This window comes from Cenococcum geophilum, assembly GCF_001692895.1.
Source record: "Cenococcum geophilum 1.58 unplaced genomic scaffold K441scaffold_21, whole genome shotgun sequence".
Taxonomy (NCBI): Eukaryota; Fungi; Ascomycota; class Dothideomycetes; order Gloniales; family Gloniaceae; genus Cenococcum; species Cenococcum geophilum.
The window spans coordinates 1626280-1698080 of record NW_027137579.1 but is presented as its reverse complement, the minus strand read 5'-3'; the positions used below and the strand labels follow the sequence as shown (position 1 = coordinate 1698080).

The 71801-nt window shown below is 37.8% G+C and overlaps 10 protein-coding genes across 10 annotated transcripts; 3 read left to right on the top strand and 7 right to left on the bottom strand.

Annotated features, from left to right (window-relative positions):
• Positions 1-9706: 9706 nt before the first annotated feature.
• Positions 9707-9895, top strand: K441DRAFT_560180 (uncharacterized protein; the record flags this gene model as incomplete). The annotated part of the gene is made up of 1 exon (XM_067643483.1): positions 9707-9895. A coding segment is annotated over one exon (189 nt), but the record flags the coding sequence as incomplete, so codon positions are not given.
• A 3526-nt stretch (positions 9896-13421) lies between these two features.
• Positions 13422-13577, bottom strand: K441DRAFT_560557 (uncharacterized protein; the record flags this gene model as incomplete). Its single annotated transcript, XM_067643494.1, has 1 exon — positions 13422-13577. A coding segment is annotated over one exon (156 nt), but the record flags the coding sequence as incomplete, so codon positions are not given.
• Positions 13578-37852: 24275 nt separating this feature from the next.
• K441DRAFT_560250 (uncharacterized protein) lies at positions 37853-38563 on the bottom strand (the record flags this gene model as incomplete). Its single annotated transcript, XM_067643486.1, has 4 exons — positions 37853-37982; positions 38034-38181; positions 38236-38311; positions 38333-38563. Coding segments are annotated over 4 exons (585 nt in total), but the record flags the coding sequence as incomplete, so codon positions are not given.
• A 5095-nt stretch (positions 38564-43658) lies between these two features.
• On the bottom strand, positions 43659-44999 carry K441DRAFT_636396 (uncharacterized protein). Its single transcript, XM_067646476.1, has 2 exons — positions 44251-44999; positions 43659-44194 (listed from the first exon to the last, which is right to left on the bottom strand). Exons 1-2 carry the CDS (start codon positions 44827-44829, stop codon positions 43784-43786), a joined length of 990 nt encoding a protein of 329 aa, XP_067504077.1. The 5' UTR covers positions 44830-44999; the 3' UTR covers positions 43659-43783.
• Positions 45000-45750: 751 nt separating this feature from the next.
• Positions 45751-46601, bottom strand: K441DRAFT_659951 (uncharacterized protein). The gene has a single exon (XM_067648618.1). It carries the CDS (start codon positions 46551-46553, stop codon positions 45762-45764), a length of 792 nt encoding a protein of 263 aa, XP_067504076.1. The 5' UTR covers positions 46554-46601; the 3' UTR covers positions 45751-45761.
• Positions 46602-48631: 2030 nt separating this feature from the next.
• On the top strand, positions 48632-49268 carry K441DRAFT_677423 (glycoside hydrolase family 43 protein; the record flags this gene model as incomplete). The annotated part of the gene is made up of 2 exons (XM_067651065.1): positions 48632-48898; positions 48960-49268. 2 exons carry the CDS (start codon positions 48632-48634, stop codon positions 49266-49268), a joined length of 576 nt encoding a protein of 191 aa, XP_067504075.1.
• A 446-nt stretch (positions 49269-49714) lies between these two features.
• K441DRAFT_113698 (uncharacterized protein) lies at positions 49715-50975 on the bottom strand. The gene has a single exon (XM_067639976.1). The coding sequence runs from the start codon at positions 50861-50863 to the stop codon at positions 49829-49831; it is 1035 nt and encodes a 344-aa protein (XP_067504074.1). The 5' UTR covers positions 50864-50975; the 3' UTR covers positions 49715-49828.
• Positions 50976-51016: 41 nt separating this feature from the next.
• K441DRAFT_611111 (uncharacterized protein) lies at positions 51017-51544 on the bottom strand (the record flags this gene model as incomplete). Its single annotated transcript, XM_067645560.1, has 2 exons — positions 51474-51544; positions 51017-51422 (listed from the first exon to the last, which is right to left on the bottom strand). Exon 2 carries the CDS (start codon positions 51362-51364, stop codon positions 51017-51019), a length of 348 nt encoding a protein of 115 aa, XP_067504073.1. The 5' UTR covers positions 51365-51422; positions 51474-51544.
• Positions 51545-51944: 400 nt separating this feature from the next.
• K441DRAFT_611109 (uncharacterized protein) lies at positions 51945-53290 on the top strand (the record flags this gene model as incomplete). Its single annotated transcript, XM_067645558.1, has 3 exons — positions 51945-52254; positions 52316-52544; positions 52622-53290. The coding sequence occupies 3 exons, from the start codon at positions 51945-51947 to the stop codon at positions 52851-52853; spliced, it is 771 nt and encodes a 256-aa protein (XP_067504072.1). The 3' UTR covers positions 52854-53290.
• A 5197-nt stretch (positions 53291-58487) lies between these two features.
• Positions 58488-59395, bottom strand: K441DRAFT_659941 (uncharacterized protein; the record flags this gene model as incomplete). The annotated part of the gene is given in 3 exon segments (XM_067648617.1): positions 58488-58694; positions 58939-59245; positions 59259-59395. The coding sequence occupies 2 exon segments, from the start codon at positions 59119-59121 to the stop codon at positions 58488-58490; spliced, it is 390 nt and encodes a 129-aa protein (XP_067504071.1). The 5' UTR covers positions 59122-59245; positions 59259-59395.
• Between the last annotated feature and the right edge of the window lie 12406 nt (positions 59396-71801).

Sequence of the window (71801 nt, the reverse complement as noted above, 5' to 3'; positions counted from 1 at the left end):
CCTAAATAGGCTATCTCGTTAGTATGGAAGCGTCAAATATCTATAGGATATAGATACCAACCACCAACCGCATTATCCGATCTCGTGATGTACGAATTGATAAGTTAAAGAGATATTAATCTCCCGAAACACCAAAATACCTTATTATCTCGCAGGCTTAAAAGGACCGTTTTTAGCAAGTCTAGGACCTACTAGATAATCTTTAAGATGGCAGTAAAGACTAGATAGAGAACTTTGACAAAGAACTAGATATAAGACTGCCGCATTTAGCAAGTATTGACGTTACTCCTATATTAAAAAGCATTTAGATCTTAATAGAAGAACTCCGTTAGCTACCTACCCCGGAGCTAACTCTAGAACCGTCTATACTATTAGCGTCTTCGGCGCCTTAGCAATTACCATCTACGGTGGCATCTACGCCACAGATATTATCTACTACTTAGTTATCTTCTGAAGTCACCGAACCACCGTTCGTAGACCCTACACCTCGTTCCGAACCTCAGACGACAGCAGGCTTATTGTTAGGGGGTAAGAGACGTTCTGGCCGTAAAAAGCGGCCTATGGCAAAGAAGAAAGATATGCTAAATCAGGATCTACGATGACAAGCCTTTACGGTTCAAAACAGTGACGGTGATAATATCATTAATCCAGATACGACACTATTGGCTTACGCGTTCTATACTGCTGCTACGAAGACGTACGGATATTGAGACGACTTTCCACCACTACCAAAGTCATGGAAAGAGATGCTTAATTATAGGTACGCTACGGAGTTTAAAGTAGCTGCTCACACTGAGATAAAGGCCTTAATGGGAAAACACACCTAGGACAAGGTACGACTAGTTAAGAAGGTTTATTGACTTTCTACTATGTGGGTCTTTACGTACAAGGAAGATTTGGACGGCTTTATTATAAGATTTAAAGCTTGTCTGGTCGTCCGTGGAGACCTTTAAGCAGTCTTATAAGAGGAGGTCAAAGCTATTACGGCAGCCTATTGGACCTTCCGTCTGCTCTGCGCTCTTATCGCCAGCTTCGACCTGGACGTTATACAGATTGACGCCGTTAACGCCTTCGTCAATGCTTTAATTGACGATAAGGTCTACCTTATTCCCCCTGAGGGTGTAGACCTACCACCTAGATTCTCTCTCTGTCTAAGAAAGGCAATGTACGGACTACGGAAATCTCCAAAATTGTAGTTTTTGGAAATGTCTGCTGCTCTGTAAAGTATGGGTTTAAAAGCGGTACCGGATAAGCTATGTCTTTATATACACCCTACTAAACCTATCTTTATATTCTTTTACGTCGACGATATCCTAATTGTAGGACACCTGAGCTGTCGATAGCAGATAGAGGACATCCTAAAGCAGCTACAAAATTGATTCGAGATCCGCAAAATACCTCAATTCACGTCATTCCTAAATACTCGTGTCGTGCGAGATCGACAAAAGGGAAAGCTCTAGCTCTGTCTAGATCAGTATCTCGAGAAGCTAGTCTCGGTATACCATCTAGAATATCTAAAGCCATTAGCTACACTATTATCGGGCCAGGAATTGACACCATACGAAGGAGAAGCTACGCCGAATTAGATAAAAGGATATTAACGCCATATAGGTTCTGCAACGTATCCTGCATCTACTACACGACTAGACGTCGCTTTTTCTGTTAGTAAGCTGGCTGAGTTCTTACAAAATCCGTTACTAGCTTATCTTGCGGAGATTAACAGATTGCTTACCTATCTCTATGATACCAGATACCTCGCTCTCGAGTTCTCTACTATTACGCCGTATGAGATAAACTAGGTTCTAAAAGCTGCTTTTAATGCTAGCTTTACTAACAATACTCCAACACGTCGGAGCTCATAGGGCTTCTTAATAAGCTTATTTAATAGGCCTATAGCATAGCAGGCAACTAGACAAAAGGCAGTGACTAAGTCTACTACAGAGGCAGAACTCCTAGCTCTCTTATACGTCGGTGGGGAGGTCGAGTATATGGTGCGGATATTTAAGGCCATTAGATTCGACCCAGAACAGGACGTTATTATCAATTGTGACAATTAGCAGTTAGTACGGATCGTGATAAAAGAGACTCCTACGGTATCTACAAAGCTCCGATACGTAGATATCCATCAATTCTGGCTTCGCCAAGAGGTCTAAAATGGAAGCTTCGTCGTACAGTGGGTACTGACGAGCGAAATAGCTGCAGATGGACTAACTAAAGCTCTCTTAAAGCAAAATCATCAAAAATTCGTCGATGTAGTAGGGCTCCGCGATATTAGACATCTGGTAAATTAACACTTAGATAGTAGTAAAGCTTACCACTAGGTTATCTATCCCGACTGCCTAATCCGGTAATCCAGCTCTACCGCTCTACGTTAGATCTAAGGGGGTATATTGGCCACGGAGGTAGCTTTCAACCGTATTACAATTGTCTTTAATGCCTAGTACCCTATATAAAGACTACCCTAGTGCTTACCCTCGTATTTCGTATATCTTAGTACGTATCTCTATTACCTATACCTCCCTCCTTTCCTATTCTAGCATCTTCCTCGTGTATATATAGACCCTTAAGAGCCACCTTAAATAGAACAGATCACTTGTACAATTCTATATCTCTACCTACCAGCCAGCTTAAGTTATTTCGTAATACCTACCTGGCTAAAATCTATCGCAGTTATATAAGGGGATATTGATTTTAACCGTATGATTGGGAGACGCAGGGCTATAAGGTCACTCTAGGGCTAGTTCTTAATGGTTTTGCTAGTACCTAGCACTTAAATCTACTAAGGATTTGCCCTAAAGTGACCAGATATCCCTGACCGCAAGCCTATAGCTACAAAACTATCTAACTATAGTAGTCGCACTAAGGCGGGTTTTTAGCGGTTTTGCTAGTTCCTAGCACCTGCTAAAGAATTGCCTTAAAGCGCTATCTATATATAATGCATACTAAGTGTAAGGGATAGCGGGTAGGAAAAGCGAATTAGCTACGTAGTGACTGCGTTTAATATTCGCGAATATTGCAGGAGGTCTTAGTATTGTGCGTTACTAAGATGGACACTGCTAAGCAATATATAGACGCTAGTATATATTCTTTTCTAAGTTTTTATATATAGTTGCACGGGACAATATTTAAATTATCTTGTAAAGCCTGCTATACCTTATATGGATTAATACTAATTATTATATATATCTACATACTTAGAGACTCCTAAGTTAAACTAGATAGTTAATATTATACTAAAGTAAGACAGTAGTAAAACAAGTCCGATTTAGGTCGACAATATATAAATCGCCTTAAGCAGCTCTAGAATTAAACTTTGATTGATTTAAGGCATTCTACCTAGGAGCGTATAGAATTTTTTTTGGAAGAACGCGGAATTTATAGTAAATCATGAAAAGATATACGCTAGGTAGTTGTACGAGCTGGATAATTATGCGAACTAGGTAACCGTGTAAGCTAGGTGGATAAGCGTAGCGCCCTCTAAACGTGTAGCCAGGATTTTAACGGATTTAGTGGCTGCGGCTTCGGTCCTACAAGCTGGGCGCTTATAGGAGCTAGGGGATCCTACGAGCTAGGTGATTGTACGAGTAGGGTGTTTAACCTAGCGCCTTCTAATTAACGCCTAGCGTGCAAATAGAATATTAATGGGTTTAGCAACTCCGGCTTCGATCCTGCGAGCTAGGCGATCCTACGAGCTGGGTAATCGTGCGAGCTAGGTAATCGTGCGAGCTAGGTAATCGTGCGAGCTGGATGCTCGTGGGAGCTAGGTAATCCTATAAGCTAGGTAATCTTGCGAGCTAGGTGATCCCGCGAGCTAGGTAATCCCGCGAGCTAGGTAATCCCGCGAGCTAGGTAATCCCGCGAGCTAGGTAATCCCGCAAGCTAGGTGATCCCGCGAGCTAGGTGATCCCGCGAGCTAGGTAATCCTACGAGCTAGGTGATCCCACAAGCTAGGTGATTCTATAAGCTAGGTAATTCCACGAGCTAGGTAATCCCGCGAGCTAGGTAATCTTGCGAGCTAGGTGATTCTACGAGCTAGGTGATCTTGCGAGCTAGGTGATTGTGCGAGCTAGGTAATTATGCGAACTAGGTGCTCGTGGGAGCCAGCCGATCCTATAAGCTAGGCGATTGTGTAAGCTGGGTGCCCGTAGGAGCTGGCCGATCCTACGAACTAGGTGGTCGTGCGAGCTAAGTGCTCGTGGGAGCTAGGCGCTTATAGGAGATTGTAAAAGCTAAGTAATCGTGATTTAGTGCCCTTTATTAACGCTTAGCTGCAAGCTAGTTAATCCTATAAGCTAGGTAATCGCGCGAGCTAGGCGATTATACGAGCTAGGTAATAATAGGGTCTAAGTGTAAGCCTGTCTTGCTGCCTTTATAAAGTTAAAAATAACCACTAGTAAATCGTGCGAGCTAGGTAATCCTATAAACTAGCTAGGAGGTGTAAAGAGATTTAATACTAGCTAATTCCTCTATAACCTATAATTATAGTAAATATATTATAGGATAAAGCTATTTCTAGAGACCTACAGAAACACTTTCTCGGCACGGTAAAGATTGCTCTACAGTATCTAAAATTTTACGGGCCTAAGGAAGAGCATCTTAATCTAGACCATATCTCTTATTTAGAAAAAGTTTTTAAATAGGATTGCGCTTGACTTAATCTAGGGAATTACGTCCCTACGATTATTAACCCTACGGAATTTGATATGTTGGTCCAGAAATCTGGTACTAGAAAACACCTACTAAAACTACTTTACTAAGAACCACCGAGGCTCCCTATACAGAATAACACGTTTTTACTTTGCTTGTATAGCAGGCATCGCATTGCGGCAGCTTAGAATATGCTCTTCTTAGAGGATAGATAGTAGTGTGCTGACCTATATTTATTAGGTTTGTTTACAGCTTTATCTATGGTTAATTAATCTGATAGGGATAGGTATATCTAAGCGAACGGGGATATATATTTAAGAAAGGTACTTATACGCTCGAAAAGCTACCGACGGTAAAGTATACCAACTAGTCCGCTTCTATCAATCTTATAGGGATACGTTAGGCGAACAGAGATGGCTCCTTTGACTAAGTAACAACAAATAGGGTAAAGTTATAAACCGGATCTAACAACCTAAACATAAATGGTTAGGCCATGTAATAGATACGCTTTTGCCGTATATAGGGTTATGGGGGGACCTTAAACTTAGATATTTTTCTATAATATAGAGTTGGAAGTGCCTAGAGGTTTACTTCCTATAATTAAGATTTTTTAGTACATTACTTATAAATAATAGGAAATCTATTACTATATTAGGCATATACAGCGAGTTTGGAAATTTATTACCGATGATGACGAGTTAATACTGCCTTTTCTTGGCGAGAGTATGGTCCGGAACCTATAATCCCTTATACTGTTAGTATGTTCTAATGATAAAAATCTGGTAATAATATTAGTAAACACCAGTTAGGTTTTTCCTAATATGCCAAATTTGCTACGCCCAAAGGTCTTAACTTAGTTACTTAAGGTACCGGGCATAATCTTAATATTTAAAACATTCTTTAAAGATTTAAAGTATCTTAAACCTGTAATAATAATCTTAAGGGGAATACTACCGCTGAACTATAAAGATTCTGTAAGAGAGATAATTACGCGTTGCTATATAGGCTTATCAGAGTACGACGGTTATTATTTAGTTTAATTTAGTCTAAATAGAGAGCGTTGTGTGCCAAACACCCCGGAATTACTTATCCGCTATCATTAACTCTGCTTATACTCACTACGACATTTTCCTAGCATAACCAATATATCTCCATTAGTAGATAGAAGAAGTAAAAAGGATAACATCGAAAGCGGTAAAAAGAGCAATAACTCCGCTAGAAAGAGGGCTTAGTATAAGTTCGCGAGGCTAGCTAGTAATCTTAGGTTTAAGTTAAAGCCTATTAAGGAACTTCTAAGGGAAGACCCTAACAAAGTAGAAATCTAGGTTTTCCTTTATAATCGGCGACCTAAAGAATTATACGAAATCAGTGACGAGGATTTTAAATCAGAGGTAGACCGCCAACTGGAAGTGCTTTATGCCAAATTTAAGCGGCAAATACTCCTAGGCCCCACTCTCACTCTAAGCGTTGATTTTAGTAGTAAGCCTATTAATTGTAGATGCGGTAAACCGCTATAGGCTTCTCATGTCTCTAATAAGAACCTTTTATTCCTACCTATATTATATAGTGTGAATGATATAGTTAGTCCGAAAGCTATGCTTACATCGTTCGTAGTTAAACGATTTATTTTCTTCTGCTTTTTTGGGCGGCAAGATATAAACGATTTCGACCTTTGGATAAAAGAGATGCAAGCACCTGCGTTAGAAGTGCCTAAAAGTGCTCATTTGGCTGGCTACGAGCAGCAGTAGAGCTACGAGCAGCAGTAGAGCCACGAGCAGCAGTAGAGCCACGAGCAGCAGCAGAGCCACGAGCAGCAGCAGAGCCACGAGCAGCAGCAAAGCCACGAGCAGTAGTAGAGCCACAAGTAGTAGCAGAGCTATAAGCAGCAGCAGAGCTACGAGCAGCAGCAAGGGAGCAATGAGCAAAGTTAAATAGGTCACCTTATGGTCTGGCGGCCTCCTAAAACTACTATAACAACTGCTTAAAGCGCCCTTTTTACTATCAAATCTCTATCTAATAAATATAAGATCACAAATCAGGTTGCTTTCTTTTAAATTATAACCTTAAAATATAGCAGGGTAGGGAACAATAGCTCTGCTATAAAAAATATAGCTTCCGAAATTGCAGACGGATATTTTAACAATAACTTTATTGGAGCGCCTTAGAAATTCAAATACGTTATTACGGACTTTCTACAGTTAATAGATATTATAGATATCTATAATAGAGCTAATTTAACAAACACGAATTTTCTGCGGGTTATTTTTATTCTAGACAGAGGATCTAAGTTACTAGATATACGGTTTCTTGGGAAGCCTTTTTCTCAATATATGGATCTATTTTATAGTGGTAAGGCTATAAAACGAAAAGTACTAAAGGACCAGCTATTAACTCCTAACAATTTTATAAGAAGCGTAAGACTTATCCAGTAAGAAATCCAACCTACGCTACCCCCTAAAACGCAGACTAGGCCCGAACTTCGCCCGTCTAACGAAGATTTGGATGAAATTTAGTGAGTGCGAATTCCTTGAATTGGGACATGGCGAAGGGAAAGCCGACTTTTATATCCATAGAGAAATATTACATTGCTAGAAATTTAAGTCGAGGATTTTAGTATAAGCGCTTAATTTTATCTAATTATTAACCTAAAGGGATTAAAGAATATATAATGTCGGCTTAAGTATCGTATTAGGATAGAGGCGTAAGCATAATAGGTTTACTAACATTACTATCTTCTTAGAAGTTTACTATAACTCTACATTTATATTATCTTTGCTACTAGTTTATATTTGCTAATCTCCCAATTAGTAAACCTTATGGCGTCGCTCTATTAAACTTTTAACAACTACTGCGGCTATTTAGCAGAAGGGGTCTACAGCTCTACTCCCTGCCCAGCTGGATATAAAGATTGGGATCTATAATTAGCCAATTGACCAAAATTACACGATTTTAATTCTTCTTCCTTAATCGTCTTAAGAACGCACACCTCTTTATACGAGTTTATGGCGGATAAGGCCTTATAAAGTATTTTATGCAATATATAGAGAATTTAAGCTCAGCAAGCATTATATTAGAATTTTAATCCTCTTTATTATAGTCTGGGGATATAGCTGGGTAGGTTGGTAGTAGAAAGGTAGTGGCCGGCTAATTAATTATGCTATTAGAAAAGAGTGACTAAAGACGCACGCAGCAATATAAAATAGAAAAATTCCATTCAGCCTAAAGATTAGCTTTTGTCCTAGAACCCGTTTCTGCTAATATAATTACCTATTCGTATAATAAGTGGTTGAAACTCCATAAGGATCGTAATAAGTAGTTGATAACCTATAAGGGACGACTCTAAAAACTTATAGCCGATATAATGTACGCAGACACTCAGTATCCATCTTTACTCCTTTTTATCAGAAAGAAGAATAAAAAATAAGCACTAAGAGCTCTCTTTCCCACGATTAACTATAAACGGCGCAGTATTTAAGGTATAATTAGGCTAAATATCGACCCAACTACCGCAGGCGCTGAAAATCCAATACTCTTCGCCGAGGCTAATCTAGAAAACCTTCCTATTAAACTTAGTGAAACAGCAGACTGCTGTTATAAGACTAAGCAGTACAGGCTTAACTAGGTTAGCGACTAATATCCTAAGCCTAAGACTGGAGATATGGTTAATAAAATCTACTTACTATTGCTTCTCCCCTTTACTAACGTCCTTTGCCTTTTCGCAGAGGATTTCTTAAGTTTAGAAGAGGTTTTAAATCTTCTTTATAGATGGGCAGAACGAGGCCAGGAATTGGTAATAAGTTGACTATATATTATTATCATCGTTATACAAACAGTTAACTCTACGGACTTTATTAAGAGCCTACCAGACATATTAAAATCCTTCTCTAGCGTAACAATTATAGCCTTACTAGATGCTGTGGAAGTATCACTAACCACGCGCTACTTTCTACTTAAAGATGCTCTACTATAAGAGGCTAACTATACTTAATAAGCAAAAATTACTAAGCAGGCACTATTCTCCACAACTTACCTTTGAGCATTTTTCCATAAAGCGTTAATTTATTTCACTATAACTATAAATCTACCTTTTAGTTTCTTCCGTGCGTCTAGGGAAGGGAATAACATTGATAATCAGTTTTCCGCCCACCTAGGCTTATTCCTATAACTCTATTACCAGTATAAAGTCTCCCTTAATAACGCTACTACGTATATTGCCTTAGCTATTCTTATAGATAGTTCTCCCCCTAGAATATATCGTAAGATTTTAAGACCCTTAATTCCTGCTAGTTACTAAATATATAAGGTTTTCATCCTAGAGCCCTTTTCCAAACTCTCTATTATGATTACTACTAAGCAGCATATCTTGAATAGTATTATCTTTAGCACCTATTAGCTTATAACTAGTGTCGCTTAATAGAGGATAATTTCGTAACTATGCTATCTAATTTAGATATAGATAACATCCCTTCTTCCTAGCTATACTGGCAGAATCTATAGGAACTTAAACAGAGCATTCCCTAACTAAAGTTAAATAGAACTTACCTATTCTGCCTTCGCAGAAAACTAGAACATACACTTATTTATAGACATTTAATGTATAATATTTGCGTCCGTAGATACGGCACGCTGATATAAGGCATTAAATATCACTTTAAAGTCTCTAAGTGCATATTATGCCAATCTAAAGGGCCGCTAGGAGTAAAGCTCCTTCTATTAACTACTAGTACTCGTTTACTAGCGATTGACGGAGGCGGCGTCTGAGGAAAGCTATTACTACTAATACTGAGAAATCTAGAGCAAGTTTAGGACCTCCTATATCCCCTTTAGGATAATTTCGACTTCGCTCTAGGTACTAGTTTAGGTAGGGTTTAATTATATAATAATATAGAATAAACTAACTTCTATAGGAGGTCTTACTGTTCTCTAGCTTTTCTAAATACGACAGAGCATCCAAAATTGCATTTTTATGTTTAAGACGCTAGCTAAACGAGTTTTCGCTATGCAGCGTCTTACTAGGCTTTTACTATACTTTTGTATGATTTCGTTTTTAGGTTTTTAGCTTACTAAAAGCCGTTCTAAGGTTGCTAAACTTAAGTTCTGTCTCAAAGATGCATTCGGAATAAATGACCGGCTATTCAATATAGTGAAGTTTGGGACGTCCGGTATAAAAGTTACTATAATAGCCACAACAATATCTAAGGGCGCGCTATGCATATTATTAAATTATAATGGCGTATTAGAACGTTGAAAAGATTGCGGTAAATTTAACCTAAGCTATTTAAACTCTGTCCTAATATATAGCTAGGTTATAAGCACGTTAGATTAACTAATCCTTATAATAAAGTATTAATATAGTAAGCGTGAGTTTCAATTATCTCATTTATATATATAGACTAACAATTTATAGTGCATAAGCTACGTCTGCTACACCCATATACATTTAATATACTCTTACTTACTCTATTAAAGTTCTAACAGATTTATCTAGTATCTTTTTAGCCAAGTTTATCCCTATTGTCAGTTTTATTTAAGATAGGGGTGTTAGAAAGCATAATAACCCTATAGATCTAATCTATTAAAAGAGTTATATTGCCTTTAACGCGGACCCTAATCTAACCGTATCTATTAGTTTAGGGTTTACTCAACAGCCTAGTTCCCCTAAAGCCCCGTCTATACAACATAGTTTTTAGAATAGTCCTATACCTCAGCTCCTAAGGTCGTTTGGGACTATACTAGTAGCTTAGAATAACCACGTTAAGCATTTAAATCGACTTAAGTCACTACTAGTAAATAAGGAAGCTCTAGGAAGCTACTTCCGGATTAATATACCCTTTAAATACCAGCCTACACTAAACAAGATAGGTAAGATAGCAGATCTTCGAAGGGAAACGCATCTATATCTTTAGTCACAACAACATATCCTTCTAGCCATTAAATAAGCACTACGGTCGGCCTCTTTCTTCTTTAAATTAAGCGAGATGCTAAGCTTTTAAGGGCGTTAGTACGAATGTTGTGGATCTATACGTTGTTGGAGTCTAAATGCCCAAGCGCTAGTCTGCGATTTGGTATAAAAATTCCCGTCTACCCAGTTCTTAACTAATTAAAACACTAACTTAGGTAATCTAAATAAGGGTGATCTATATATAGATTGTAGAATCTACAATAAGGCCGTTAGATTCCCCGTCTATCACCTTAGTCAGAAAGTAACTATATACTTGCGGTTAAATTAGTTATACCGCCGGAAGATTAGTGGCTTTCCCAATTCAATTACTTGGTTTATTGAGCGATAAAGACTTAATGCCGACTTTAGCGAACCCGGCCATTCTAACCCTAAGGAAGTCTTTCGTCGTAAGTGCGACTACTCCATCCTAAGTATTCCGACGCGAAAGAGGCCATTAGTACACTTCGATAGAGACTTTCGCAAAAAATATCGTCAGAGTATCTTTACTTAGTTAATATTATTTGCCTTTATAAGATAAGGCTAAAATATTATATTTTTATCAAAAGGCGAGGTTATACGTAGATATTAAATTTACTATTTTTAAATTCTCTATAGAGCTTTAACAGTAACTTATCTTTTGCCCATTACCTAATTTATCCCTAGTATTATCCCCGGTATCATGCCCTGTATCATTCCCTATATTATACCCTGTATTATTCCCTATATTATACCCTGCATTATTCCCTGCATTATACCCTACATTATCCCTTATATTATCCCCTGCATTATCCTAGTAGCACCACCCACCTACTTTACCTATCTACTTTACCCACTAACTTTACCTATCTACGCCTTACTAAGAGCAGTAGGTTGGATTATCTATGGGCAGTTCTTAGGTTATAAATAACTTACCGGAATTATAAGATTTATTTTAATGCTTATAGATATAAGTATTGCAACTTATAACCGTAGTAGTATTTAATTTTTAGGTACTTACAACTCTACCTCAATCTCCCAAGTAATCCTCACGTTGTAATGAAGAACTTTGCCATATTCTTATGTCTAAATTATAAACGCGGCTGCCGAGGCCGTAGTAATTCTCTTAATATCCCTTGTAATAACTATATCATCCTTTATATATAACAAAAAGGCCTAACACAAACCACTTTACCGGTTACGGTTTTAATGACCTTAGTGACTTTAACGGCTTTAGCAAATCCAACTACTTTAACCTCTTCAGCAGCATCTAATACTTCGCGCACAACTTATTCAGCAATGAATTCGGCCTTTACTGCACTAGCTTCAGACATTTGGGAGTAAGTAACTTAATAACCCTATTAATACTGTGTTAATATAGGACAACTAACGAATATTTAAGTCTTAATGTTAACGGAGAAGAAGGGAGTAAGACAAATTTGTAGGGCATTTAAATAAATGGCCTTTAAGATTCAATTGGGGCTATCTTTGGAATATATAGTAGTAGTTAAATGACGCTAGTAGTATTTCTCGCCTTGACATTATAAACTAACTAGAATTTAGCTGCACTATATTTAAAATAGTTCTAAGCTTACTACTATCTTATATTCTACGTCCTATAAATCAACGCGAAAACAGAGCTGGAAATTCAATGCCTAAGAGAATAGTGTTGAAATTTTAATGAATTAAAGATACCTTTTACGGTTATCTCCTGTGGCTAGTTAGGATTCACTGTAATTTTCTAATTCATACCTGCTCTTGGCTTCTTAAGCGCACAAATATAAACATATTTAGATATCCTTGTCATACCGCTAGAGCTTAGCTAGAGATATAGCACTCTCTTATTTTTATTCTCTAGTACCCTCTCTAGTACCCTTTATTATCTATCTTACTAAGACAAATATATTTTTTAGATGAACGCCTGACTTCTTAGGGTTAATATTATTAGGTTCCCCTCTTCCTCTTCCGGCGGACTACGCAATTCCCATTATAGCGCCAAGATTCCGCATAGTGAGGTGTGATTCCCTGTTATTTATTTTCTTACAGTAGCTGTTTCCTGGATCGCTAATATCTTCCTCGGCCGGATTATCATAGTCTGCTAATAATTCTTAAGGTATATTCGCAGACGAGATAAGCCTATAAATTGGGGCCTTTTCTAAGCCGTATTTAATTAGGTATTGTTTAGTTAAACTATATTTAGTTAAACTAAATAGTCGCCAGCCTTTAATAGCTATATCCGTTTCATCCTCTTCTAGCAATTAGTTTTGTATTTCTTTAGTAGAGGCCATACTAAGTCTAACTAATAGTAAGATATGGATAAATTCGCGCGTATAGTTCGGGCTTTATATAAGTAGAGACCGCCTTTTTTTTAGCACCTATTACTTTTAAAACTTGATGGCTGTAAGAAAATGCCTGCCTCCTTGCTCTAACCTTAAATGGAAACTCGTCACCTTTTTCTAATTATAAAAGTCGTATCCTTTAGCCAAATACGAGTGAACGGTTCTAGAAACGTTAACTAAGAAAGAGCGACAATGATAGAAACAGAGCAGTGGTATTAAGGTGCGAGTCATTTTTCTAGATAAATACAATTTCATTCAAAACTATAAAAGATTACTACTATAAATAGATATATTCTAAGCCCGTATAATAACTATAATTTATAACCCTCTAGCAGTCTAAGCGAGATAGGTCACCCCTAGCATTACTTAAATACTAGGACTTGCAAATAATCAAAATAGGAGACTTATTCGTCATTGTAATTGCTATACCCTTTATTACTTTCTACCCTCTTAATTACCTCATTAGCTAGCTCCTCTAGCGTCTCTACTTACTTCACCCTATATTTCTAACAAGTAAACTATATATTGGCCCACCTAAAATATCCCTTTAGATAACAAACCACTAACTTCTTATCCTTCGCGTACTCGCCAAGCTTTAGTAAGGATATCGGCGATATAGTATTCGGATTGAAGAATATGGTAATTACCGTGGCGCGCTTTAAGCCGTTGGACTCCTATTCGATTTGCCTCTATACTTCTTTATTAAGTTTATCTTGCGGTAGAGAACTATCCTAGTTATTACGCCGTAGGTTTAGAACTGTGATTTTACACGGCTTAAGGAGCTCTATAATATCCTTTTACTATTTTATCGCTTTACTACTTTCGATGCTACTAGTAAGGAAGACAGATTTTCTAGTAATAGCACGTATGGACGGTATGGTTAGTGGCTAATAGATAATAAAGTTGGGGTGCTTATTTATAACGATAGGTTTAGCGGATTTTTTAGTAGGAGTCGTGATGCTTAGGGCGGTAGGCGTAGAGTCGGCGGGAATTCCGATAGGACTTAAAACGATCAAAATCGCAGCCAGTTCGGCGGGGATTTTAATAGGAGTCATGGCGATTGAGGGCGTAGTGATAAACTAAAAGTTTGGGGATGACTTAGATATAAGGCAAGTTTGCGAAAGATAACTTAGATAAGAGTCTTGCCTATTGGTTCTGTATAAAATAAAATAGTTTATAATAGTTTCTTCTACAAGAGCGTAGTGTACTTGCTTTATAGGCCTCTTCTTAGTAAGGAGATATGGAAATCTGCCTTGGAATGGAAGGCTTAGATGCTAAAGTCGGCCTAGAAAGGAGAGAGTCTTAGAACGCGAGGCACTCCAGGCCCTATATATCTCTCCTACGCACTTAAAAAAGTGGCGTAAATCTAACTACTACTATAGCCCTATAACCATAGACCTTATACCGACCCACTCGGTCCGTTATCCCCTTAATCCACCTAATCTATACCTAGTTACCCACCTAATCTACCTAATCCACCTAATCTACCTAATCCACCTATCCCTACTAATATCTTATGTGACGGCTAAGATATTCTATTAAACCCTAGATATAAAAGTTACCTTATATACTTCTATTAGCTGCTAATGTTTTTTAAACTTTATCTACGCAAATCCGATTGCCACCTACTACTATATATAGAGCTGCTAAACTGCGCTAAATTCTCAAAAAACTAAAGTAAGGCATATTCCTTAGCTTATGGCTAAATTAACTAATAGACATAGCCATAAACTCCTTATTAGAGTGGCCATGTTAACGACCCGTAAAAATAACCATTATAGCGCATTGCTACCCGCCCTTACTATTATTAAAATTATTCTTATAATTTTAAACAGCCTTGTAATTGTAATGTAGTTAAACAGTATCTAGTAAAGGCGTAAGCCTAGGGAAAAGCGGGTAAATACTAAGTAAGGTATAGCAGACCCAAAATAACTCCTTTTTATACCGCATTTCACTTAAGAAAAGGCTTATTTATATTTTAATTTTTAGGCTCCTCTTAATATATAAGTAATGGGGTATTTATTATATATAGAACTTCTATAGCAAATGGATTTTTTATAGTAGATCCTATATAGATGCCTATATGATGTTTTGCTCCAGTTTAAGACCGGTATTTTTAGATAGATAGTAAAAATATCATTTTAGGATATAAAGCATTACATCTATTTATATATTAAATGGTGATATAACCTCTCCTTCCCTTATTCCCCTCTAGTGATCTTTTTTGACCGGAGTGGAGTAGATTTAAGCTCGAATTTACTCCACTTATAGTTTAACTTATTCCTAAATAGGATTAACACTTACCTATTAAGGCCAGTAGTCCACTCCACTCTACTCCACTTCAACTTTAACCTAGTTTAAAAAGATCACTATAAATATGATCTGCTATTGCTGCCTAATATAGTCCGTTTACTGGCTTCTTAAGATCTAACTGTTGTGCCTAGCTTTGCCTTATTAAGTGGCGAAGGCTCCCTTAAAACCTATAAATGGTCCTAAGACTAGAGCGGATGTATTTGCTTAGACTTGGTTGTATAGCCCTATACTAGCGTTTAAGGGGATATTTAACGAATTGCATTTTGTACGCAATCTAAAGTCTATAAATTTCCTCTACATTATCCATTTACTTCTTTTTCATCATTACAACCCTATTCTACTATTGTAGGCTTTCTATAGCCTATAACCGACTACAATATAAGGTAATATATCGTATTGCTATACCTTTAAAAGAGAAAGAGATAATGGGAATAGCTCTGTCTACATGCTTTTTTAGGATATTTTTATGCAGTCATATTCCCGAAGCGCTTTGTTATCCCTAAGGTAGCTTAGCTAAAGCAGTTTCGGGCTAAGCCTGCCTTGGTAAGACTCCGCTAAGAGCGTAGGCGCCTTATAGTTCAATCTAGAGGACTATGTCCGTACGAAGGGGCTTATCCTACAACATATCCACATTTTAGGGCTGCCTATACCAAATTGTGTCAGATCTCTTTCCGTGGCTTAAAAGCTAACGAGTCTGCCTTAGCTCTAGGAGATTTTAGGTCTATATTGCCTTCGCTCTCGCCGAAGAGATATAGGTAGAATGTAATATCTAGCTGCAGTTAGGGCCGCAGTAAATGCATATCCTACGTCTTTGGGCTATTTTAGGACATACTTGCGTAATTTAAACGCCTCTAAGACCTATAATCTTTAGCCCTATACTACTTAACCCAGAATGCATGTGTCCTGCTGCGGATATCCGCTTCTAGATGTTATACTTACCCTCTAACTGCTCCCTGTATAGCCCTAGCCCCTAAACTATATAGCTAGAGTTTCTTAGCTACGGAACCCTCTAAGCTTTTAATCTACGCACCTTTAGCAACTTTGTGACTTCTAGTCTACGCTTTCTTTTTAAAATACAGCCTCTAAACCCTAAAGTTTCCAACACTTAAGATGGATGCTATTGCGGATAATACTAGCCTAGTTTAAACTATGACCCCTTAGTCTAGCACAGTAGCGTATAATAGAGTAGCGTATATTTACCTTATACCTAATAGTCCTAAAGCCCCTAGAACTTTTACTGTAGTGCCCGTTGACAAGTCCAATTTAGAATCCGTTATTGAAGTCTGGAAGAAAAAGAAAACCATTTATAAAGTCTTCTCGCTCTGTATTCCGGGCGATAAGCTAGTACTTCTTATTAAATATGCCTTTTAAGGGAATACAGCCGAGTACATTAACGCCCTACAAATATTTTTATAATATTCTCTCTAATATATAGCAAAAGAAATCTAGATATGCTTTATGTCCTCTTAAAGCAATAGAATAATGACTAAGATTTTGACTAACTCTTAGCGGTCCGAATTCTAAAGGGACTCTATAATTGGCTGATTATAAAAGCTTATTAACCGTCGGCACTCTAGTTAGATAGCTTTATATATAAATAACGTATTACATTCTATACCCAAAGCGAGGATATAAGTGTGGAATTTTTCTGTGCGGATATAAAGATCTATGCCAAGTCTAGTGAGTATCTGGAGATTTAGACTATACCTAAACTAAACGATAATATTATGCCAAATCTAGAGTCTCTAGAGATTAAGACTATACCTAAACTAAACGATCTTAGAATTTATTCGAAATACCTTTTATCCAATTATGCACTTCTTTTTATTAGTTTAGTGGCCTTTATATTATTATAATTTATATTACTACATCTTGTTAAGTATAAAACTGTTGAGCATATTACGGTACTGGCAGAAAACGGTAGATTGCGGCAGATTGCGGTTACGTAACTAGAGGATTATATAAAACTTTAAGCAGCGCTACTATTCTTCTCCTTTCCTTTCTCTAGCTTTAGATCCTCGTTAATAGACAATCTAATCGTATAGGCTTGCGTACGTCCTTCTTGCTATACTCGTGCCTTAATTAACTAAGTCGCTAGCGGAGTATAGAGCTGAGATATAAGTTCTAAAAGGGCTTAGCTTTAGTCCTTTACTAAGATATAAATTATCGCTTTAATAATTTTTAGAAGTAGATACTATGTTTATAATTATCACTTGGCGAGGCTAGTATAATACTGCAACTCCAAAACTAGCTGGTGCTATTACTGTAACACGTTTAAGTCTTAAGGAGAATATCCCTACTATAAAAGCTAGGAAGCCTAGCTTTAGAAAAAAAGGACTTATTTAAGGTGGCTCCGCTTTTTAGCATGCTGACCCTTAGATTTATTAGGCCCTTATAATATAAAGATACTAAGCTAAGGAAAAGGGGATCGGTAATAGGGCGCTAAAGCGTGCCGCTAGTGCATGGGGCAGATGCAAATAGTATAGTAAACAATAGCTTGAAGATAAATAGGGTGGATGAGGTGGATAAGGTAGAGGTAGATAAGATTATATTATATAATGTTATATAAGGAAGATTATGGTTAAATGAGCCTAAAAGTATAGCACTACTTATAGATTTGCAAAATTAATTATGTAGTATTTTTTTTCTTTTAGAGTTATTAATTCTTATAATATAAAGGAAGCTTTTCTAATTACCAGCTTTATTAAACTGAAGAAACTTCCTATTAACCTAGTGCTAATTACTACTATATTAGGGTTAGATCAGGGGTGCCTGTAACTTATCTACCGTATATATATAGCCTTATTTTCCGCGTAAATTAATCTATATACGAGTTCGTTCCTAACCTAGGATTTTTAGTCAACACTTCTATTTTAATATGAGACTATTATACCTAATTAGTCCGTTTGCACTTGAAGCTCTAGGAGCCGCAAGTCTACACTATACTAAACGCAAAATAATAACCACTAAACAACAGGCACGAAATTCCTTAGGATTTGAAACCTCTTTTACTAACTCTATATAGAATATTTATAGCCTAATTAGACTCTATGCCTAGACAGAGCCTAACTGTTAAGGGGATATAGCTTGGACAGAATTTAATAACAACTTTTTCTCTTACAACGTTTTAAATTTTTATATATCCTAGAGTTTTATGCTTATCTATCGCGGTCTTCAAGGCCAGGAGCAGCTAGATATTTCCGTTACCCTTAACTTTGATACTTGGTCTGCGGACAAAGATTAGTTGTCTATAAATGACTCGTCGTGCCGTTCTTTTGTATATAGTTACTATTATTTTAACGGAAGCACTGGTTGTACTAATACGCCAAATTTTATATGTTACCGGCTGTGGATAAACCTAGGCCTTTTGAAACGCTAGGCTTTAAGCGGTGTATAAGAACGCAGGTATAGTTATAGGTCTACTTAAGCTTCTGGTTTTATACTTTGCTACTACTTCTAATCCTTCTTCCTTCCTAGATTATATAAAGTGCGTATTTATTGGCAACAAAATTTCGTGTACTCTATTTATCTTGTGTATTAGTTATGTACTATACATGGCCTTAAAATATAAAGTTCTTAGGCTCTACTAGTACCGTTCTATCTAGCGCTTCCTGCATCTATCCTGGTATGCCGTAGCTTTTGTATCGTCCTTCTTTGATAGTAAACTTTTAATACTAAATTTGGCTTTAATATTAATTCCAATACGGCCTTATATTGATATTGAATACTAATAAAAGGCCTGGTCTTTTGTATACTTATTAGTAGTTCGATTTTTAGTTATAGGGCTAGCCAATTTAGCCTTGTCTGGGATTTGACGAAAAATTGTTAGTATTTAATACGCTATGTGCAGGAACCTATTTAAGAAACTTTATTGTAAGTTCTATATAGCCGCCTTTAACGAGGGAACTTAACGTTAGTACTAACCGTATCTTCCTAATAATGATATGTTCTGCTTATCTGGTGCCTTTATAAACCTAAGTAGAGTTTAATAAGCTAGGGTTTGCTAGTAGCCTAGGGGTTATTATAAACGGGCTGCCCCCCTCCCTGTTAGCTTCTCTATTGAGTGGCTATAAGCGAGCCAATAATAATATAATATTGTTTAATTTTTGGTGGGGTGCTGTGATGGCACGTATAAATGCCTCTAAGATAAAGCTTGTGGATTGCGACTATCGAAGATACTAAGCCGAGGAGGGGACGTGTTTATATACGTGGGGGTCGTAAGAGAATTGACACGATGCTCTTAATCACGAAAGGAAAAAGAAAGGAAATTCCGTAGACTGGTAGACTATATAAGTATATAAAGGAAATTAATTAGTTGCTATCCTTTATTCCCGCTACTAACCTATCTGCTACTATCTTCTTAATAATTGGCTAAGTCGCAACTCTATAATTGCTTGTCCGACTTAGAATCTTCTTAGGCGTGATTTATTTATTGTGCTGCCCCTGTCTAAAAGTATATAGCAGATATATAGCACTAAAATCCATCTCCTAGTCCTTCCGCGTTCTTCGGTTCTTAATGATAGTATTATAGTAGATAATAGGATCCGTTGAATTAGTAGTAATAGGCTTGGGAGATGCGGTACTGTGTGTCCTAAAGAGGGCGTCCTTACTGTCCTGGAACTAGTGCGTTGGTATAAATGCGTTCCGGTCTAGAATAAGGACTTTATTTGGAATACTAATAAGGCGCCCGGCGATTTGCGTTAGTAGTTACAAATTGAATTCCTAGGTGCTATTAAATATAGCTATCTGCTCGCGCACTATAAGTCTTATTAAGGCGCTATTCGGCTTTATTAAGAAAACTCCGTTATTAATTGTGCCGTTAATAGTGCCGTCCTCCTCTACGCCGCTGTACTGTCGTCTAGCGATAAAGGCAAACCCTGCGTTCTGCAGTGGAGTTAGGGACTTAAGCGGTATAACGTCCTAGTCTATGTAGATACCGCCAATCTTAGAGACCTCTTCCTAGCGTAGCACGTCTGACTTATACTGGATGGCTTTAATAGGCTTTATTATATTGGGGCCTATGAACTGCGGGACCCGGACGTAGTTAATTTAGAGGAGGTTCGGGAAGGTGGTGAAGACCTTATAAGTCCATATATTCCCCGTTTTAATAGCGGACTTAATTTCAGTTTAGTTATAGTTGGTATAGAGGTAAATCTTAAACGGCTTAATATATATAACTAAGGCGTATAGGGATAGGAAGTACGCAAAGTGTATGTTAATCGTAGAATCTGAATCCCTCTTAATATATATATAGTGGACAATATTAGGAATATGCCTATGTATAGCGAGATATTATGTTGCGGCATCCTTAGCGGAAGGGTGTAGGAAGGAGGCTAGAGAGAGGAGAATAAGGATAGGGACGCCGATTTTAACGAATATCCATAACCGGGAGTAGAGGAATAGCGGAATGGGGTTGAGGGGAGCGTATCCTTTCTTATAGTGGAAGGGGTTAAGAGATTGCAGGAATTCTATTATTTTAAACCACCGATATCTAAAGAGCTAGAAAAAGAATAAGAACGCAAAAAGGAAAAAACCCTAAGTAGTGCAGGAAAGGATAAAAGATAGATTACTTAAGTAAAATTCCCTAATAGTTATATTAGACTGGAAAGCGTTAGGATAGATTTTATTATTATTGACTGTTTTAAGTACGGTATAGCCTTTAAAGGTAATAATAGGGTAGTATTGGATATCCTTGTCTCTATCCTGCTTATTACCGTCCTACGTTATATTATACGTTCTTCTTCCTCGTTCTTATCCTCGTCCTACTAGCTAATGCTACTCCTTAGCGTTTAGTTAATGTTAATAACTTACTTAGCCTTATCGGCTTTACCTATGTTATCCACCTTACCCGTGTTATCTACCTTATCCGTGCCATTTACCTTACCCGCGTTATCTACCTTGGCTACACTAGCCATTAGTTAAGCGATTATTGGTACCTCTAGCGGTCTTCCTCTAGAAATGATATAAAACTAGCTTATAAAGTTAGCTTAGTGAAACTAAGGACTATATTAATAAACTAGGTGCCGGCCTACCTAAATTTAGCCTTCCTTACGTGCCCCTACTCGCTTTTTTTATTCTACTTATTACCTTTCTTTTATATTAAAAGTCACGCTATATATTATGTTAACCTTATAGTACTTACGCTTCCCAAATCTACCAGCGTCTATTATATTCTTAGCTACTTGCCAAAACTAACTACTTCTAAAAGATGTAGCTAGATATGATGTGCTTAAAAGCAGCGTATATCGCTATAGCATGCGCCGGAATAGGATTGATAGGAATTGTCTTGGCAATAGTTACGGATAAGAGAAGAGAAAAGGCCGGAGCTTTTACTTTATAGGTTAGTATAAATAAGTCTAACTAGGTACCTTTAATTACTAATACTTATATTTAGTTTTTACCTCTGGAGTATAATTACTAAGTTCCTTGGAATATAACGGTTGGAATAAAATACTTTTGTATAAATTATATAAACTATATAAATTATAAACTACTTCCTCTTTAAGTTTCCGAATTATTAGCTAGCCTGCTAATTTCCTATTCTTCTAATCACCTTAATTACCTAGATTACGCCTTAGCTAGACTCCTTTATAAGACAATTACGGGTTGCTTAATTATTAGTATAGTGCTTGCATTTTACTATTAGTGCATTTTAGCGTTTATTCTCTCTAATTTATAAATACCATATAGGCAGGTTTGGGTTGGTAGAAAGAACTTATTCCTTGTTATCCTTTATATAGTAAACGCAACTATATTCTATATTGTTTGCGCTTTCCCTTACTATATATTACACTCTGTATACTCTAACGCTTACTTACTGGGCTTGGATATTAGAATGGAAATAGGGGATACTGCTTAATTCTGCTTAGGAGTACTCTATTTTGCACTTTATATAGTAACATTTATAAGCCTTACTTTATTATTAAACTAAAGGTAGAAAGGTAATTTATATTTACTATATTCCTTAATATATTAAGTCTATAATAATGTTGTTTTAGTAACGTTCTTAATTCCCCCACCGGTCTTAAATTTAAGAATTATCTTATCTGCGACTTTATTCTAAAGTAAGTCGATATATAAGTAGTTTATAGAGACCTATAGTTTGAATAACTGTAGCTATAGGAGGCCGAAGAGGTCTCCGTAATGCCATTAACTTAATATTTGACGAAGGTGCATCCCCATATGGAAACTTTGCAGTCGACTGTTTAGGTTGTCTTAGATTTTCCCTAATGGTGCTTACCTTGTCCGCTAATTCCCTTATTTGGTCGCGGGTCCATCCTATTATTGGTATCCCTAGGCATAGTTTCGTTGTTGGTTGCACTTTAGTGGCATTGTAAACTGTTACTAAACCGGCTAGTGTTATACGGTTAAGCCTAACTAACTTATAGCGAGGGCGTTCCGGGTTAGTAGGCGAGAGGTTATATAGTAATAATTTACGATAAATAATGTGTGTTTTATTGTCTAATAAATGCCAGATTAATTATAAAGGAAAGAAGATATCTAGGTAAGAATTATATGTGCTTAAGTACATCCTAAACTCCCTATAACCCTTATAGTACGTTAATATGCAATATATGTGGTACGCGACCTGCGTGCCGTGTATATCCTATCTATGAATTTTTTTTTGACGATTTTGTATTATCTTATTGTTAAACGCTTAAAACGAAGCCGCCGTGAATACACCACTATATAGGTCTAATTCCATAAAAAGTTCTATCTAAATTTAAACTCTGGATATCCGAAGTCCAATTATAGGGGGGTGGAATTATGAGCTTCTAGCTATACGTATCCGCTTTATCTAAAATGGCAGCCATTATATCTTAAATATTAGTTTTATTAGTGGCACAAATAATAAAGCTTATAAGGTAGAACATTATAAAGGGGTATTTTGCGTTTATATAGTAGTGGACGTAGTACTACCATATTCGCTCCGACTAAGGTCTGTTAAACGGTATAGATCCCTAATAATAGACGTGTCCTTACCAGGTGCCGAAATTGAGCCCGGCCTTCCCTAGTCGTTTAATAGCCGGCATAGGCTAAGTATAGTAGTGGGTCTGAATAGAACCCTTAGCCATGAACGCATTTGGATGCTTCTCTTTAAAGGTCTCCGCAAATTTAACAAGATAATTAGGTGGAGGGAGTGCTCTATAGGATGTTGTGGACTCTAATAACTCTGGTGATTTTTCTCTAAAGTTGTATGGGAAGTATAGGTTAAGGCCTCTATCTATACCTTAAATAACTAATAGCCGAGTTTAGGTAGGTCTGTATTCTAAATTAAGACTAATTATACCTCTTTTTTCTATATCCTAAACGATGTATATAATAAACCGATCTTTATCTCTAGTATAAGACTTCTTAAATTCGGACTAGCGACTTATAAGTAATCCTTTATTTAAGTCCTAAGACCTAAATCTATTTCCCTTATATTTAATATCCTAAGGGGGTAGGTATTCTAAATCAAAGGTATTCTATAGGGTTATTTCCTCCTAAAATATCTCCTAAACCGCAGGTGGTATTACGTCTTAAATAACTCTTCTGGCTAGTTGCCTTAGGGAGGGGTCGCTAATAAGTATTAGTAAAGCGTCCTAGATAATATTAAAAAGTGAGAACGGTAAGCTAGGTTGCTTATTAATGATAATGAATTGCTAAGAGTCCACTACTAGCGGATTATATATTGAGTCTTTCCTTAGAGTATTTTTTATATCTTCTAAAGTAACCTTAGTTGTCTACTTAACGTTCTTAAGTTCCTCCTCCGTTTTCGCTAAACGGCGCCGCCTGATAGGGGCATTGTCTTTAAACGGATAGACCGTGTTATTGGCGTTGGTTCCTTTATAGATAATAAGTAATAGGTGGTCGGGTCGCTTTTGTAATTTATTTAGAAGCTGACGGGTTAACGAATTACCTATGGCTATCTATCCTATTATATAGTTTTGATACTAGACTTGCAAAACTAAACTATCTTTTAGGTTTGTGGAAAGTAGGAAGCTCTTATAGTTAACCTTATTAGAAGGTATAAAACTAAAATACACTGCAGTAGTATATTTAAGTAGAAGGCTTTCCGGGTCGCACTAATATTTATTATATAATCCTATTATTAATAGCTTGTAAATAGAGCTATAATCTTTAAAGCTTTTATAGATGGTTAGAAGAGTCTAAGGAGTAAGGAGCTTTAGGAGCTATTGATAGAGTATGTCCTAATACGGCTTAGTCATTTTTAGGCCTTCTATATTGGATAGAATAACGCCGCCTAGGATTCTCGCATTCTTAAATTTAAGAGCGGCAAGCGTTTATGCCTAGATGGCGACCCTAAGATATTAAAGAGCATGTAGACGCCATGCCTTCTTAAAGAAGTTAACGTAAGTCTCTACCTGGCTGGCGTAGAGACCTTTTAGGAATTTATTAATGCTTACTGCTCTAGTTGCCTACTTAAGCACCTTAGGGTCGCTTTTATTAAATACTATAATTTAAAACTAGCTACGTAGTATATCAGTACTACCATCCTTAGGCGTCGGAGGTCTTAGATCTAGACTTACAGCGCTACGCTCTGGTAGAGAGTTGTTAAGGTCTGGTACGATTTTATAAAGCTGACGGACGGTACTTGCGCAGAAGCCCGCGTAGAAATCCTTTAAAATTATAACAGTGCTATTATTGGGGATGCTTTGGAGAGTGGTTAGCGTTACTATCTTTATCTTTAGAAGGTCAGTTTCGGCAAGGCTTGGCCCTAGGTATAATATTAGAAAGGAAGTACCTAATTGGGCTTTACTATACTTATGGCATAAAACCTACCTAGACTCCGGTTAGTAAAGGCCCGTATATCTTATTCCAGTTTTATAATCCACTAAATATGGTTGGCGGTATTACTATTAGTCCTATAGAAGCGTACACTAATCTACCTTCTTAGATTAATAACTAAATATAACTTATCTACTTTCCGGTTAGCGGAGTTAAAATTAAGGGGCCCTTTAATATTATCGGCTTCCTGCTAAGCTTGCTTCTAGTTTATATTTAGAGACTTTATCTCCTTAAAATGATAATTGCACTAGGCCTAACCTTCTATTAGAAGGACGGCATAGCAAGGCTAGTTGTTTTTAAGCGCATTATATCTTAGACCTTATACCTATAGGGATAAAGGTGGCTTTAAGGACTAAAGTAATATTCTAGCTTATTATTAGTTACTGCGCCTACCTGAGCTTTAAGATGTATAAATGCGAAATTATAGGCTTATAGTAAATAATTATAAAAAGCTAACGTTTAAGTCGATGTTATAAGTACGCCTAAGGAAAATAGCTACACCATAAATGCAAATTTGGATGGCGGGCGCTGTTAGCTTCCGGGTTGCTAGTATTACGGCATAGCTGCACTAGTTGCTTGCTAGATAGGCTATTTCTGCCTAAAATCTAAAGTATATCTATGGCTTTGCTTATACGTATCTATAGACAAAAGTATTATACTTAGAAAACATAAAACGCTAAAATAAGCTCTGTAATATAAGACGTCCCTATATATCTGTTATAGCTTAGTAGGAAATACAGCCGTAAGGGGTCGACGTCTATTCCACACTACTTGATGATAAGGGAGCTTAAAATCCGCTAATTGGCTTATCAAACGCAAAGCATTATAAGTATCCTAATATATAGCACACCTACTTCCTATACTAGGTCTTAGGGTATACGAGAAGCACTAACTATATGTCCAGGGTATTGCAGGTAGGGAGCGGCTTAGCGCACCTTTATTTTAGTATTTTTTGGTAAGGAAAAGTGTGCAAGAGGTAGTAATATGCGAGAGGTGGTCTAAACTTAGTAATATAATTTTAGTTTACTGCGGAGACTAAAGCACCTACTGACTAAATTATTGGCAGGGATATAAATACCGCAAAAGTGCAAACTGTTTAACTCCAATCCTATATATAAAGCGTCTTCTATAAACAAATAATATATTATAATAACTCCAAGGCTAAACACTAAAAGGCAGCTTGTTTATATCCTTTTCCGCTTATATTCCGTGATTTTATTTTCAGCCTCTTTAATATTGTTTACCTATACACTCTAAAGTCTTATTCCGGCTTCTTTTAAGGCTCTTAATTTTTTATTTGGGTACGGTTTATGCCCTAGCCAGAGTCTAAGGACTCTAATAAATAGTGGTATTAAGATAAAGTATGTTTAGGCGGCTTTACTACGCCATTATTTTCTTCTGCACTAGGATTATTATACCCTAAATTATTCTTGCATTCTGTGGCTGATAAGATACTCTGTTTATATTAGTGGGCTAATGAATGATAAAGCCACTCGGAAACCACTATTAACGTACCTATTTTACTACGTTAAAGGTATTATCTAAGCCTTTAGGCTTCGGGATAAACGGTATAGCTTAGCAATATTAGTAGTACCCTATTAAAGAGTTGGAAATAAGGCACACCTTAGTTAAATATAACGTGCTATCCCCTACCTTTACCTTTAAATTACTTACCGTTAATTATATATCCTACTCTTCTTGTATAACTTGTAGAAGAGCTAAATATAGGCTTTACTTAGCTTTGCCTAGAAAGCTAAGGCTTAAAGGCTAAGCCGATACACTAACTTAATAATATAACTGTTATATTATAAATACGTTAAGATACAACTATAGACGGGGCTTAATCCCCTCTCTATCTATATTTGACCTTACTATACCTTTACACAATAGTTATATTAAAGACAATGGTTTATATTACCCTGTGTCTTCTAAGTATTCTAATATAGCGATGTAGGTACGGCCGGTAAGGCGGTTATTTATAGCCTCTACCCCCCTTAATAAATTAATAGCTAAAAAATCTAGCCTAGGGCTAATATTACCTAGTTTAGGCTTTAAATTTAGCTGTCTAGCGAATAAGAACCAATATAATCCGTAATTAGGATATAGCATACATAGAGCCCTAAATTAAACTGTGGATTTTAATTATATATACTTCCTTATTGCGTATAGGCCTAATAAGTATAATGATATCTTAAGGGCTTATCCTCTTACAGAAACTACCCCCTACTAGCAGTTACCGCATTGTTTGTCTACTAGCTTATATATCCTAACCCTCTTATAGGCACCGGTGGTAACTTCTAAATTTATAATACTGGTGCTGCTAGCTAAGCCACAATAGAATATCCCTATGCTGGACTAGCTGCTTATATAACTAGGACCGCTTTATTTAAATATATATATCTAGTTCTCCGGCGCAATTCCTAGTAAGAAGGCATAGTACACTACGGACCCCTAAAGTATAGAAAGGGTAATTAACGCTCTACTAAGCCTCCCTTACGTATAAGTCTTCCTCCGTTATAACCGTAGTTAATATAGCCTATAATATAAATATAAGCGTCTCCTATATTAATCCCCTTTTTAACCGGCCTCTATTCCTAGGACTTTTTTTATAACCTAGCGCGGCGCGCAAACCTACACTTTACTAAAGGTTTTGTAAGGAAGTAGTTTTGCCAGTATCTAATGTATATTAGAAAAAACATTATTGCGGTAATAGTTTAAGCCTCTTTTAGTTTATATGGTTGTGAAGGCTATAATAACATTACTTCTATAATCGTGGTGTAATTATTTTAAAATCTAATAGTAGAAGCTATGGGTAAGAGACTTTTTAGGATTACTTAACTGAAAAGAGCGAAGGAGACCCCTTACTATTACCAGCACTGCAATTACGCTAGTACTTCCCTTGCGCCAATATCTCCGCGCCCCTATTTTAGCCTATTTTAACGCTAAAATTTACTCCACGCCTGTGTCCTTAGTTGTTTAGCATAGCTATAAGTATACGGTTAATACCTAAACTCTAATAACTAAGTAAAGGATAGAGTTTACCCAAGAGATAATGTGTAAGTTAGGTTAAGTTATAAAACCTTTTTACTACCTCCTATTACTTATAGTATATAGGCAGACTATACCTTTATATATAATCCCATTTTTAAGGCCCTGACATTACCGCATTAATAATACGCCTCGCGGCTACGCTATAGTAGCCCCTACCCTACCAAACTGGAGAAGGGTTTATATAATGCGTGCCCTTACTATACCCTAGAGGCGCAGCACCTAAGATAGACCGTTACGTGTAAGTATTATATCGGGCGGCGTATATCTGCATCCCTTAACCTAGAATATCCACTGCCTTAAGGGAGAAGGTTATACGGCCTTTAGTTTAAATGACCTAAAGCAACTTTTACGGCCAAGGCTTACGAATTAGCTAAGCGGAACTATATATAAAGGTATTACTATTATAGGGGGAACGGAAGCCGGCGCGAGGCCTTAAAGCCTTAGCGATTTAGGATATGCCTTATATAGCATAATAGATAGTAGTGGGAGTAGTTAATTAGCTTATACTAAGGGCTCTAAAGGCTCTACTATATGGGTAGACGGCACAGAGCGTCTTATTTAGGCTTAGGAACCACCTAGGCTAAGTTTATCTTACGTGGTTAGATTAGGGGCTTAGCAACACAGAGCAGAAATCCTTAGTTAAGAACATTCCCTAATACTGCCCTATCTTTAAGCGGAAACCCACGTTATATAGAATGGTAAGGAGTGGTATTTAAACCCCGGCGTTCGCACTTCTTAGATAAACCTATCTCCCTTCTTAGACAACCCTATCTCCTTTTAAATAAACCTACCATATATATTAGCAATGGATTATTCTAACTTCGAATATCCTCCTAAGTATTTCTCTATCTCTAAAGCCACTTATTTAAGGTTAGCATAGGTAGATTCTGTACTTAATTCTACCGGTCCTATTCCTTTTATGTTTAAAGATACCTTTACGGGATTTAAAGCCGACAAAACTCTAAATAGAAAGACTTACGTAATTCCTATAATATTTACTGCTAACAGCCTAGCAGCTATAGAGCTTATAAGCAAGTCCCCTATATCCCACCTAAAGCATTTCTTAATCAGTAGCGGGCAAGGCTTGGCTATAACCGATTCTCTTAACCCTAAACCTTCTATTGACGAAATTATGCTAGAGGACGTTTAAGTATATAATACCTAATTTGAATAAATCTTCTGCTACTCTAGCTACTTCTCTAAAACGGCAAATACTTCTGTAATAATAGCTGGCCAAATAATAAAGGAGTTTGGATGGTATGTGCCTATGGAAGGTTCTAGCTCTAAAAACACAACCGAGCTATATACTTATACTAATACCATAGAAGTTCACTCCGATGAAGGTAATATAACGTACGCTTTTCTATATTGGCCTTAATAAATGCTAACTAAAGTCTATAAAAGAGGAGTAGATAGATATAGAAGATTATAAGCAGCCAGGTAAACTTATCTAGCAGTAATACCTAGATTTAGAGCAAAACCTTAGGAACGACTATTAAGGTTTATTTAGATTTTCTAAAGGTATACTAAAATATAAAAAGAGGTAAAAAGAGAATACTGTATATATGCTAACAATTACGTAAATTATCCAATCCTTATTAAAGAGGATTTTAACGCTCCTATCCCTTTCGCGGAATCTCCTACACGCTAGAAGTCTCCTATACGCTAGAAGTCTCCTAGGGAGGTAAAGAAAACTACTACTCTAGACAGAGCTGGGCGGTTATAATATAGTAATTAGCTTGACCTAGAAGCTTTAAGACCTAAGATATAGTTAGAATGGGAGAAAGTACAGGAGGGCTGGATTTAGATAGAAGAAATTTTCCATAAATAAGGATGCCAAGCTTTACTAAAAAGCTTGCAAAAGTTTAAGAAGACTTTAGGAGAAGAATTAAAAACTATATACTCTTCTAGGGATTCTAGGCTTTGTAAATATCAACTTATAAAGCTCTAGAAGGGTATGCTATAAAGGTTAACCAAGAGCAACAAAACAATTAGGAGGCCCGCTTGTAAGTATAGGGAGCTATTACATCGCCTAGCTAAGTATGAAAGTGTACTTTATTTAAGAGAGATATAGAATAGATCGAAGTTTATACCCTATCCCTATATCCTTACTAAAAAGGTGGCAATAGCTATTACAACGTAGCATTTAGGTAGCTTTTAGGTTTTTTATATTTACCTAAACAACTACTAAACCAAATTCACCGGTTATATAATAATACATATATAGTATAAGCAGTCTCCGTTAATAGTAAGCCAACTTAAGTTAATATTGTCGGCCGAGAGTTAATTTATTAAACTTTAGGAGTTGTATTAGTCCTTCCTAATAAATCATAGGTACCCTCGTCTCGCTCTCTAGTAAGGAGGCTGTGGTAATGTAGCTATACTTCTATCCTTAACTTCTTACTAGCTTTATAGTCGTGATCTTTAGAACACTAGTAATATAAATCTTGAAACTACGTGTATGCTATAAGTAAAGCCCGGGAATTTAGCTTAACCTAGCACTTACCAACTCTTTTTATTTGTTCGCGGCGTAGTAGGTTTATAATAGCCTTTTCCTATTTTGGGTGAAGTCGCGAGCCGAAACGAAGTGGCTTAAAGTTCTCTTTACGAAGAATGATGCCTTCTTTAAGTAATAGTTAAATAAAAGTAATCTTAACCGGGTTATATATAGCTGCCTTTTGTGTAAAGGGGTCTGGTCGTGCTCTAGTATCCTATAGTATATATATAATCTCTTTTTGGCCATAGGAAATGGCTGCGTTCAGTGGGATACGTCTATTAGTAGGCTTGACTTCGGCCCCATACTTGAGCAATAGTTTGACGATTTCTACGTTGCTTCTCCACGAAAGTTCTAAGAGCACGCTTTCGCCTTCTCTTAGCGCGTTAATGGGCGCGCCCCGTTCCAGTAGCAGGCGAACTACATCTACATAGCCTTCCTCCGCGGCCAATAGCAAGGGCTTGATAAGGTTGTTGACGTTAATAAACGGAACAGCCTTCTAAGCGGTGCTAGCCTACCTAAACTTCGCTGCCTAGTATATTGTGGAGCTGCTGTCGCGTTTATAAAGCTCATTATTTAATATACGGTAGAAGTGACGACCTGTAATAACAAGAGCATTAACGTCGCATACGCGTTTAAGATACTCCGCTATTATGAGAATTAATTCGATGGTTAGATAAAGTATAGACATTTTTAATAGTTAAGAGTGCTTTTTAAGGAATGGCAGGAGTGGGCTAGTTTTCCCCTCCTTTTAAGTCCTTAGAGTGTTAAGCTAAAGTTAGAACATTCGGTTGTTAGCGGCGTTATATACTGTTTTAGCCAACAATATCTAAACGCTTGTAATGGTTTATAGATAATTTCCCTTTAAGCGATAATTGTATACACGCTTACTTTAATAATACTATTTATTTATATAATATACTCTCTTATATATATAAGAGATAAAGATTAAAACTAGCACCTAGCAGAAGATAGAGGGCTAAGGTATTGGTGGATAAAAGCTACTATTCCGAGCCATAGTTGCTTTCCTCCTCCTTATACTTTAGGTATACTCTATTCTCCTAATAGCATCTATTATAAAAGCTGTACTTTTAGTAGTCTACTATTAGTACTAACTCCCCTAACAAATACCCTCCCTTATACACCACGCATTTCTTTATTATTTTCGGGTAATGCTTTAGAAATCTCTTAACCTTAACGTATTTCTTAAAAATCCTATCCGGCCATTAACATTCTAACTCTTTTTAATAGTCTTTAATCCTTCTTAGCATCTCTACCTTTTCCTTCGGTGCTAAACGCTTTAGCACCTACTTTTGTACTCTTTCTCTAATTAATATCATTATATATCCTGCTCTTTGCTACTTTATTCCCATAATATAATCTGCCGCATCTTAAGTATCAATATTCTTAAAGATATTTATAATTAAATTATCCTCGCCGATTATTATAAACTTTTTAATGACTTTTCTATCTAAACTGTAGTAAATCACCCGGAGGTTCCACCTAGGCAATTCCTCTATTACCTCCACGGCCTTAATATATTTAGAAACTTTATTCGCAAGATTAAAAAGGCTAAAACTTATTTTAACCGTTAAAGATACTAAAATTTAGCTTAGTGTAAATTTTAGAGTAATAACCAAACTAAATCTTATAGATTTGAGTTTGGGAGGCGATCTAGTAACTAAGGGATCCTTATACGCGATGGGGACCGGGATAGATACGAAGGTAAAACGATAGAAATTACTTTTGTTTACCTTAAGGAGCTTACTAGATAGGTATAGAGGGCTGATAAGATATTTAGGGTTAATGGTATAGAAGAACAGAGCGATTTATACTCACGCTAATTGGATATAAAATGGCGAATTAGCCTATATAGGTAACTTATATTTAGACTAGAGGATTAGAGTGGATTTAACGCCAGTTTAAATAGATTACTAGAAGAATATGTTCACTAAGAGCACGGGAGCTTATTGACTTTAAACTTAACCTTTTAATAACTAGGGGGGAACAAACGGATAACTTTTAGGGATGAAAAGGTCCGCCCTTAGGAAAAATAGGCCTGTAAGAAAGAATCTGTCTATATAAAGGAGCTAGTTAAGGAGAAAAAGTTAGTAGTGTAGGGTTGCTACAGTTTTGGGTGCCCTATTAGATATTGTAGTTTTCTTATCTACTGCAACTTACTTCCGGATAAGAGCCTCCTATATTAAAATGTCGTCTTTATATACAAATTCGAATATAAATTGTATATAATTGTATGCGCAGTACTTTTTTTACTTAAAATATATAAAACTCTATTTCTTACTAGCCTCTCTATTACTAAGTCTTAATAGGTATCGCCTGCTTAAATTATAATCCTATTGAGCTAAAAGGACGGTGTAATGAGGGCGTAATAGGTAAATACCGTACTTAATTATCCGACGAGCCTCCCCCCTTACTAGCTACACCCTGCCTAGCCGTAGTATAAGGCGACGCAGATCTACCGAATACAGTAGGAGGAAGCCTTAGGCTTATAGTAAAGAAATAGAGTTAATAAAGTATGCGTATATAATTATATTCGATTTATATTCGAATTTGTATATAAAGACGATATTTTAATATGGGAGGCTCTTATATGGAAGCGAGTTGCAGTAGATAAGAAAACTATAATATTACCACTATACCTTATTTTAATGTCCCTTAAATTTCTTAGGCAATATAATCCTAGAAATTTTAAGATTTGGGTGAAGTTTTCTATTTTATTGGATACCTCTTAGGGATAGCTATAGTTGTTAGCGAAACCGGCCTCTGCCTTGGGGCGCTGTTGGAAGTTTTCCTTTACTCTTAACTAAGGTCCGCTAAACTAAATTTGGTTAAGTGTTATATGCCTAGCTATAGGCGCCTGAACCGGCCTTACTATTAGCAACGTGTCCTTTTTAAGAGCTTTAAATACGTCTAAGAATAGGATTAAACTCGTAACTTTTTATCTTTAGCCATATATAGCTGAACCTTGCTACCTCGTAGTATGATATAATTCGCTCCGCTCCTAAATTATAATCTTATTTCTCTCTTACCGGCGTTGGGAATTAAATGATGGGGTTATGTACTTACTATATAGCGGGGCGACAGCGTCTGCAATTCCGCCCAACTTAAAACCCTAATAACGTTAGATAGAAGAGTACCGTCCGCGCTTATACTTGCTGATTGCATTATATATACTATATTCTATTACAGTCTTACAAACTATAAAATCACTAACACTGGGAATGAATGTTACTCTAGTAATTATTCCGCCTACCCCCTAGAGTCCACTGCCCGCAAACAGCTTAGATACCTGCGTTCTTTATTATATAACAACCTTTAAAGAATCTGCTCCGTTTATTAGCCTCGTAATGGAATTTTACTAACATTACCACTTCGTTATATTTATATAGCAGCTATATATTATACTCGACATAAATAGATAGTTTAAGAGAATGGACTCCTATATATTATAAAGGTATTATAAAGAGATATTACAAAACGCGTGTATTATTTATTACAGGAATAATAGGCACGGCTCTTTGTATGCTGGCGCCTATAAACAACTCCAATTTCCTATAACTGCATAGCGCTAGTATATAACTCGGCCACTTAATCCTATGCTATTATTATTACCGACACCTAACATCGCCAACACTCTTATCTTCACTTGATTCGAACTAGTAGAATGTCGCACCAACTAGATTCTGCGCTCTATTATACAGTGTAGCGAGGTATAGAACTGGTATGGAAGATATCTCTTTGTATCCCAAATATCCTTTTTCCTCCTAGCTACTTATAGGTTGTGTTTCCATTTATAACACTTAATCCTTAAAAAGTAAGATAGTTATATAACTAGGCCTTTAAAAGCCTAACGAGTTAAAGACGTACGAAATCCTCTACTTTCTATCCTTTCTAATGTTAACACTTTTGGGTTATATGTTTGTCTTCTCTTCCAAGTTTCCTTTTTAAAGCCATTTCCAGTACATTAAGTAAAAGGTATAAGGCAGTGGACTAATGCGAGAAGTGGTATAAAGCTGACAAGTTAAAGAGCATTAAAAAAGCTATTATTGGTCATTTAGTGCTCTGTCTAGGCATTGAAGAGGCGAAAATAAAAGCTAAACTCCATTAGGCTGGTTTTATCTTTTATTAAAATTTATAAGTTGCTTTATATAGGAGACTAAGCATCCTAACAGAACATCCACAGAAAACCGATCCTAAAATTATATATAAGGCCACTACTGGCTTTACTATCGGCTGCTATAAAGATAAGGATAGCAAACCACAACTAAGGGATCCGTATGGGTATTTACGAAGTTAAAACCTTAATAGTAGACTCTACAAAGCTTAGTGGCACTAGGCCGGGGCAGGCTCGATTTAATAATTGAGATTTTAAACTCTTGTTTGGTAGAAGGGGCAGGTAGACAGTATAAGAGTACATATTTTTTAATCTTCGGTAGTTAAGGAATGCCAATTCTCAACCTTTTATAGTATATTATAAAGTTGGGTTCTTGTACGGCTGGGATTTTGCCCCGCCCATAAGCAGATCTCTTGGCGGTTGCCTTAGCGGACATATCTTAATAAGTAGGGGTTGACTTTTTAAGGTTGGTAAATAGAGAAAGTATAAGTAGAGAAAGTGGGCTGTGGTTAGCGTTGGGACTAATAACGGTAATAAGCTTGGCGTTATGGCGAATAAGCACCGCCGTATTTACTAATATTACTAACCATAGGCCCTTCCATTGGTCTTGCGCGCTGAATTTGGCTATAATGATGAGCAAAGGTTGTTTAGTGTGGCGGGGTTGCTAAGTTAACTTAAGAGCACCGAAATTCCCTAACCCTAACTAGTTCTTACGACTGTTGAACTTCGCGATACAGCCCAACTTATAGCATAATATACCCCTATATCTATGTCACAGACCCCTTTAAAAGAACATTAGTATATAACACCGTTTCTTAGCTCTAGAGCTGGGAGTTAATCCGCTTTTGAAGCGGGGTATTGTAGGGTACTTAAGCTGAATCTATTATACGTGGCTAGGACTTAGTCGGATTTTAATAATTATCCTATTCCTGTTCTAGTTGCTTATCACCTTATAACTTTATACTATTTCTATTACCTTTTTATTACCTATTAGTAATGTTGATTAAGTAGCAATGAGGTAACAGTTTCAAATCGACGTTAGTGTTAACGTTAGTCTTTATTACCTATCTAGTGTATATAGTAAGGCTCTAGAGCCTCTTATAATAAGGCAGAGTTATTATTCTTTTTTATCTTTTGGTCTTCCGATTAACAGCACGTCACGTTTCCTGTTATATATATGCAAGTTGCGGATTTTTATAACCTACTTACCCTATGTCCTTTAGCAGAAAGTAGTAATGTTAAACTATAACTCGTTATAAGACAGAATTAACTATTACTTTAAAAACTTGGCTTTGCTAGGCTAGGTTTTCCTTACAGCAGGTGCTTCTAAATCACGATCTAATATTAAAGGGCTAACGAAAGGAAATAAACGTCTTGCACTACTTGGTGATGCCGTTCTACGCCTTTATATACTTGATAAATAGTACCCAAGCGGAATAGATATAGGTATAGACATAATAAGATAGGTAATATGTTTCTAATAAAATATAGAAAGTGGAGATAAACTAGTGAGGGACATTGGTATAAACGAAAAATTATATAAAATAGCGAAGGATTGGAATCTAAGAACATATTTAAAGGAAAATCCCTTGTAAAAAGGCGAGGAGCTAAAGACTGCACTTACTTCAACGGTTAAAGCCATCCTTGGCGCTATATAGGTTAATTCTAAAAGAAATTTTGGGGCAGTATACTATACTGTAAAGAAATTCCAGTCCTGAATAATTTGTGTAAGGTATTTTATTTTAATAATATAGTTAGTTAAACGGCCGCTTAACCCGCCTCCTCTAGTAGAGTTGCTTATAAAGAGGTACTTTAGTGGGTTGTTTATAGCTAATGACCGCTAACTATTGGCGAACTGTATTTATCCCAAATATACTTTACTAATTCCTAAATAGGACGAATATGACCTCCTATAATACTATAAGAAAAAGAAAAAAACTAAGAGTAACGGACTATGGGGTATAAGTTAGTAGAGAAGCGCCATGCTCTATAAATATATAGTTTTTAAAATGCTTATATTTAAAGAGCATTATTCCTGATAAGCGGTAATATGGGTCTAAACATGGGATTGGTTTATTCTGTTTAAAAAAACGAAGATATTGCCTCTTAATATATTCCCTTGCTTTACGCGGGCGATAGAAAAGGGTATATACTCCCGGCTTATAGGCGTAGAAGAGATACTGTTGATTTATAATCTTTATAGGGCCCGGTTTAGGTTTGACCGTTAGCTCTAGACTTGGCTCTAGAGTAGGAAGGATGCCCTAATCACGATTACGGATGACCTTGCGCTTAACTGTAGGTTTTAGTACCCGGTATAGATTAAGTAAGGCTTTGATTGCGTTAATTCAATATTGGAAATTTTCTTATGTTGTAAAATTAGCTAGACGTTTATATAAGAGCTGAATGACGCGTTTTTGTTTGGGACTATGCTCTACTGGTTCTAGTTTTTACTCTTCCTCGCGTAGACTAACAGCCGATAGCGCAAGCTGTCGCCTTAAATCTTTGGTCTCGATTTTATTAAAAAATTTAAGCTATATTTCCTTCCGTTTCCCCCTTTTTAAGGCCTTCTTTTATTTTTCTAATTCTAATGCAGCTTGTGTATATAATTTATACTCTTTACTCCTAAGTGCCTATATATTTTTAAGAGTACTATATAGTTCCCTAGTTTCTTTAGATAAGGCATCGCGCTGCTAATGGAGCTCTACAACAAGTAGATAAGTCTTAAGAGAATCATTTGTTATATCTGTAACCGCTTTAGGAGCCTATAGGTTAATGTCCTAACCAATATGCGTTAGGGACTTTATAAGTACGTTAGCAAAAGGGCGGCCGAGAAAAGCAGCCTAAACGTTATATAAAATCCGCTCATTTATATAAGCCTAATAGACACCAGTATCTTTGTGACCTATAACCTGTTATAATTGAGCTTAGGTTACTATAGCGTTAACTGCTTTACCTATTCCTCGCCAAATATTATAGGGATTGAAGATTTGCATTATTCCGGCTATAAAGCCTAGCCGCTAAATATAGTAGAGGAAAGTATGGTAGGGTATAGGCTTATCTGAAGTTCCAATCCTATCTGCTGTTGTAATTGCTTGCCGAAATATTGGTTTATTTTCCCAGCTTTTCTTCTATCTTAAACGCGAGGTCGTTTGATGCGGGTTAACTTAAACTATAAAAACCTGCTTAATAGTCTGGAATTTAAGTTTAAAGGCATTATCGAGAATTCCTAGGATAATTATATAAATTATTAGATTGAAGATTAGGTCGTTAACCTTGTAAAGACAAAATATCTTACTATATCCAATTTAGCATTCATTAAAGAGAAACTTGTTATATATGCCTTACCGTTTAGAATTCCGTCTATACCCTTTAATAAATCGTAAATTAATCTCCATAGTAATAAGGTCCCGTTTAGCCCCCAGCTCTCGAATAAGGATAAGTATAACATATTTATAACACAAAGTGTTAATGGGTTCGTCCTTTTCCTCGGATCCTTCGCTAATTCCGTTATATTGGTTATCCATTTCACTATTATCTTCGTCTTTACCATTGTTATCCCTATCTCCATCGTTAATTTCGTCATCACTTATGCCATCTCCTACTCCCCTATCCTCATTATAGGTCTTAAGAGCGCATTAGGTTACCACTTTTGCATTTCTCTTTATATAGACTAATACGCCTGGCCGAGATACTATATATGTATAGATAAGTATCAAAAATGCAAGTTGTAGACTCTGTCGCCCGTCTGGAAATGTAGAGGTATTATAAGCCCAGTGATGATGTAAAACCCGAAAAATATCGTCAACATTTATTACTGGCTTTTCCTTGGTGGATGTGTTAAGCCTATTATTCTTAGTTAATGGTCCGTTGATATACTATAATAGTTAGCGGGATTTTATAAATATTTGAAGTGATTTCCATACGTTATTAATTTCTTTATTAACGTCTTTAGGCTAATCCTTCTTAGCATATTTTCGATAGAGCTGTCGCTAGTGTTTATATTTCTAATAAATACTAGTCCTTTTCCGTAATAGATAATTATCTACAATCCACTGAAGAAAAATTTTAACGTTATGGTTTAAGGCATTCTTAAGAAGTTAAGTAGGGTGTTTTTTTGTATTCTCGCAGAACCTAAATAATAAGCTATAGAATTGCATTTTAGATAAGAGCACTCTTACCTTAACCATCGTGTTGAAATTTTGTTTATATTATTCTTCGTTGCTAGTGAATGATTTTTCTTTATAAGACCTATCTTCTTGAATTCTTCGCGGAGTTTTTTATAATGCTCAGCCGAATATTTTGGCTGCGCTAGTGGCTTACGTCGTTAGATAGGCGGACGTTTAGGTATCCGTCTAGGTTTCTGCCTAAGTTTATGCCCATACTTACGCCTAGGTTTATGCCTTAGGCTTTCCTTTGGCTTGTTATGTGGGAAGGGCATGTATTGATTTGGTTCCTGAAAAAGAGGGTATTGCTATAGCAATAGGGCGGGCGCGGAGTCCAACTTGTGAATTAAGGCGAGGCAGAGTAACAGGGTAAGTCGGGTAATAGCATAGAATTGTTAATACGATTAGCAAAATGGCGGAGAATATTAAGTAGGTATAGGAAAAGAACTAAAGTATGGGAAGAGAAAGAAGAGTGAACTAATGTGGTTGGTTAATAGAAGTAATGCCGAGTAGAAGGCTGTAGCGGGCGTGTTAAGCTTTATAGATGTCTAGGGGACGTTGAAAGCTAGGGAGGTCTATTATGACCGACTATAAGTCAGTAGGATGATAGATGACCCACTTTTTAGAATATAGGGCCGTCCTGGTAATAGGTGATTAAATATAGAAGTACACAGTTAGAAGTTTTGATGGGGGAGAGACACTTCGCTTAGGCCTTAGCGCCTGGGACAAGCGCTGCTTAAAACAGCGAGCAAACCATCTGAAAATGGACGTCAGTGTCCCTAGACATAGAGTTATACTAGTAATAAGCAGCGCCTAGGAATTGACTATGGCAACACGTTCGCAAGCGTTGTTTAACCTAGTATATTTAAGCTACTAATAGCCCTAGTTGCCGTATATAATCTAGAGTGCGAGTACTTAGATATAATTACGGCCTTCCTTAATAGGAAGCTTGACCGCAAGAATATCTATATTTAGCTGCTAAAAGGATACCGTTAGTATTAGAAGGACGGCGTTGCTCTTATAGGCCTACTACTTAAGGCTCTCTACGGTCTTAAGTAGGCCCTATGTCTTTGGTATAAGGAGCTTAAGAGCTTCTTTATTACCCTTAAATATATGCCAATTCCAGCTAACCTATGCGTCTTCGTTAGTTAGTAAAGTGGCCAAATTATTATTATTTATGTTGATGATTTTATCTTGATTGGACGAGATATACGGATAATTAAACTCCTTAAAGAGGCACTTAGGAATAAGTACAAAGTAAGAGACTTAGGCCTAATTGCGTACTACCTAGGTATTCGAATTATAAGGAACCGCTAGGCGCGATTAATTCGACTAGTATAGGACGCCTATATTAGGAAGATCCTATATACGTTCTATATAGAAGACTGCGCACCAGCCTCTATACTAATCTACCTATTTACGGTAGACTTTAAGCCACGCGAGCTTAAGGATTAAGCTCCGCCAGAGCTAGTAAAACGGTACTAATCGCTAATAGGCTCTCTATTGTATCTATATAATTAGACTTGGCCCGATATAGCCTAGGCTGTAGGGAAGCTCTGTTAGTTCCTATATAACCCTACCGAACTATATATAGACGCCGCGATATAGATACTCGCCTATTATATAGGGACGATTAACTTAGGTATAGAGTTTGGCTTACCCTAAGGGCAGCAGCTACCTCTAAAAGCCTTTGTTAAGGCGTTAGCTACGGACTATATTACCCCTAATTATAATAGGGAGTATAGCGGAAGCGTACTAGGTGATATACCTGACCTATAACTACACGGCTATAGTAATGCAGTGTTTGTAGATGCGGTTAATAGGAAGTTAACTTCTGGCTATATTTATAAGCTAGCGGGTGGCCTAGTTTTATATAAGTTAAGTAAGCAGTTAATTCTTACAACCTCTACTATAGAGGCTGAGTACGTAGCGATAACGCATGCGGCTAAGGAGGCCTTATGGCTCTATCGATTGTTTATTAATTTGGGCTATACTAGAAAGGATCTACTACCAATATATCTGTATAGTGATAATTAACTAGCTATAAGCCTTGCTAAAAGCAACAACTACTACACGCGTATTAAGTACTTTAAGCTATACTGGTACTATATTCGTAACAAGGTTTAAAGTGGCGTGATCTACCTATAGCACGTTCCTACGGGCAGTATAGTAGTAGACGGTCTTATAAAGCCACTGTTGATGATTTAGTTTAGGAACTTTGTTAAGCAGCTAGGCCTTATTCAATGCGATATAGATATTAAACCTAAGTAGGAAATTGTATATAGGTCGGCAAAACCTTAGAGGGTACGCTATTTAACGACTCTGACTAATACTAATGACTTTTAAATGGGGGATGGGAACGATATAGAGCTTATAATAGGTGATTGATTATAGCTTAGGGAGAGGTTAAATAGGACCTATAATACACTCGGAGGATTATAAGGTGTTTCTTTTATATATAAATAAGTTTAACACTAATTTAGGAAGGGTTTGCTTCTGTTTTAGTGGAGCACTGGGGGGTGTAATAATGGTACTGGAGGAGTCCTCTATATGCGTTTTCTGCTTATATAAGCAGAGTCCCTTCTTGTTCGGTCTCTGTAGCAACTACTTCAGTATCTGTAGTAGTTACTCTGGACCCTGTAGATATAGACCTATATTAAGGCCTATATTCCTTATAGTTAGATTCTATAGATTTATTCATTTATTTATCCTTAGATTTAGTTCATTAATTACCAATTTGGAGGGATTCTCCTTGTTTCCTAGTTTCTGGTTTAGGGGTCGTTCGGTTGCAAAAGCGTTAGATTGAATCTGGAATAAGAACTCTGTTGATTAAATCTGGCTCTAGAAGCTCTCTATATAAGTGAGGTTGGTGTAGGCAATAGAGATATATAATAGGCAACTAAAACAAAATAGGTAATAAGAACTGAGTGGTGAGACATAGAGTACTAAGTATTAAAGACAGTAGTAAGACGGTAGTGAGGAAATTTGATTCAGGTCAACACATTTACTAGCGCTCAGCCATCGCCGTCAAGCTTTGACGCCAGATGAAATTGATGCCACCATCCATTGCGGCCAAAGACCGTGAGGGTGCACGATAGACTTCAGAACGGGAAGGCCCCAGGTCATTATGGCTCTCTGTGATTCACTGACTAAAGGAGGAAATATGGAAGGCAGGATCTCCGTAATCCCGCTAGATATTTGTCTTTGAAATGGTATTGAACTTCGAGTGCCATGTCGTATAACGCAATTAGTTTGTCGTGGAGGAAGGTTAGACCACCTTTGGAATACTCATCACCTGGTACCAGAACTCGTAGAGGGCCAGACCCGGTTGTTCTTCACCGTCTTTTCCGGTAGAGATTACCGCATCCAGAACTAGAGGTAAGATGTCGAAGTGCCATGGGTCAGTGGAGATTCTTCTGTTTTATAATGCCATGATTGAGCTGTTTCATTGGCGTAGAATTGCTTCTCATCAGTGGCGTCCCACTTTGTTGGAAAACAAGCCCGCAACAATATCACGTGATGAGACTTGTGGGAGAAAGCTCTTGGCAGGAATCTGACCAATCAGACAACTTCGACCGGTGGTCGAAGTTCCTTGAAATCTCTTCAACCTTATCTCATGAATCAGACGCTCCGTAGTAGAATTTTGACCGAACTCAGTTAGATCAGCACGTGCACGGTTACGGGGCAGGCACTCCAGAAAATCGCTTATATCTGCTCCCTATATTTTAAAATTCTTCAACGGAGCGTTTGAGAGCTTATGGGCGTCGCTTTGGTGAGAAATGAATATTTTAAAAATCAAATTTTGTGTATTTCTACGAGCGACGTCCTAACCACGAGATTTATTATATATTTTATTGATGTAATAGATTCTTTAGGTAATCGTATCTATATATTTATAAATTATAACCCCCTACTAAGAATACTAGGGGGCGAGATACATCGTCGCAGAACGTAAGTTAGATCCCTAAAATGAATGTTTATAGATTTTAACGAAAACTAACCGACTACCTATATCTAACTTCCCATAAAATAAAGCTACAATATTGCTATAATATAGAGGCGATAGAGAAAATAGAGAGCTTTTAGCTTATAGTATTTTAGAAACGATTAGACGTAGAGAAGTACGTAAGGTATGGCAGTGAGGCAAGATTGCGACTAAATTATAACCAAATTGCGACAAAATACTGACCACAAATGCGACCGACTGCCCATATCTAATATTTTATATAATATAGCTACGACGTCGTTTTTTGATGTAATAGGTAGAGAAGCTAAAGAGCTCCTACCTTATAGTATTTTTATAATAAATAGACGTTGTAAAATAGTTAAGATACAGCAGTGAAAAAGGTGATTTTTGCAGCATTTTAACGCTGCATTCTCACCAAAGCGACGCCCATAAGCTCTCAGACCCTCGGGGGAGAATTTCGTTGGTTAATAAGGAGCAGTATGCCCGCCCGTGCGCGTAGTGCACGTACCAACGCTCCCCCGAGGGTCTGATTTATGAGATAACTTCAACCACCTATATAGAAAATAAGCAATACACAGAGTTTTTAGCTACATAACCTCAATTCAACACACTTGATAGTCACTTCAGAAAGTTTGAGCGTTTGGAGGCCTTGCATGAAGAAACATGAGGAGTTTGAGTGTTTCTTAGTGTGCCTGGGTGGGCTTTTGGCAGTGGGCTTGCTTCGGCCGCTTGGGTTCCCTGGATTTTGTTCAGACCGTTCACGACAGCGGTGCGCTTGATACCTTCTCATTTACTAAACCTCTTTTCAAATTATGAAATGAAGCTCTTTTCTTAAGTCTAGTAAAGAATCTCTGATTCTAGCCTCACCAGTTGAAATCCCTCAATCTGAGGACTCCGCTTTAGACACCAACACGTTCTCTGACAAAGGTGGCCGCCATAAATGTGTCACCACAATGTAGGCAAGCTTAGAGTAGCTGGAAGCCTCCGTCCTCATCCTTCACGAACTCATTTCGGAAGAGCTCCTTCAGCTCATCGAGTGCCAGATTCTTCAGGCTCTGCTCACAAGGTCCACATTCTACATGCTGTACGAAGGTGCTGAATAGCAGAAATCTTTCTTTACACTCACAGCAAAAGAAAGGCCGGGGGTTCTCTCCGTGGGCCTTTTTCAAATCTTTGCCATCATAGAGGTCAAAGAGATAGTCAGGATCGATAAATGAAACACCAAACCAGGATGCTAGTAGCTTGTTGAGCTCCATTGTGTCAATGAGACAGGGACAAAACCCGGATTCAAGATGAAGTATCATACCAGAGGCAGTGCGGTAGGTGCCATCGCAGGCCCAACAGGCGATGTTGGTGGGTGCGTGTGTGAGCATGTGCTTTTGGTTCGTTAGCTTACTCACATAAATTACATCAGTTCAGCGGCTAGTCTTACCTGCTTGCGATTTTTGGCATTAAGACTGTGCACGCCGCAGAATTCACACCCAAAAGTAGCTGTCTTATGAGCGCGAGACTTGCTCAGTGATAGGAATAATTCTCCACATCCGCCACATTGAAAATGAATTGTCTTTAAATGAACGCTCAGTTCATAGTTGTCAATGCCGTCGAATTCGCAGTTCGGGATCATGCAGTGACGATGTCGTGATGTTTTTTCCCAGTGTTTATCGCGCGCGGCCTGGCTGGAGAAACGCCGATTGCATGTTTTGCACCAGACGTGTTTGCTTGAATTGGAAAGGTGCCTCTTCAGACCAGAGGAGGAGTAGAATGTGATGAGGCAAAGCTTGCAGCTGTTCCTGTGACCAAAAGCATTCTCGATGTGATTTTGAAGCCCATTGCGGTCCTTGAAGGGTTTGCAGCATAGGGAGCACCAGAATTTGGACGCTCTCCTGGCGGAATTTTGCTGAATCGGTTGTGCTGACCCTGTATTAGGGTCAAATATCTGGACGCTCGCTGTATCGCGATTGTTCCCCGACTGGGGAGAGAACCTAGAGCCCAAGAGGTTGTCTGACTCCATCGATGTGCGTACGGAGAGTTTGTTTTGTCGATATTTGTCGCCGTGATGGCAGCAAAAAGGAATCTGTCATTTTTACGAGAGGAGAGCGAATTGTGGCCTGGAGTGAGTGAAGTGAAGTATGAACAATATTGAAGCATAAGGTGAGTAGAGTTCAGGAAAGTCTATGTGGACTGAAGTAGCATCCTACTATCTAGTGATCTGTGCAATGGCAAAATGATAATTGGGCATCTCAACTTATTGGCTCTGCCCTTATCGATAACCTTAGGACGAATTTTACCAGGCGAAGATACACGAGGCCATATTTTTATTCTCGGAGCTAATAGACCATTGGTTACTTGAATACCCCAAGAGAGAGGGCCACACTGGCTTGGCAAGAGCAGTTACAGAAGTTTCTACATAATTTGTTACCCAAGGAGCTTGCCGTGCTTGGCTGGAAAGAAATGCATTTCGGTTAGAATGGAAGAAAGTGGGGTACTTGGTGGTCGAGGGCGGTGTTCTAGGCTTTTGCGGTGTTCTTCCGATTATACTGTATGAGCGGGGAGAAAGAAAATCCCGACATGGCAGGAGCATCTTGTGCATGATTAGCCGCCGTGCAGTAGGAAGCCATACTGGCACCGACACCACTTACACCTACGCCTGCTGCTGCGCCTGCGCCGCATAGCCGGCCATGCGCTCCCCTCGCAGCCTTTATTTGTCCCCTTCTTCATTTTTCTTCCATCGTTCCCGCCTGGGTCGGCTTTCTCATGACAGTCGTCTAGCACGCTATGCGTTGTAGCGTTATCCCATGCATTGCTGGTAACGCTGCCGGGCACCGTGCACCGGAACAATGGTTGATCCGGCCCCGGAACACCAAATGTTTCGGTAGAGTAGTAAGCTGCACCAGCCTGTACACTAGCAATGTGGCCTAAAATACGCCTGCAGGCTTCTGAATTTTAAGCTACAGTAGTCCCAGCTATAGATCTTGCTAATATAACTTGTTTTAAGTGCTCTTCCCAACATTCACCTGTCTGACAAAGCGGTATCTTACATAGCTCACATCCAAAGTTTGTCTGTGGTGTACGCCGAGGTGCATTAGGGCTTACTTCTTCCAAAGCTACCCTCCTCCTTTTCCTTCCAGCCGCTGCACACGCCGAGCAAGTCCTTTTCTTGCCTAGCTGAGTTGGTTTAGGCCCATGTGGCCCAATTTGGATATTATTAACTCTCATAGAGGGTGTACGGTCGTCCTTGCGGATTGGCTTTGCAGAAGAGTCAAAGAGGCCTTTAATCAAGCTTTCAAGAAACTTTCTATGCCCCCCCGTTTTTGTATGGCCGCCAAAGAAGGATGAAAGCCTATAACAATTATAAAGGACTAGATTAAAAAGGAAGAACCAAAGAGGCTTCCACGTCTTCCTTTTTGCTCGTTGAGTCGAATAATATGAAGTTGTTTGGTCAAAGCGGTCTACCCCATTCATAAAATGATTATAGAGATCTATAAAAAGTGGAATTGGAAGAACCTTAACAGCTAAGTCCCCAAATACAAGCCTTGTACAGGCTGAATTAGTTGACGTCTTAGCAGGCCTTTTTCGTTCCCTCATAATAGATTCGCCTGGCCTAGCAACGGTACTAGCAAATAGAACAACCTGGGCGTCTTTCCAAGCTGCTTGTAACACTGTTTTATTCTTTGAGACGTCCCAATATAGCTCTCCCCACTGTAGATCGTCGGTGTGATATAATTTGATATTCATGAGCTTTTGAGAGAAAGGCTCCTTAGTGCAATTAGGGGGCGGATCTTGGGCGGGGAACTGGGTGCTTTGGCTGAGAACCTCACTGTAAAACTGGCCATTTTGTATAAGGTTTCCCGAGAGTCCCAAGGGCTCTTGCGATGGCTCCGGAGTAGGAAGATTCTGATGATCTTGGCTGGGATTTTGGCTGGAAACCTGGCTATTTTGGCTGGAGTTCCCCATGTTCCCCGTAGCTGCGTTCTTCCTAGGGCGGCCCCTACGCCTTTTGACGACCCCTGACTGCTTTTTTGACTCCTTTCTATCAAGATCCTCCTCACGCTTCGTACGTGACGTACGTACAGTTCCTGCAGCCCCTATTCCTTCGCGCCGAAGGCGTTCAAAAAGCTTTACAGAAGAGAAAAGGTTATCAACCCAAACTGTATGGCGATTTGGGCAGAAGCGCGGTTGCCCTTCTTGCTTCCTTAGCAAAAGATCTAGAACCACAGCCTCTGTAGGAGTAAAACCCTCCTTCTTCGTCCAGTATGTATCCAGTTCGTACGGGCCTTGGCCCTTAGCATGAAATAGCCAGTCAAGTACGTAGCCCTCATTAGCTAGAATCCATATCTTAAACCCCTCTGGCGTCGGCTTGCTGGGTATATTTACTATCTCTTTTGCCCGGCCAGTAAACCTCTTAATAGACTCATCAATAGTAAGGTGGGTTCCTGGAGTGTAATAGCGATGACAAGCCTTTCGTAGATACTCAGAAACGTCCCAAATTCTTTCAAATGGAGTGGTAAATGTTGCTGATTGGCCCGGATCTTCGCAGTAGAGGTATTGATCAATAGCTAGGAACCGATCCTTAGAAATATATTGACCAATCGGATGTTGAGGGTTATATTCATCACCCTTTTTCCAATAGTCAACGATAGCTGGTTCTTTGTGTAGCCCCATATAAATAAGGACCCCAAAGTATGCATACATCTCTGGCCTTGATGTATCCTTCCATAGGTATATTCGGGCCGTCTTTCGTAGCGAGCGTTTTTGTGGATTAGATTTTGCTCTGGCTGCATTAGCGTTGGTGTGGTATATAAGCAGATCCATTAATTCGTCCGTAAAGAATAATCCAAAGAGCTTGCGTGTATCTGAATCGTCAAATCCGGGGGGTAGGTTAGGCTGTCCATCTGGGCAGTCATTATGGATTGGTAGAGGGTCGAAGTGGGGTAGGGATTGATTATTTGGCAGCTCCGGAACTTTAGTACCCTTTATAATCTTTGGATAATGTGTTGCAGGCACATAATCTTCATCATTTCCTTGCTTTTTAGGGTCTCTGGATGGCATATCTCTTGCTTATTTTGACGCAATTTGAATTATAATCAAGCTGCTGGGTACACGAAAAAACCGACTTTTGGTGTTCCGGGGCCGGATCAACCATTGTTCCGGTGCACGGTGCCCGGCAGCATTACCAGCAATGCATGGGATAGGGTTATATTCATCCCCGGCATTTTCCCCAGAGACATCTAGATATGTCCGCCGCGGTCGCGCCAAAACTTGTGGCAGCAAACCGTGGTAACAGTGTTACTAGAGCTGGTGACAGTTCCCGTCAAGGAGAAATGGCTTTCCCGCCCCCTCCACACCCCCATCGAACAGCAAAGCCTCACCTGAAACACCAGAAATACCAGAGACACCAAAGACACCAGAGACACCGGGGACCGCGAAATGCCAGTCCTGGCTCCTATCTAGGAAATGGCTACCCATTGCTGGAATTATTACTCTCCTGCTTATTGCCATCATCTGCGCTGTCGTCGCAACGCTCCTCCATCGACGAGAAGTGACAAGAAAAACCCATACAACACCCTAGGGTTCGCTCCTTTTAATAAGCGCTCGAAACCAACTTCCCCAATCCCGCAATTCTAAAACACAACGGCACCTGGTATGTCTTTGCAACAAACAATACTGCGGGCGTCCTCCACTAACCAGATAATAAGACAATGGCGGATTATGGCAAATCACACGTACAAATTGCCACGCCTTCAGACTTTGACACTTAGACGCTCCACAATTATATCGAAGACCTGTTACCCACGCTTGGAGACTGGGTTGCAATGGGTTGCTTGAATGTGTCAGAAGTCAACGCAACAATTCCGTTGAATGCGCCTGCAAATAACGTCAACTCTGCAAACCCAGCCCCCGGCCCAAACGTTTGGGCACTAGATCCCCCCCAACGACCACCCGATGGCAAATTCGTACTATACTACTCCGCAACTGCAGCAAATGCCTCGCGAAATCATTGTGTCGATGCAGCTTTGCAGACGTGCCGCAGAGCCCTTACAGCCCGTTGCCCACTCCTCTTGCCTGTCCCACGGAGCTCGGTGAGCCATCGATCCATACCCTATCATTAGCATAGACGGCACAATATACGTGGCATACAAGGTTGATGGGAACAATTACGGTCATGGAGGTATCTGCGGAAATACAGTTCCGCCTTTGGTGGATACTCCGATCCTCCTTCAACGCCTGGCGGAAGATGCTATTACGCCTGTGAGACTGCCTGTCGATGTTATGGATCGCACGCGTGACGATGGCCCTCTTGTCGAAGCGCCGACGCTTGTACGGAGCGACGAGGGTGTGCATTTCCTCTTCTATGGCTCAGGGTGTACACGTATGCCGATTTATGACCTCGAGTATGCCACTAGCACGAAATCAATGGCCCATACAAGCGTGCCTCCGGACCGTTATTGATGACGGGGGATTGGGTCCTTCTAGCATCGGGCAGCGTATCTGTAAGGCGCGATGAGAGCCGATGGCGCATGGCGTTTCATGCAAGGGTCGTGACACCATTTGGTGGTGTAAGAGAAATGTTCACAGCAGCATCGATTTTGAATGGGACGACTGCCGCTTTTGACTGGTCTTAAAAACGATCAAACTTTGCATAGGGAACGGAGTTCTTGCAGCATTTAGCCCGGCGTCTAGAAGTTAATTGTATCTCTGACAATCTGGCATATTGGTTAATTATTTTTTCAGTAGTTCCATAATTTCGTTGACAATTGGTGCTATTTACTCTTTGCAGCATCAAAACATTACTATCATGGTCGTCTTGATGTTTGAAAGGCTTGTAGAACAAGTGTTCGATCGTCGTCGTACAACTTCTGTCTTGCCTCTTCTTCCGCCTTTGCTATTCTACGGGCTTCACTCGAGAGCGTCTCCCATCGTTGTCTTTCTTTCTCTCTGCGTGAGTTTTCTCTCTGATCTCTCTCGCTAAGCCGTTGTTCGAATGATACGGGTGGTTCTACTGGTAGATGTCAACGAGTTATTCTCTTAGCCCTGGAGTTACTCTCCTTACCGTTATCTGAGCTGTCGAGATCTTTTGGCCCGAAGGCACGGGCCATCCAACTATTTACGCGTTCTTTTGACTGGTTGACCCTCTGTCCCACAGGCCCAAGAAGCACAATGCGATGAACATCTAACGTCTCTGACATCTCCGAACTAGAACATGTCAAGTCGTCTAGATGTTGGGTGAACACATTCAGGGACTCAAGAGAGTCCTCACCAATGAGAACGTCAGCAACCAGGTCCTTCAAGACGTGGAGTTCAACCATTAAGACATTGCGGTACTGCCCGTTGTCGTCTCCATTCTTAGCCAATTCCAATGTACTGTTAGATGTAGAAGCATCTTCCGCATCGCTGCCAGGCGGTTGCTCTGATGGAAACCCTCCCCCGGAGACGGGATCAGGAGAAATAATACCCATTTCAATACCGCAGGCACCAATATACAATTGTGCGCGCACCATTCCACATGTCTGACCAATGCTGCCGTCTGCAAACATAACATTCATCTCTTTTGGCTCAATGGAGAAGCCTCGTTGCTGTGCATAGGCTTTGGATATGAGATCCACCTCCGAGCCACTATCAGCAATAGCCTGAACTTCTTCTCCATCTAAAGAACATAACAGTCGTTGTTTTTGCTTTCCAATAGCCCGAACTCGAAGCCACGGTGGGGCTGAAAGGGTAAGATTGACCAGCCTATTGCGGTACTTTGTCAACGTCTGAGTCTTTTCCAGGAAGCTCATGCACATTATGAGAGGCGATGCTAATGTCCGAAAGACATAGAAAGTGCACAAAAGATTCGAAGGTCCGAGGTGGGACTCTGTCCCAAAACCACAAGCGGACATAGTGCGTCCGCAGCAACTGACCACTTTTCCATTTGCCATCCTGAAAGCCCTCTCTTCGCTTTTCTCGATTTGCAGGCCCAGCTTCAAAGCCAGTTCTTGAGAAATTACATTCTCTTCACACCCGGTGTCCGGGCTTGCCATGACTGTAGCCTGGCTATCACCCATTTCGAAGGTTATGGGTAATCCCTTCCGCGTCGATACTTTCGGGATTATTCGGGCCTTAGGCCGCTCTGGATTAGGTGCAGAAATCTCAGTATCAGTCCTAAAAAGTTTTCAGAAACCGATGACTGAGTTTTCAAAAGATAGATCAGATTTAACTTACCATACATGGCTGCCAATCCCTTGGAGTCTTCCATTTCTCTCACAACCCAATTCGTATATTTCCGCGTCCAGTCCTCTAATGATTTCCATTGACTTGTCAATGGAAGCTCTGAATTTATTACCTTCACGCTGCCACCGGTTTATGCGATCAACTTCTGCTGCACGACGTCGCACTTTGGTATCGATCTTTTCACAAAGCTTGCACTTCTGGCCGACTGAGACCGTTTGCATTATTAGCTTCATTCCGCACGTCTCTCCTATCCTGTACTCCCGATTGCAATGCTGTCGGAAGTGACCCCATTTCCAATCTCCACACACGAATCGGTACTGGTCGAAGAAACACATTGAAATACCTTTGCCGAAAACAAAGCCGTGATACAGGATTTATAGAATCCTACACAGACTAGGCGATACAGTTCAGCATTTGTATGCATCCTCAATCGCGTTTACTCACCAATGCCTACAGACCTTAATCTTAATACACGCTCGCCCACCGTAAAGAATGGAAGAGTTATTGAAAGTGCAAGGCTCAAACTTGACATTAGAGAAAAGCAATACGGTTGATCTGGGAGTTCTGGGAGTTTTGGGGGATAAAACCACCAGGGAGCGACACATCCAGATTCTGTGCGGACCAAGGCAGTGTCCCATACAGCCAATCTAATTTCATCTGTGTGCTCAGCCTTGCATAAACGGAACGGGCACCCGCATAGCTCGTAGCTCACGTGACTTAGATTCTCCAATGAAACCTTGAAAACCCGGAACCATCCTGCAGGTTGACACGGGACATCAAGTGAATCTCGTGGCTGATAAGAAACCCCGGCAGATTTGCCTCGTATAAGCAATCAGACCGGTGAAGCAGAGAGCGTAAAAGTCCGTTTCAGCAGTTAAGAACATTCAGAAAGATATGGATATTGAAGCCACAGGCATGGCACATCATCACTTAACTGGGTTTCCTTCTCTTGCTGCGTTCATTGCCAGTGACCAGGACAAGACCGCAGCCATTTTCAAACGCTTCGATCGCTTAGCGGCTCGCAATCTACTGCATCTGCAGAGTGAACTTGCAGAGCTTCAAGCTAGACAGGACAAACTTGATCAGCAAGAACTGAGCAGGGATCTTCAATCAAAGCAGTGTTCCCGAAACTGGGCTGACTTCTGCACCGCAGCAGCGTCGGAAGCAAGGCAAAAGGAAAGAATGGAGTTAGCTCAGAACATCAGAGTTACTCTGAAAGAGTACCGTAAGATACTCGGCAGCCAATGAAAAAAACCTCTCAGACTCGGAGACACTAACCGGGGCAGGGAAATCACTGCTATTCGAAAGCACTCTCGCCACCTTACCGCCACCTACGAAGAGAACCCTGGAAGCTTTTCGCTGGCACTTCTTCAATGGAGACCCTACCGGACCCGACAGCTTCCCGACACTTGGTGGTCACAGCTGTGACCTCTTTGACGATGCAGATGACCTCGTGGTCCTAAGAATGGCTGAGGACCAAGACCGGTTGACTACATTTGTTCAAAACCATTTGACGTTCCTTTTCCAGGCACGCTTCCATCGAATTATCAGGCTTCTCCCACGTAACTGACCAATTTGTAGACATATACCAGGAACGGCATGATTGCCTATGCCTCCGATCAACGCATCGCACGATTTGTAGCCATATTAAGCATCATTATCGCCGCAGTGCTGCTCATCGGGGCTATTGTGAGCTTATACGTCGTCAAGTCACCAAACAAAAAATTGGGAATGATAGCCGCCTTCACTATCGTTTTTGCTAGTAGCATTGGGATTCTTACCAATGCGCGGAGAGCGGAGTTGTTTGCTGCCACAGCCGCGTAAGTAGCGCAAATATCTTCTGTCACTTATGTGCTTTTATCCTTAGAGAAAGTTTATAGTTGATAATTCGGCTCGCAGATATGCCGCGGTACTTGTAGTCTTTGTCAGTGGGAGTTTGGGTGGAAATGTAGGAAATTCAGGCACTTCGAAGACCTGAAGAGCAGTTTTTACTGGCCAGATGACGTCATATGCTAAAAAAATCTCCACGCCGTTACTTGCTGTTAGCAACTTATTACTCCTAGGTTGTGCTATCTCACTGGACTTAACTTTTTAGCAATAAATAGGTGGTATATGTTAAAATTTCGAGGTAACTTATGAACTAATAGCGTCCCTACAATCTATTCTATGCAGTAGCAAACCAACCACTTCACGGAAGAGTAGCAGGTTAACGTCTACTTCTATGAGCACCCCACAGCCCCAATCTCCAGCCTATTTATTGTGTTCTTCACCGGATTCGCTAGTTGTCGTACAGTCGCCACTTGAAGATTCCACTACGTCGCCATCTACATCTTCCGCCACAACCTCAGGAATTTCTGTCTCCAACCATGCTGGTATTTTCCCGCCAAACAGATTCCGGACTGCGACTCTATTCTTCTGATATCGTTCTTTGGCCCATTTTGACCGTGTATCGAGTCAGGCGTTGTACCCGACTCTGCGAGATTTTTCTTCATTGGACCGCTATGAGGGTCTTGTCCGCCAGGGGGCTGTTCACGACTACTTGTACAGCTGACGAAAGTGGGGCACTGCAATCCTCGTGATAGTCATTTCCATTATTTTCACTGTATTTATCGTCTTCATTGCCTTCATTGCCTTCATTGCCTTCGTCTTTATCATATTCTCCCAGTAGAGGTGGCGTTAGGGACGGAGATGGAGAATCCAATGGAGATGGACAAAGAACAATCCCTTTCTCGATATTTCCGATGGATTTTCGGCGTTGGTCTGCAACGCTAGGCGGTGGATACACCGAGAAAAGCCCAGATGAGAACCGGCTTTAACGTCTTCTCAACTCAAGCTTTCCGTCAGGGACGGAAACGTGCTCTGTCAGATCCTCAGTGGACAAAATTTCCTTTTGTGCCTCTTTGGGCAGCAGATCAGCTGTTTGCTGCGTATCGGTCGAAGAGAGCTTCGCCTTTGCTTTTCTCTCTTTAGCTGGTGGCTGCATTTTCAAGTTAGCATTGTCATCCTGGGTGCTCTTGCCTTTATACAGCCTTTTGGTTCCTGTTTCCTTTGTCGATCGTTTGTTTTGGGTTCGTGGAGGGGTTTGTGCCAGAAATACTGTCTTCTGCGGGATGATTAGGAGGTTTAGCGTTCCTCTTAGGGCGTTCAGAATAATTAAGGGGTCGTTCAGTTGCAGCTTCAGATTGAATCTGAAGGCTTCGGAACAGAACCGATCTGAAGCTCAAATCTGATTCTGACGCGATCGTTCGGTCAAGCTGACGACTTTCTAGTCTGAAGCTCCTCCGGATCGGTAAGCGCGTCAAATTTGAAAGCTATACCGTATGTAGTAGTTAAACTGAGGCCCTTGGTGTTAGTTTAATAAGGAGTTCGGAGCTCCTTATTTTAAATCCAGTTTAAATCTAAAGCCCAATTAACGACTGCTTGTAATGACGACTCCACGACACCCTAATCGCGACGCTATTTTAGTCGCGCTTGTATATATTTTATAACGTCCTTATCTTAACTCTCGCGATCGCGGTAATATTGCTTCCGCGCGGTGTTCGTACTTAGCATACTAATATACGGAGAGGCATGAGGTGGACGACGCAGTAGCTCTATGGCCATGAAGCACGACTTCTAAATATCACCCGGATAAGGCCCGACGTGTTTAAGAAGCTCCTTAATTAGCTATAGGTGCACGGCGGCCTTAAGGATACAAAACTTCTATTAGCGGCTAAGAAGTTCAGAATATTCCTAATAATATTTAGTAATAATGCCTCGTATAAGTTACTAAGGTAACTTAGCACTTATCTATAACGATCTACTAGTAAGTATTTATTAGCTACTAGCTAAACTCCCTATATTAATTTGCTGCCCTATAGAGCCATATATAAAGTCCTTTCTAGCCTTCTAAAATTATATCTAAAAGAGATTATAAATAACCCTAAATAATATCTTTTCTTTACTAATTGCATTAAGCCCTTAACGGTCTTATTTTCCTATTTCTATTAAGGGCGGCTATATAATATAGGCCTCCTAGCGCAGTAAGAAGGAGGATTAACGTAAAACGTATTTATAGCTATTAACTTCTAGTTAGATAAACTTCGTGTACGTTTTAGCTAAATAGGAGGGTATGGCCTATAATAGTAGAGTAATTAGCTCTGCTAAAGTTAAAGGGTTTAAAGCCTTACCTAGTAAATACTACGTTATAAATACTAGGTACTCTAATATATCTATAACGCTTACTCCTTACTATAGTATATAATATTATCTTTATAAATAGGTATAGGTAAATATAAAACCTTAAAATATAAAGGAGTTCTTTAATCTTTAATATACGGCGTTAAGGAATATAGTAGAGCGTATAATATATATTTTTAAGAATTGGTTTAGATTTTTTAAAGCTAGTAGGTGTAATATACGCTTTAATAATAGTTTATAACTTTATTAATATATATAATCTAGATAGCTTAGATAGCTTACTAATAGTAGAAGATAAAGAGATAAATAAGGAAAATAGGAGGCTTGTAAATAAGGAGAATAATATAAATAAGCAAATTTTCTAAGGAAAATTCCAAATTGCCGACTTATAGCCGGCAATTTTGTCCTTTTAAACCAAGTACTGCCCTACTACTGCCCTTTTACTACCCTACCTGCCCTTTTACTGCTATACCTACCTTTTTACTACCCTGCTACTGCCCTACTACTACCCTACTACTACTGCTATTGCTACTATTGCTATACTGTCCTATAGTAACACCTCTAGATATATAATATTAGTAGGTACCTCAGAGCTCTTGCTGCACCCGGCCTAAAAAGACTAAAACCAACTAAAAGAACCCTGAAAAACGCCTAGAGAATCCCCCTAAGATGCATGCATCGCAGGGGAGGCACACGTCGAACGACGGTGGTTTGTACTTGCGCGCGACCGCCAGAACCACGCCTAGCAATAGCCCTCCACAATAAAGATGGGTGAATACCACACTATAAAGCGGAAATACCTTTATTAAGAAAGCATCTAATAAAATATAAAGCTTATTAGACGTGTTTAGTATCTAAAATTATAGGGGAGTAACTATTAGCTATAACGATTTAACGTAGCTAGTAGAATGGCTCCACCAGTTTAGTAAACCTTAGGCGCCCCTTTAGTAAACCCTTAATTAAATCCTCTAACGGCTAAGTAAAATTAAAAGTAAATAAAAACCCCCTTTACTAGCAAACCGCACCTAGGCCGCTATAGCTGCGCTTTTATAGTATAGGGAACTTAACCCCCTTAACATAATAACTGGGTATATAATTATAATATAATTAAATATAGAAAAAGCAAAGGGATTTAGGGGATAATTAGAAATAGAAGTTCTTATAAAGATTTATAAAGAGGTCTATAACGCTGTTATAGTTTAATACCTTAAAAGTAGAGATATTAAAATTACCTTAAAGAACTAATAGGTAAAGGAACGAGCTATAAGGGTAGGGGATAGGCTAGGAGAATATATTGGTATAAAAGTACTCTATAAGAACTACCTAGTTAAAGTCCTAGTAGTTTTTATAAGCCTTAGGGTAGAAAAGGGACACTAGGTAGATAATAAAGTAATTATATAAGAGATAGTACGATAAATGGAACGCCTTATACTAGGATTTAAAATCACCTAAATTTAATAGCTTTAGTAAGAAAATATAAACTAAGTAAATAATAAGAATAATAAGAGGATATAAGGGTTGCTAGAGACTTATTAGGGAGATACTAAACAAATATATAGCTCCCTTATTATTAGTATATATATACTAGAAATGCAAAAACTCCTTATTTAAAAAGGAATAATTATAAACGGCCTTATATATAATATAAGGCTCTATAACTATAGATTACGCCTAAAATAATACTATCGCTGTATATAATAGGGATACACCTAATCTATATATGCAGTATAGGTATACTATAGCTACTATACAGGTCCCTACAATATAAGATACTACTTAAATTAAGACTAAATAAAATGTATAAACTACTACTAAAGCATATATAAGGCGTAGGAGAGAGAAGACTATATTAAATATAGGAGACGGAAGGTAAGGGCTTAATAGCTACGGGAATAACTGTACGCTAGGTTATATAAATAGAAATAATAAGTAATAAGCTAAGGGGGCGTAGGTGCCTTTTTAGCGTTCCCTACCTTTAATACTAAGGGGCTAGGCTAGCCTTCCCAAGCCTTAACGGGCTAAAAGTAATGCTATATAATATTACTAGACTATATAGGGATATAAGGGTTATAGGGGATATAAGGGTTATAGGGGATATAAGGGTTATAGGGGATATAAGGGAGAGGACGCCCTATAGGAAGACCCTTATAAATAGCTATAGTAAGCTTAAGACTAGGATAATTAAGAATTAGACTTAATGCGGTAAATATAATATTTATAGCTGTTACGGAAGTAGGCACGAGCTGGAATACAATATACTAAACAGGGTAGTAATTGAAGAAGGCTACGTACGTGTAACTATGCGTGGTTAATACAAAGACATTTGGATAAAGAAGAAGATTCTTTATGTGCCAGGTCGGGTATAAATAGGGGTTATAGGGGAACGTGCGTAGGTGTCTCGGGACGAACGTAAGCACGGGTTAAGAACGTTAAAACGCGCAGGGACGTGAGAACGTGTGAGTCCCGTGATAGTACCCCCCCCTTACTTCCGAGCTCCTGCGAGGCGTGTCGTGTATACAGAAAAAAACCTAATACGGGAAAAAAAATTCGTTAGCCCTTCTCCGCCCTTCTACGTCCTCCGTTACACAGGCTTCTCCAGTTCGGTCCTTCCATGTTTGATTGTTAGGCTACTAACTTATTAGGCCCAAAGCATAGCCTAGCTTCTATCGCCAGCTATACTTCTGTCCTCGCCGCTTGGAGACGCATTGCTGAAGCTTATATAGTCCCTTTCTCGCTTCTAGCAGCTCTACGGCCTTCCCTTCCTATACTCTAGGTCCCCCTAAAAAATTACCCCAATTTTTGGTCTAAAATGGGCGTTTTAGGCGGTATTTATCGGCCTAAACGGCAGTATAGTACGGTCAGTACGGTGTTCGTGGTTGTGGTAAGGCATATTCTTGGCAGGTTCTTATCAGTGCGGTGCAGTATTCGTATCGTAGGCAGGTTCTTGTCGGTGGCAGTACGGTGCTAGCGTAGGTTCCGTAGGTATATCGGCACGGGATCTTATCAGATTCGGGTAGCAGTATGGTGCTAGCGACGTGTTCGGGTTCCGTAGGCGAATCGGCACGGAGCTTATCAGTTCATATGGTAGCAGTACGGTGCCAGCGACGGGGTCGTCTCGTAGGCATATCGGCACGAGGCTTGTCGGTTCGGGTAGGTAGCAGTACGATGCCAGCGACGGGTCGTCTCGTAGGCGTATCGGCACGAGGCTTGTCGGTTCGGGTAGCAGTACGGCTCGAAGCTTATCAGTTCAGGTAGTAGCAGTACGGTGCCAGCGACGGGTTATCTCGTAGGCGTAACGGCACGAGGCTTATCGGTTCGGGCAGCAGTACGATGCAAGCGACAGGTTAAGGTATCCGAAGGCAGATCGGCACGGAGTCTTGTCAACAGGTTCGGGTAGCAGTACGATGCCAGCGACGGGTCGTCTCGTAAGCGTATCGGCACGAGGCTTGTCGGTTCGGGTAGCAGTACGATGCAAGCGACGGGCGGCTTAAGACAGTCTGGGCATCGGATGCGAATAGCTTCGGCGGCGGCAGTACGATGCTAGCGACAGATTCGGGCGGCTTAAGACAATTCGGGTATCAGATGCAGAGAGCTTCGGCAGCAGGTTCGGACGGTGGCAGTACGGTGCCAGCGACGGGTCGTCTCGTAGGCATATCGGCACGAGGCTTGTCGGTTCGGGTAGGTAGCAGTACGATGCCAGCGACGGGTCGTCTCGTAAGCGTATCGGCACGAGGCTTGTCGGTTCAGGCAGCAGTACGATGCAAGCGACGGGGTCGTAGGCGTATTGGCACGACGGGTTATCGGGGTCGTTTCGCAGGCGTATCGGCGCGAGGTCTTGTCGGTACGTAGGGCAGTAACGGTGCAGGTCGGTAGGACAGCAGTACGATGCCAGCGCCGGGGTCGGGGTCGTCATGCAGTAGGATGCGAGCCATCAGGTCAAACCGAGGGGCAGTAACGTGCCTGTTCGTAAGCGGTAGCAGTAGGATGCAAGCCATCGAGGTCGCAGGCGTATCGGCGCGGTGTCTTGTCGGCAGGTCGTGATTCCACAGGCGTATTGGCGTGGTGTCTTGTCGTACCAGTTTAGAACCCCAGCGTCCTAGTCTACCCGCAGCCAGCAGCTCCTGTATCTACCCCGTAGGCGTAGAAAGGCATGCTCCGCGACCAGTAGCCTACAGGCCCGCCAGGTATAGAAAAGGGATCCAAATGTAGTGTCACGGAAGTAGGCACGAGCTGGAATACAATATACTAAACAGGGTAGTAATTAAAGAAGGCTACGTACGCGTAACTATGCGTGGTTAATACAAAGACATTTGGATAAAGAAGAAGATTCTTCGTATGCTAGGTCGGGTATAAATAGGGGTTATAGGGGAACGTGCGTAGGTGTCTTGGGACGAACGTGAGCACGGGTCAAGAACGTTAAAACGCGCAGGGACGTGAGAACGTGTGAGTCCCGTAACAATAGCTAACTTTTAAAGGGTATATAGCTAACTAGTAAGAATAGGGGAAGAACTAAAGATAATAATAGATTTAAATATAAAAGCGCTAGTAAAAATATAAGATATAGGAATAGAAAGCTCTATATAAAATAAGTAGTAACTAGGGTATAGATATAAAAGATAGAAGTTTTAAATGTCCTAAAGAAAGTAAAAATAGAAGAAGTAAGGAATAAAGGAAAGGTAAAGGACCCTTACTAGGGGTCTGCCACCTATCTATTATATAGTATAACTACGGCAATGTAAATCACTGTCTTATAAGGCCCTTACTAAACAGCCTAGACTTAGAGAAATACTATATCCTTACTATATAAGAGCCGTATTATAATGCCTATATATAATTAATATACTACCCCTAAGAATTCTAGCTCCTATATAAACTAAAAGCAGCTATACGCGTATGCTTTATAATTAGTAAGGCTATTAGCCTGTCCTTATAGTTATAGTAGGCAGTTAACCTAGATATTATAGTTATAATAATCCAGATATATAGGGGACTGGTATAGATTATTAATATATATAACCCTAGGGTTAAAGGGGTCCTATAAATAGAGAATATTATAACGGCGCTATCGCACGTTACCTGCCAAATTCTGCCATATTCTGCTAACCTACAATTAGCTCGCCCAAAGCTAGCGCCTTAGCGGCTCACCCTATATATTTATTTACACCGGTCCTAATAACCCCTTTTCCTTCTCCTTAGCTTAGTATCTTTGTAATATAGCATTCTATAAGCTTCGGTTTAGAGGCATTTATATAAGCCGTAATATTATACTAAGCTCACCCTACCTTGCCTGGGAAGGCCTTAATAATATCCCACCCTAAAGAAACTTCGTCTGCAATAACGCATTAACGCGCTATACTTAGATACTAAAATAACTCTATATTGCCTGGGAAGGCCTAGATAATATCCCACCTTATAAGCTAGATAGAACTAGACCTATACCCCTAGAATTAAAACTAAAGTATATAATACCAATAAACCTTAAGAAGCTAATAATGGCACCTAAAGTAAGCTTATTTAAGAGAGCTATCTCTACCTAAGAGGAACCGGAGATCTAATTAGAATTAGAAATTAAAGATAATAATAACATCGTAAATATACGCGAGTAGATTTATGCCTTTATAGCTAGCTAGGAAGCCAATTGTCTTAAAGTAAGAAATATATAAGAGACCTTATAAGAGATCCTAGAAAGCCTTATAGCCCTATAAAATAGCCTAGCTTCCCCTTTTTAAAGCCCTAGCTAACCTGTTTACTCTACTAAATGCAATATACTAGGGAGTACGGATATAATAACGAAGTAATTAAAGTCCGTTAAGCTCTTTAACCCCCTACCACTATTTAACGGGATAAACCCTACCTTTAAGAATTGGAGGATTTAAGTATAAGGAAAGCTCCGCGTTAACTATAACTACTTCCTTTCTAAAGAAGCTAAAATGCTCTACCTCTTTAGTTAAACTATAGGGGACGCCTAACGGCACCTTTAAGCTAAGTTTCAGGATAATTTCCCTATCTAATTTATATCTGTTAATAAGATAATATAGTACCTAGCGGCTATTTATATTAACCTAAATAAAGTACAGGATACCCGTTATAACTATAATTGCCTAATAATAAAACTAAACTAACCCTTTACTAAATTCTAGACTTAATTTTTACACTTTATAGGAGAAGGCTAGTGTTACGGACGCTTTAAGTACGATGTTACGACTACTTAGAGAGGAGTTAAAAGAAGCTAGTTAGTTAATCTAGGCACGGTCTAGGATGGAGCCAATAGAGCTATGTGACGAGGAATAGTAACTAAGGTTATATAACATGCTATATATTAAATAAGAGGAATAAGAGGAACTTACATACCTTATATATAAGACGTACATTACGTATAAGAAGGATTTTATAGGAGTACGGGTATGTATTTAAGGACCCTCAGTCCCTACCTAGATAGTTCCTTTCTTATAGTAATTCTTAGAATACAATTAGAGTTAATCTGTTAGGCAACCACTCTACTAGTTATTATTCCGTTATTAACTTCTTATACTTATATTTCCTACACACCTAGCCTAATAATAGGACCTACCGTAGTTCTTGCTATAAGGTTCCGTTATATAATTACTACCTAGTTACGGTATTAATATAAGAAAGTTGAATAACATGCCACCAAAAGCAGCCACCATAACGCTATTAACGGCGGCAACTACTTTAAGGTTAGATGACACCAGTATGGCAGATACTAACTTATAGCAACCTATAACGGTCAGACAGTTATAAGAGGTAATTAATTAGTTAACAGCTAATAATACAGCGTTGGAAGAAAGGGTTAACGGGATTAGAGTAGTAAAGGTTAAGTTACTATCAATTAAAAGATTCTTAGGAGAGAGATTAAAGCTTAAAGGATTCCTTACGCAAATACACTTTAAAGTAACGTAGGAAGGAGCTAAGCTACCAACACCTATAGATCGAATAGCCTACGTAAGACTATTCCTGTTAGGAAGAGCACTTAAGTAGTTTAAGCCTTACCTTATAGAAATATAAACAAACAGAATAATAACCACTAATTAGGAGGTGCGGTTTATATTCTTAAGCTAGGAAGGATTTATAGAGCGACTTATATAAATATTTAGAGACCTAGAGGCAGTAACCATAGCGGAAAGAAAACTCCAAGACATTACGCAACGAACTTTAGTAATTAAGTATATAATATAGTTCTAGACATTAGTAATATAAGTTAAGTAAAATAATAAGGCGCTTATAGCATAATATAAGCAAGGACTTAAGGCTAAAGTCTAAGATATAATTATCCTAATGGAAGATACAGATACCCTACAGAATTTAATAGATTAGGTAATTAAGATTAACAATTAAATCTACCAAAGGGAATAGGCTAAAAAAGGTTAGAATAGAGTTTTATAGTTATATAAGACGTAGAGTATGTAACAACTAAAGCTAAGTTAGAAACTATAGTATAGCGCAGAGCTAATAGACCTAAGTAATACTAAAGAAGCCTATAAGAGATAGAGTAAAAAGCTATAAAAACCTAAAGGTTAAGGATCTAGTAATTATAGGACTAAGGAGCAGAGGCTAAACTAGGGATCTTAGTAGTAGAAGACGTTTAGGCGGACTCTATAGCAAAGTTAATAGTTTAAAGACGGAGCTTATATAAATTATAGGAAATAAGGTTATTTTATAAGGGATTATAAAGATAGTTAGAGTTACTATATAATAAAGGGAACTAGACTAATAGCAGAAGACATATATATATAGAGGGATAATAGTATACTGCAAGGAATAAAGGAATGTTTAATTAAAAGTTTCGCGTTTTGTTATAACAACGCATACTAAATTTATAAAGACGCTAAGTATAGTATAAGCTATTGGCTATAGGAGCTAAAATCCTTAAATTATAGGGGAACTAATAAACTAGTTTATAGATCGGATATTAAGGATAATAAATTTAACGAAGGCGAAACATTTTATAACAACGAGGTAATAAGAGTAGCTTACTAGGAGCATATAGACCTCCAAGATGTTATACTAGAGGTAGAGAATAATTCTACTATAGAACCGGGAATATTAGTAGGGATTAAGACCTACTAGATATAATATCTATCGCTTTATAAGACGTAAGAAAAGTAGGACAGTAAACTACTTCGGCACTTAATAAAGGCAAAAGGCTAAAGGCTTAAGATTCTTAAGATAAGTTAAAAGATAACTAAGATTCTTAAGATAAGATAAGGTAAGCTTAAGGACCTATAACAGACAATAACCGATAAAGTAGAGTAGCGGCTTAGTTTAGCAATATACAAATAAGCTCGGGATAGAGTTTCCTACAGGTATAAGACTCTTAAGACGAGATAAGTAAGATTTAAGACTCTTAAGATAAGATAAGAACACTAAGTAAGCCTAATTGGACTAAGGCTAGAGTAAAGCTTAAGTTAGAAGCAAGCTTAGGATTAAGAATCCTATGGAACTAAGACTTTAAGACACAAATAAGGACTATTAATAAGATTAGAGAATCTGCGGTATAAATAGTAACTAGACTAGGAGATAGGTATATAGACCCGGAAGACTTATTAGGGGAACGCAGTGTTTAGCCTAAAAATTAAAAAGTTAATACTAAGATTAAGAAGCAGGAAAACTTTAAGGATTTATTAGTAAGACGTAAACTAAAAGAAACTATAGAGGAATTTAAGTAAAGAATTATCGCATAGTAAGAATAGAAACTAGATAAGAGATCTATGTAACGGAACCTTGTAGCAAGAACTACGATGGGCTCGTTATTAGGCTAGGTGTGTAGGAAATGCAAGTACAAAAGTCAACAACGTAATAACAACTAGTGGAGTGGTTGCCTAATAGATTAACTCTAATTATATTCTAAGAATTACTACAAGGAAAGGAACTATCTAGGTAGGGACTGTGGTCCTTTAAATATACATCTATACTCCTAAGAAAGTCGTTACTTTATTTACTCTATCTGCTCTATCTACTCTATTATAGATTATATAGATTATATAGATTATATAGATTATATTACGTGACCTAATTACTATTCCTCGTTATATAGTTCTATCGGCTCTATCCTAAACTATACCTAAATTAACTAACTAGCTTCTTCCGTCTCTTCTCTAAGTAGTTATAATATTATACTTAAAGCGTCCATAATACTATCTCCCTCCTCTTTATCTTCGTCCTTAAAGATTCCTAATATTTTTAAGTTGTTTACTAGAGGTATAATATCTGTCTAATTAATTTAGTTAATATCGTTACTTATAATACCTAAGGCTCCTTTATCCTCTTCTATAGTTTATTAATCTTATACTATTACTACGATACTATCTCTTAGTAAAATTATACCGTCTCTATATTCTCGTTATTTAAAAGAGGGGTTAGTCTATATTACGCTAGCAAGTCCTTTATCTTAATAACTATCCTCTTATTTAGAGTACACTAAAGCAAATATATAATTGTCCTATAATGTTTACTCTACTTCTAACGCTAAGTATGCGCGTTCTATAACTCTTAATAGTCTTTTAGTTCCCTAATTAATTTGTCTTAGGGTCTTATATTTAATCTACTGCTACGCGGCTAGATAACGAGCTATTAGTCGCTTTAGCTAAACTTTATTATTTTTAGGATACTAAGAGAGAGGCCGCTAATGCTTAATAATATACTCTAGACTCTCGTTTGGCTGCTTCCGCTTAGTTAATCCGTCTTAAGAAGGTGCGTAAGAAGGTGCGTTTTAAGGAGTAGAAACTTATAGAATAAGGTTTATAGGAATTAGGTAATAAAAGAACGGACTTTCCTCTAATAGAGAAGGAAATAGATCTAAGTAGTTTAGTAACTGCTCTTTTTAGGTCCCCCTTAGGTAACTTATTCTTTAGCGATCCTTTTTTATTAATACTACCTAACCTAATCTCTTCTAATACTCTTATACCTTTTTTATAGCATTCTTTAAATTCTCTAATAGCTTCTAGGTAGTCTTAGTGTAGCCTATCTACTTAACCTTATACTATATTTTGTTGTTAATATTCTTATAATTAACGATCTTTAATACTTACTATTTGTCTTCTTCTTATCCTTTATACGTATCTGCTTTATAAACTAGTAGCTTAATATTCCTATATACTGGCTTTAGTATTGTAATATGCTATATAGGGTAGATCTTTATTTTAGCTAGTAGGTTTAACTTAAACGTAACCGGTAAAATCTTCTACGTAATTTTAAAAGGTCCTAGTTTAACGTAGTCTAACTTTTTACTTAGTTGTTAACTCTTAAAATTTTTATATAGTAGCTATACTTTATCTCCCTCCTTAAGATCTAGTCCCTTAGATCTCTTAGCATTATAGTACTTTTTTATTCTTTCTTATACTTTCTTTACTAATTCCATAAGGTTTATATAAAGATTTATTAATATCTTTATTCTTTCTTTAGCTATACTACTCGTTTTCTTTACTTGCCGTAGTAACAACAATATTCTTAGCTTATATCCGTAATTTGCCTTAAATAGTAATATACCTATTCCTTCTTAAGGTGTTATATTATATGCAAACTATATAACTAGTAATAGTAATACCTAATTATTTTATGCGTGATTAATATAATGCCTTAGATACTGCTCTAGCGTCTAATTTAATCTTTCCGTTTAACCGTCTGTCTGCGGATAGTATGCGGTAAAAGTTACTACTTAAACTCCTTACTCTGCTAAGAATACTTTTTAGAATACTACTATAAATCTTAGATCTCTATCTAATATAATTTTACTTAGTACTCTATATCTTATAAACACTTCTTTAATATAGATTCTAGCAATATCTTCTACTGATATTTCTTCCGTATAGGCTATAAAGTATCCCCACTTCGTAAGCTTGTCTATTATTACTAAGATTACGTTATAATCTTATCCGGTAATAGGATCTCTTAATTTTAGTAACTTAATAATAAAGTCCTATAATATAACCTCCTATAGTCTTTCTAGTGTTTTAATAAGTTATAGCCCTCTATACGGCTTATACCTTATTAGTTTATTCCTTTAGCAATTTAAATATTCCTTTATAACTTTTCTAGCTATCCTTTAAATTCCGTTAATAATGTACTCCTTCTAAAGTCTTAACACTAAGCCTATAGCTCTATTATATCCTTAAGTTAGTCCCTTATAGAAGTCTTCCATAAACTATTCTGCTATGCTTCTTAAAATATACTTCGCTTCTTAATTTTTGTATATATCCATCTATAAATCTTCTAGCTATACTTCTAGAATTCTTTATGCCTAAAAGCTTTCCAGTATCTTATAGACTTTCTCTAGTTTATTATCTTCTTAAGTTACTATAATTTTTAGATAATTATATCTAATTAATCCGTCTATATCTTTTTGTAATAAAGCCCCCAATAGCTTTTCCTTATTTTATAGTTTAGCTTTACGGCTTANAGNATCTGCCNGCNTATTNTNTNTACCTTTNGTATANNAAATNTNNAAATAGTATTCNNNAAGNATCTCTNCCNATCTAACCTATCTTTAGTTAAGTTCCTTTATTATTAGGAATCCTATTAGGTTCTTATAATCCGTTTTAACTATAAATAGTTTCTCTATACCTTATAAGAATGCTCTCTATTCCTTTAATATTATAATTATACCTAATAACTCCTTATTATAGATGTTATAGTTTAANTCTAGTAGTATTATCTTTCAACTATAGTATACTACTGGGTGCTATCTATTTTAATGCCTTTATATAAAGCACGTCCCTAGTATATAGTCTAATATATCTATCTTTATAACCGTCTCTAGTCCTAGTTAATAGATCTTAAGAACTGGCCCCTAGGTAAACAACTCTTTAACTTTTTTAAAGAGTTCTCTTTACTCCTCTCCCTATGCCTATAGTTCTTCTTTCTTTATTAACCTTATAAATAGCTTAATATCCTTTAACTACTACGCTATAAACCTTCTATAGTAATTATAAAACCCTAGAAACAATCTTAACTATATAACGTTCTTTAGTTCCTACTAATTTACTATAGCCTTAATCTTCTTTAAATCTATACTAAGTTGGCCTAGTTTAATAATAAATCTAATAAAATCAGTCTTCCTAGTAAAGAACTCACATTTCTCAATTACTACTAGTATTTATTCTTCTTATAGTCTTTTTAAAACCCATTTAACGTGTTCTCCGTATTCTTCCTTAGTTATTAAGTAGATAATAATATCGTTAAAATATACTATAATAAATTTATTTAAGTGTTCTTCTAATATATTATTAATACGCTTCTAAAACGTTGCCGGTATATTTATAAGTCCAAATTATATAACTAATGGTTTATATAATCCTTCCTTTAACCTAAAGGCTGCCTTTTATTTATTACCCTCCTTAATCCTAATCTAATAGTACGCCCATCTTAAATCTATCTTTGTGAAGATTTACGCATTACCTATCCTATCTTAGATTTTACTAATTAAGGGTAAAGGATACCTATCCTTCCTAGTAATACTGTTTAACTATCTATAGTTAATATACAGCCTTAGTTTACTATTTTTCTTTAGTATAAATAGTACTGGATATCCTACTAATAACTATAATAGTCTAATATATCCCTTTTATAAGTTCTCTTAGATAAACTCTTTTAATACTCTACCTTCTTCTTTGGTAAGCTTATAGATTGGAAAAAACCTTAGACTTATCCCTAGTTCTAATTCTATCTTATAGTCCTATACTATATATTCTAACAGCTTTTTACTTTCTAATAATTATAGTTTCTTACCATACTTATAGTATCTCTTTAGTATATAACTTAGTCCTTTTTCTATTTCTTTATAGGTTGCTCCTACTTAGTACCATACTAACTTAGCTTATTATCGCATCTTACGGCGTTAAGTATCTCTAATATTAACCTAACCTATAATCTAATTAATCCTTANATTATATTCCTATAACTAAGGNATACCTAATACTGCCTNNTNCTGTCCTAATNGTAGGATATTAAAAGACATCTTAATTTATCTTCCTTTAATAGTTATCTAAATAGGTCCTATTTTAAGATTAATAATCCCTCCTCTATAGGTTATTAGATCTCCTAAAATCGTAACTAATAGGTAAGGTTGCTCCTTTTATCTATAAGGTAGTCCTATTCTCTTAACTACTACTAGTAAAATATAGTTTCGCGTTACTTTACTATCTATTAGCGCTTTAAACTACTAATCTTACTAATTAATTCGTAAATTTAGGTATTGTCCTTAAATTCCTTTAAGGGTCTAAGGCTCTACCACTAGCTCCCTTTAGTTCTATAGGCCTCTACTTTTCCTAACTATTAGCTGCTTAATCCTAGTGCACTTGGCTTACTCTTTAGCTAATACCTAGTTTACTTTTTATCTTTAATATATTATAGACACATATTCTCTAGGCATTCCCACTACTATTATCTGTCTAAGTATTCTTTTATAAGGAATCTTCCTAGTTAAAGTACTAAACTTCCTTCCTTTTAGACCTCTACTAGATGCCATCCATGTATATATTTAGCATTTTTATACTATTACTTGTCTATTATCTAGTATATCCTTATAAAGTATTTCCAATTTTTTTCCTTTGGATTCTTATATATTTTGTATATATTATCTATATACGCAATCCATAATAACGTATAATATGCTAGGTGCTTTAAGTTAACTCTTAGCTTATCTTCGTCCCTAAGTTTAAACCTTTATTATACTAATCTAAACGTTATAACTTTATTCACAGGTACTAAGATGCGTCTCTCGCTTCTCTAGTCCTCTAAACGTTCCTCTAGATCCTTTAATATTATAATTAAGGCTCCTTTAATATATATTATGGCCTTCTTTATAATTAGGTGGTTTTAGATAACTTTTTCATCTAACTATATATAGAAATCTTCCTACTTATTATTATGCCTTTATCTATACCACTTTTAGTATAGTTACTAGAGTATATACAGTCTGTCCATAAGGAAGTATCTTCTTATTACTGCGTTATAATAGCCTTTAGTATATCATTCCTTAAACCTAGTTAGAATCCCTAAATCCTCTTTATCTTCCAGTTTAGTAAGCCACTTAGCTCTTAATATGCCTGCTCTTAGTCTATTAGTAATTCTTCGTATTAGTACTCTATCCTTTATACGTCCTAATATACTAAATCTCTTATTTAGTTTCTATTCTTACTATATAATAATTCTTTACCTAAACTCTTCTATAGTTTCTTTTAGTTTACGCCTTACGCTCTAATCCTTAAAGTTATCTTACTTCTTAATCCTAGTATTAACTTTTTAATCTTTAATCCGAACACTTTATTTAACTAGTAAATCCTCTAGGTCTATATATTCGTCTCCTAGTCTAATTACTGTTTATACTATAGATTCTTTAATCTATAAAGAAGCTCCTTGCTTCTTATCTATAGGTATCCTAATTTATACCCCGAATTCTTAACCCCTTAGGTTCTTTAATCCCAAGCTTACTTCTAACTTAAGCTTAGCTCTAGCCTTAGTCCAACTAGGCTTACTTAGTATTCTTATCTTATCTTAAGAGTCTTAAATCTCACTTATCTCGTCTTAAGAATCTTATACCTATAGGAACTTCCGTCCTAAGCTTATTTATATATTTTTAAATTAAGCTACTACTCTACTCTATTAGTTATCGTCTATTATAGGTCCTTAAGCTTACCTTATCTCGTTTTAAGAATCTTAGTTATCTCTTATCTCGCTATAAGAATCTTAAGCCTTTAGCCTTTTACCTTTATTAAGTGCTAAAGTAGTTCGCTATCCTACTTCTCTTACATCTTATAAAGCGATAGATATTATATCTAGTGGGGTTTCAATCCCTACTAATGTTCCCTATTCTATAGTGGAATTATCCTCTACCTTTAGTATAATATCTCTAAGGTCTACTCGCTCCTAGTAAGCGGCCCTTATTACCTTATTATTATAGAATATTTCGCCTAGGTTAAATTTATCGTCCTTAATATCCAATCTATAAACTAGTTCATTAGTTCCTCTATATCCTATAGGTACTAGCTCTTATAGCCAATAGCTTACGCCATACTTAGCGTCCTTATAAATTTAGTATACGTTATTATAACAAAACGTAAAACTTTTAATTAAACATTCTTTTATTCCTTATAGCATATTATTGTCCCTTTATATATATATATCGTCTACTAGTCTTATACCTTTTACTATATAGTAACTCTACCCACTTTTATAGTCTCTAACGTAATAACCCTATTTTCCGTAATTTATATAAGCTCCTTCTTTAAACCATTTCTCTTGCTATAGAGTCTACCTAAATGTCTTCTACTATTAAGATCCCTAATTCAGCCTCTACTCCTTAAACCTTTAATTATTTAATTCTTATCCTTTAGGTTTCTATAGTTTGCTCCATTTCTTATAGGTTTCTTTAATGCTACTTAGGTCTATTAGCTCTACGCCATACTATAGTTTCTAACTTAGCTTTTATCATTATATACTTTACGCCTTATACAACTATAGAACTCTATCCTAGCCTCTCTTAGTTTATTCCCTTTAGTAGATCTAATTATTAATCTTAATCGCCTAATCTATTAGTTCCCTTAGGGTATCCGTATCTTCTATTAGAATAATCGCGTCCTAGACTTTAGCCTTAAGTCCCTATTTATACTATACTATAAGCGCCCTATTATTCCACTTTACTTATATTGCTAGTATCTAGAACTATATTATATACTTAATTACTAAAGTTCATTATATAAGGTTCTAGAGTTTTTTTTTTACTATAATTATTTCTTCTGGGTCTTTAAATATCTGCGTAAGTCGTTTTATAAATCCTTCCTAACTTAAGAATATAAATCGCATATCTTAGTTAGTGGTCGTTATTCCGTTTACCTATATCTCCATAAGGTAAGGTTTAAACTACTTAAGTACTTTTCCTAATAAGAATAGTCCTACGTAGGCTATCCAATCCACAGATATAGGTAACTTTACTCCCTTTTATAAGACCTTAAAGTACATCTGCGTAAGGAATCCTTTAAGCTTTAACCTCTCTTCTATAAATCTCTTAATTAATAGTAGCTTAATCTTTACTGCTCCTATCCCATTAAGTCTTTTTTTTAATACTATATTATTAGCTATTAGCTAGTTAACTATTTCCTATAGCTATTTAACCGTTACAGGTTACTATAAGTTAGTATCTACCATACTAGTATTACCTCCTGTCCCTAAAGTAGTTGCTGCCGTTAATAGCATTATAGTAGCTGCTTTTGGTGGCATATTGTTTAACTTCTTATATTAATACTATAACTAGGTAGTAATTATATAACGGAACCTTATAGCAAGAACTACAATGGGCTTATTATTGGGCTAGGTATATAGGAAATATAAATATAAAAGTTAACAACGTAATAATAACTGGTAGAGTAGTTGCCTAATAGATTAACTCTAATTATATTCTAAGAATTACTATAAGGAAAGGAACTATCTAGGTAGGGACTGTGGTCCTTTAAATACACATCCGTACTCCTAAGAAAGTCGTTACTCTATCTACTCTATCTGCTCTATTTACTCTGTCGTAGATTATACAGATTATATAGATTATATAGATTACATCACGTAACCTAATTACTATTCCTC

Excerpts from the sequence above, each read along its gene's own strand:
- K441DRAFT_636396 (XM_067646476.1), bottom strand. The coding sequence starts at position 44,829 with ATGGAGTCAGACAACCTCTTGGGCTCTAGGTTCTCTCCCCAGTCGGGG. Across the intron at positions 44,195-44,250 it reads ATGCCAAAAATCGCAAGCAG|CACATGCTCACACACGCACC; the intron begins GTAAGACTAGCC and ends ACGAACCAAAAG.
- K441DRAFT_659951 (XM_067648618.1), bottom strand. The coding sequence starts at position 46,553 with ATGAATATCAAATTATATCACACCGACGATCTACAGTGGGGAGAGCTA.
- K441DRAFT_113698 (XM_067639976.1), bottom strand. The coding sequence starts at position 50,863 with ATGGGTGATAGCCAGGCTACAGTCATGGCAAGCCCGGACACCGGGTGT.